This window comes from Hemiscyllium ocellatum, chromosome 1 (genome assembly GCF_020745735.1).
Source record: "Hemiscyllium ocellatum isolate sHemOce1 chromosome 1, sHemOce1.pat.X.cur, whole genome shotgun sequence".
NCBI lineage: Eukaryota > Metazoa > Chordata > Chondrichthyes > Orectolobiformes > Hemiscylliidae > Hemiscyllium > Hemiscyllium ocellatum.
Window position 1 is genome coordinate 140,785,703 of NC_083401.1, and position 72,089 is coordinate 140,857,791.

A 72,089-nucleotide genomic window follows, 5' to 3' on the forward strand; every position below is an offset into this window, starting at 1 on the left:
ACTCAAATGAAATACAATTTTATTTAATGACTATTATTCAACTCTTCCAATATAGCAGCATCCTATAAACACACCCTTGGCAACGCCAAATTCAGCAAAATACATTTTTTCTTAATTGTGATCTCCAGTCCAGAAGAAGGAACACTGACAGTATGAATTTAGCAGCAGAGAGACACCTCAAACATTTGCAGTTACAAGGAAAGATTTGTACCAATGAGTCAATTCCAAAATTCCAACTTCACCAACTGAAAGCAAAACTAAAACCCTGACTCCACCCACTCATGCTCCTTTTATCTAATTTAAAAACAAACCCAAAGCTATTTGCCCTGCTTTTCCATAGAACAGACACCTGACACCAGGTTTGCAACACCTCTATTCCACAGACACTGGGCAGAACAATTCCCTCTCAAAGGCACAAAATCTCTAAAACATCCTTGGGAGAGAATGCACAAATCTCATCTGTCTGACCTTTCAAGAAACTTCTCCCCTGCATATGACAGTTTGCGAATCACACATTGGACTTATCAACCAACTCAGAATCCAACGAACCAGATTGGAAGCAAAACATCCTTGATCCAAAAGGACCTATCTAGGAAGAGTTAACTATTGCTGTTGTAGTTTGCTGTAAGCCATGCAGCGCAGATTGTCAAAACCCAAACTGCGATAATACAGTCTGTTTAAAGACCAGCATGGCACACACCTTTTGAGCGGGTGGCTGGAGGACATCAGAGCTATCTGTGTATCTGCATTTTTTATTACCCATGGGAAGTCCATAGCCCTATCCTCATGGACAAAGGAGACTGAATGTGTATCATGTGGTGCTTTTGAAGCTGCTAATGAATAAATCACCCAGAAACACTTTGTAATTAGATGGTATCCCAGGTTTGGACTGTCTACTTGGAAACCTCTGGTCATAGACTGATATAACTACTCTTTCTCTTTAATAAAACAAAGACTGCAGATGCTGGCGATCTGAAAGAAAAACAGAAACTGCTAGCAAACCTCGGCAGGACTGGTGTCATCCGTGGGAAGAAAGCAATGTTAACGTTTCAGGTCAGATATCTTGTAAAAGAGTTACTGACTCAAAATGTTAACTCTGCTTTCTTTCCATAGATGCTGCCAGACCTGCTGAGTTTTGCTGGCACTTTCTGTTTCTCTTTCTCTTTCTTCTCCTCCTCAAACACCGGTTGCTCCTCTCTCTCTTCCTATATCCTCTTATGCAAACACCATTGAGAGTTTCTGGTTTGAAAGGAATTGAATTAGTGCATCAAACCCGCGTGCTTTTAAATTTATGTATGAAATACCGATGCAAAGACTGACAAAAGTGGGGTAGGCTAGAATTAATATACATCTGTTGCTCAAGAAGGATATTTTTGATCATTGTCCATATATATTGGGTAAATCAATACCTACAAATTAGGGAGGATGTATTTTTAAATGAAAGGTATGTATTTTGAGCAATGCAATTTTACATGGAAGACTTGTCTCTTGCCAGAATTATGTGCCCTCCTCCATCATTTGCTTTCTCTTTAGAACTAGTAGCTATTAAAAATGAAACAGTGTTAAATGATGGGCTCCCTGGGAAGGGGAAATCCTCTTGAATCCTAGAGTTGTCTGCTTCTTGATTTTTCTGAAAATATAGAATAAAACATGATTATTTCTCGGGATATTTAGAGGTACAGAGAGCCTCCTTATTCAGAGGTTGAAAGAGGAGTGTGAAGTGTAAATTATGTTTCTAAAGGCGGCCTAGAGAGTCCCAATAATATAAAAACATTAAGTGCAATGCAGTCCTGACTGAGCTGTATCATTGCTCCACAAGGAGACAGATATTTATGATGCCTCCACAGTAAAATGCAATTTCCTGATATATTGATTATAGATTAATGTGGATGTAGTAGGTTTGCTTTTTGAGGAATCTGGGTAGATGCTGAGACTTCCTGCTGAGATGCCTTCTTGCCTGCTCAAGTCTTGTAGCTGGGCACAGCAGGAGATGTTTTGCTTTTAGCATTGCTCAATTCATCACACTCACCTTCCAACTGTCCCTATATATGATATCTTACTCTCCTCCACACTCTCAAGCACTTGATATACAGCCACAAGTCAAAACCCACGCATTCAACCACAATAACCATGCAACCCAAACAGATTGAATGAAACTTACTGACCCATTTCCCACCTTCTCACAGAGAAGGTTGTCACAGATCAGAGGCAGCAAGTTGCTAAACTACAAAGGAGAAGTACCCCTTTATGTCAATGGAGGGGACAGTGCTCATCATTTGAGGTGGAGCCATTACTAAAGGTGTGATCATCAGTGGTGTTAAAGGTATTAAAAATTAAGTTATATACATGTCTGATCCTCTTTCTCTCATCCTAAATCTATCCTTAAAAATTGCTTATGGTGTACATTTCTCAGTTTTTTCCTTTCCTCTCATCACAATTTACCTTAGCTAGTTTTTTATTCCTTCAGATACCCAAGAACCTAAACAGCAATTTTAATCACAGAAACCTTAATTAGGCTTCCTACCCTTAGGGTCCCATGCACCGTCACCACCCTCCTTCCCTTCCCTGCTTGCTGGGTTAGAAACTTTGGGGTCTTGGGATTTTCAGCTCCCCACTGGGGAAAACACAATTTTAAAGTGTATCTGGTTGCTGAGGCTCTTCTTGGTTCACAACAGGCCCGTGTCTTGAAGCTCTTGTTCGGATAGTGCTTGGTTGGCTTCCCTTTTCTCGGATGTCCTTTGTTCCGGTGATGCCCTTGGTTTGTCTTCCTGATTCAGTGTGCCAGATCGGCCTCTGTGGTTTTTGGTTCTGAAGCTGCTTGTTGTGGGGAAGCTGTTTCTGCAAAATCTTGTTGTTGGAAAGGTTCTCTCCCAGTTAAGGTCAGGGCTATCAGTTATCCAGACTGTGTGCCCCATTACCTCCTCTCAGATCTGTGTTGCCATTGTGTTTCTGGTGTTCCCTTTGAGGTCAGTTGGCTTCCTGATGGTTAATATGCATGAATATATTTCGATTGAAATTGAATGTCCAGCACCTCTGAGGCTCCATACCATCCACATTGTAAAGCCCAAGGTGTTAAAGTTAGTTTTGGCCCAGTGTTAGGTTTGGTTGATTGTTCTCTTCGAGTGGAGATGTAAATTGGAATTAACAATAGTCCCAGACTGAAATAATTCTGGCTCTGTATGTGTTTGTTGCAGCCTGAGCTCAGGATCTTGTCCAATATTTTAGATATTAGAAAAATCCAGGATCTTGTCAAGTGGCAATGGGATTATTACACAATCCTACTGTGCTTTACACTTGCCTTTAAATAAAATAAAACTTAGCTTCAAGGCTATCTTCTTGACATGTTTTGAGAGAGTTTGATCTGGTCCATAACACTTTTCCTAAACACTTTCTCAATGTATATGATATGTCCATGAACATTTTTCTCCGTTGTCCTGCTGGGACTCTCCTGCCATAAACAATTTCTAATTAGAAAAGTTGCTTCTGAAGCCTGATGACATACATGTGAAAGACATGCCCCATCCAACAATGTTGGTTTAAGGCAATTAATACCTTGAGATGGGACATGTTGCTATTGGATGTCTTTCTTGTCACTGAATTTGGGTGATCTCACTGGGACATCACAAGAGGTACTTCTCCAGTGTTTGAGGTGTATGCTATATAACATCCAACTCTCCAAAGATCATAGGACAACGGGGGTCACCAGTAAAGTATGAGGCTAAGTAAGGTGGCATTGTTGTACCAACCTTTTTTAGATTAGATTACTTAGATTAGATTACTTACAGTGTGGAAACAGGCCCTTCGGCCCAACAAGTCCACACCGACCCGCCGAAGCGCAACCCACCCATACCCCTACATTTACCCCTTACCTAACACTACGGGCAATTTAGCATGGCCAATTCACCTGACCCGCACATCTTTGGACTGTGGGAGGAAACCGGAGCACCAGGAGGAAACCCACGCAGACACGGGGAGAACGTGCAAACTCCACACAGTCAGTCGCCTGAGTCGGGAATTGAACCCGGGTCTCAGGCGCTGTGAGGCAGCAGTGCTAACCACTGTGCCACCGTGCCGCCCACAAATGGCCTTCTTTGCCATTTCTTCTGCTACTGTCACAGACAGAATGTTTGTGTTCGCTTCCTGCCTAAATTCAGTCGGTTTCAGATGGAAAGAGTTGTGCTTTTTTCACAGTCTTGCATTATGTATTGCAATTATCGTATATACTCGAGTAAAAGTCAATTCATATAAAAGTCGACCCCCCTATTTTTGGCCAAAATATCTGAAATTTTCCATATATCTCATGTAAAAGCTGACCCTATTGCTTCACAGATAACAGATCAACATTTGTGAGTCAAGGTATTATCTTGTACATAAATGTTACAATGAGGAATTTCTTTTTGTGTTCCTATGCGTTTTGATGTACAACTCACACCAACATTAGACTACAGATTTTCTAAATTCTTTCTCAAACAAACATTATAATTATTATAATTAGTATTCACTTTTTGTATGGCCGTTCCACTCCGCTGTGGGACTCCAGCCTGCTCTGCTCTGGTCCTCGTTTGAAATGATGATGTCATCGCTGCTCCAAGGTAAAGTTTTTTTTAAGAAAAATATAAAAAGTGGATGGAATAATTACCAATTCATTTTTGTTATTGTCTTTAACCAGTGGACATAGAGAACAAAATTCACTATCAGTTCAAATTTGCAAGCTGAAATTTAGACCAACTGAGGAAAGTGGTATTTGAAAATGGGATTTCAAACCTGTGACTAAGATTGTGTTTTATCAAAGTGATCCCCATGTTTCAGATAATAAAGCAGTGGATGTTAGGAGCAACAATGTTGGTATTCAGAGAGAGGACAGTAGGTTGCTGCTGCAGGATTACTGTGATTCATCATGCTTTTTTTCCTTTATTTAGAGATAAATTGGGCTTCTGCTAATGGTACGGTCTGAATTTTTGACTGGCATGAATTTCAGCCCCTCAAACGTCGTATCCGTGTAATAATCAACCCCCTAAATTTAACCTTAAGAAATAGTCTAAAAAATTCAACTTTTACACGAGTATATACGGTAAGTAAATCAACAGCAATCTTTCACGAGTTTAAGATAAAGAAGGTTATTTACTTTGATGCACCTACCCTGAATTACTACAATGACACACACACAAACACACATATAAAGATTGGATACATATAAAGCGATTGCAGTGAAGCAGATTAGAGTTAATTCAGTCTCTGATTTGAAATTTCTTATCTTCCACATGGCAGGCCTACGGTTTCTTGAATGGATTTGGTGATTGAAAATTGAAGTGAGAGTGTCCAGTAATGGAAGTGTTCACAATAAGTTGTGAGGTTTCTTGTAGCTGAATATCTAGGAGATTAGTTCTTGTTGATTTTTGAAACTGGATTAGGCTGCATGCTTTTCTGCTTGATGACTTGCAGCTAGTTTCAGAGTTTGATTCCAAGACTGGTGACTACTGGTTCAGATAAATCTGTTGGTCTGCCTGCAAAAACTTCCTTCCCAATTTTGGCGTTAGATTCATGTTGATTCTCCATCCTATGTTAACACTTCCAAAACCCACCAATCTAGTTTGGAGTTGATGATGGCTTTTCACATCCATCTACCAAATTTGCGTTTCAGTTTCACTTCAATCAATTATAAAATACGGAGGCAGGCAGTCTAAAAGTATGTAGTCTTATCTGTTGGCTCATTCTTAAACAATGAGTGCAGTGAATTTTTCAGATGATGATGAGGTACCCTCACCTATCACCATATTGAATTTGTTGTCTTGTTAGAAACATAACACTGTCAGTAGTCCAAATGCTAATGGTCATACAATTTTCTGCAGCCATCTTAACAGCTCTTTCATGTCCAGTTGTTAAATATAGTCACTGAAAATTTATACTAAAATGTGCCTGTACTGGGCATAACACTGCATTAGTTAAAGAGTAACAAGAAGATGGGGCACTGGGCTAATGGTCGGATACTTGGTAGTGTGGATGAGCAGAGGGATCTTGGTGTCCATGTACACAGATCTCTGAAAGTTGCCACCCAGGTAAATAGTGCTACGAAGAAGGCATATGGCGTACTGGCTTTTATTGGTAGAGGAATTGAGTTCTGGAGTCCTGAGGTCATGTTGCAGTTGTATAAGACTCTGGTGCAGCTGCATCTGGAGTATTGTGTGCAGTTTTAGTCGCCATACTATAGGAAGGATGTGGAGGCACTGGAATGGGTTTACCAGGATGTTGTTGCCTGGTATGGTAGGAAGATCGTATGAGGAAAGGCTGTGGCACTTGGGGCTGTTTTCATTGGAGAAAAGAAGGTTTAGGGGTGACTTGATAGAGGTGTACAAGATGATTAGGGGTTTAGATAGGGTTGACCATGAGAACCTTTTTCCACGTATGGAGTCAACTATTACAAGGGGGCATAGCTTTAAATTAAGGGGTGGTAGGTATAGGACAGATGTTAGGGGTAGATTCTTTACTCAGCGAGTCATGAGTTCATGGAATGCCCTGCAGTAGCTGTGGTGGACTCTCCCTCTTTATGGGCCTTTAAACGGGCATTGGATAGGTATATGGAGGATAGTGGGCTAGTATAGGTTAGGTAGGCTTGGATCGGCGCAACATCGAGGGCCAAGGGGCCTGTACTGTGCTGTAGTTTTCTATGTTCCATGTTCTAGCCCTGAAAATTGATCATAAGTACAGAGATCAATAGAATAAATTGGAAACTGCACAATTTATGCCACTCTCAATCCAAAATCAAAATTCACTTCAACCTCAGTCACTGAACTCCATTATAAAGATGATGGCTATTGTTGGCTATTGTTGGCTCTTTCTCTGAAGCTCATGAAGAATTAATCTTTCACAAAACACCTGGAAAATTCCAGTCATCTTCCACAGCTCTCACAGCACACTATCTTCCCACATTGATTAAAGGGCTTTGGAAAGTAGTGAACCATTTTCCATTTTCTCGGAGCCAACATTAAAGGAAGGGGTGATAAAGAACAAAATTCACTATCAGTTCCAATGTGGAAACTGAAATTAAGACCAACCGAGGAAAGGGATATTTGAAAATCAGGATTTCAAACCTGTGACTAAGACTGTATTTTGTCAGAGTGATCCACATGCTTCAGACCATAACGTAGTGGGGTTTAGGAGCAACAATATTGATATTCAGACAGTGGACAATACGTTGCTGCTGCATGATTTCCACACTGCTCTGCCTGGTCAGCCAACCCAAACAGCAGCAAGAGAACTGATCTTTGGCTATTAGCGGCGTTCTTCAATTTCTTGTCAACCAAGAAGTCTGGAATCACCATAGCAGCAATAGCTCCAATTGTAGAAATTCAAATGTCAATTCGATGGAAGAAGCAAGTCTGGCAGTACAGGATATTTGGGCTTCTTTTGAAGGATTTTACCAATCTGTGGAATCTGTAATGGCTGCAGCAAAAGTTTCAATCCTGAGGCTGCAAGATGTTGGTGCAGATCGAAACTGGCCACTTCAAAATGTTTCCAAGTTCAGTCCTGAGTTATGGACCAAGGTAGAGATTGGTTTCCTGTATTCCGCACCACCCAACCATAAAACAACAGAACCAAATTACACAGGGCAAAAGTAGCCTTTTCAACCCATTGAATCTGCTCCAACTTCAGTGAGATTATGGCTAACTCAATAACCTCCACTTTCTTGCCCATAATCCTTGATTCTCTTACTGATTAAACATATGTCTATCCCAGCCTTGAATATCATTTCCTACAAGTTTTCAAACTGTTTACCAATTAATCACACGAAGCATTTGTTTCCTCTGGTGCATGGGGCAGGTGGCACAAGGTGGAGTCTACTCTTAAGTGTCTACAATAACAAAGCCAGAAAAACACAGTGCAGAACATGTGGCCATTAAAGGGGGGATTTATGTGATAATACAATAAGAAGATTGTGAATGAGGATAGCTTGGAATTTAGGAATTAAGAATAGTTAAGGATATGTAAGAAAGTTGAATGACCTCTAGGCAACATACTACCTGCTCAACAACTAGTAATAACAACTTCCACCCTATGTCCAAATTACCACCAGCAAAGAATTTTTACAATGAATAATATAATTTATGTATAGTTTCCCTCCCCAGTTAGTTCATGCTCCTAGATGTTATTGTATTATTTTGTCCTGGAATGAGGTTTTAATGTCTCACATTGTTAAAGAGGTATAACATATATCTGAGGTGTGTGCATGTCTATTGCAGTTACTTTTGACAATGCAGTTATTCAATATGGCATTTGTGAGATAAAATTTTACATTGGCCATTGTTAAACTTCTTGTACCACCAGAGTTATCTGTTACAACCAGGATTCCTGACTGTCATACCACAGATTAAATCCTCCCACATGTGCTACCTTAACTGAATCAATGGTTACAGGCTATTCCTCCTTCTCTGGACCTCCACCAGAGCTTCCTGTTCCAACTCTGCGACCCTGGGCATACAGGCCCCAAAACACCATTCAATTTTGGCTTGCCTTCCAGCCACAGGGTGCATACATTTGGTTGAAGTGAGCGAGAAAGGCTACATTTACAACTCAATCAGCACTTGAGAGTTAAACATGCAGGTTTATAATTTAGTACCAGCAGATACATTCAAATCATTGTGGATATCAATTAGGCCTCAACATGCTTGCAATCACTTTCAAACAGGAATTTCTATTAGTATGGAACCCATGTAGTGCCAGTTCCCATTCTTGCAGTAAAATAACCCCCTCGCAATTCTGTTTACTTTGACAGTTTGGGAAACATTTCTAAGGATTTTTAAGGATGTCGATGTCTTTGAACTTTAACAATCCATTTTGGTCAATTAGATTAATTGTTCACATACCATTTTATTTACCTTTTGGAGCAGTTTAAAATGTAAAAGAAATCAAAATTATAAACTCAAAGCTGAATGGTGATTTTTGCTTTATTTTTCTTGCCTTTCCAAACAGGTTGAATTGGCACAGGGAGGAATTTTTCAGAAGTCTGAGCTTTTCTTTATGGATGAGTATAATTATGAAAATTACTATGGTTTCAATATTTGCATTGTTTTGAAACTGACTTAAAAAGTAATTGTGAGAAATCAAGTATTCCACTTTTGTGTTCATTCTACTAATGAATGCATTTTGCATCTATGTGATTTGTGTCTCAGTAGCAACTAATTAGTGACATTCAATCTGAACCATATGGTCTTTTAACAGATTTTCTGCTGGTTTTAGAACATATGGTGGTGTCTTATACCATTTGAAGTACATACCTCATTGCTAAGAGGGTTCATCATTCACCTTGTCAGCATGTACCCCAGATTACTTTATATAGAAGACTGCCTTTTGTTTGACAGGTGGTTTAGGGGAAAATGTGTTTATAGTGAGGACAAACCATAATAGGCTGCACCTATTAATCCATAAGTCATAAGCATGCAGTCAATATCAAAAATGTCGCACAACATAATGCAATTCTAGGACCACTTCAAGGCACTTCTTTGGACAATATTTACCAAATATTCTGCTGTTACTGTCATAGCACGGTGGCTCAGTGGTTAGCACTGCTGCCTCATAGCACCAGGGTCCCAGGTTCAATTCCAGCCTTAGGTGACTGTCTGCATGGAGTTTGCACATTCTCCCTGTGTCTGCGTGGGTTTCCTCTGGGTGCTCCGGTTTCCTCCCACAGTCCAAAGCTGTGCAGGTCAGGTGATTTGGTATGCTAAATTGCCCATGATCCTAATCAGAGGGAAATGGGTATGGGTGGGTTACTCTTCGGAGGGTCGGTACGGACTTGTTGGGCCGAAGGGCCTGTTCCCACACTGTAGGGAATCTAATCAATCTATAAGAACAGCTCAGCCAGTGTCGCAAAACATGTCAGCACCTCACAAAACTCTGCCTCCATAGTATATTTATCAAATAGCAGCAAAGCTGCCAAAATTGTATCTGGTGAGTTTAAGGAGGTAACACAAAGTGCAAAGAAAATGGTATTGGCAGTCATGGAGTTGCTTCCTAATGTTGGAACTGATAGTAAAGTTCTTGCTCGTGCCGCAGTGCAGGATAATTCTGATCTAATTATGACTGCCTAGCAGAGGAGATTGCAAAATGAGCAGAAATAATTTTGATTTGTACAAATTGCCCCTCCTAACACCAACCAGGGAAGGAAGCCCAGGATTTTATTTGTGTTTGTGCAAAACAGTTAGTACCTGAAAGGTACTGGTATCATAATAGAAGCTCCACCTGTGAGGCTGCAAAGAGCTGATCATGGGAAGAGGTGAACAGTGTACAAGTTGTTGTGTTCTAATTTGGTTCCAGTTAACTTCTAAGTCTATGTAACTAATAGCAATGTTTACCGAGATGTAAACAACTATGTATATGATATAGATAGTTTAAGTTTGTTTTTGGGGTTAGTAACCTGTTGGTTTTCTGTGTACCTGCAGTCAATAAAGAACTTGTAAGTATTTAGAGTCATAGAGATGTACAGTGCAGAAAAAGGCTTTTTGGTCCAACTCTTCCATGCTGACCAGATATCCCAATGCAATCTAGTCCAATTTACCAACACTTGGCCCACTTCCCTATAAATCCTTTCTATTCATATACCCATCCAAATGCCTTTTAAATACTATAATTGTACCAGCTGCCACCACTTGCCCTGGCAGCTCATTCCATACATGCACCACCCTCTGTGTGAAGAAGGTGCCCCTTTGGCCCCTTTTAAATCTTTCCCCTCTCACCCTAAACCTATGCCCTCTAGTTCTGGACTCCCCCCCCCACCCCTCTCCAGGGAAGAGTCCTTGTCCATTCATCCTGTCCATGGCCCTCATGATTTTATAAACCTCTCTAAAGTCACTTCTCAGCCTCCGATTTCTGTTCAGTGATTTATTTTAAAGTGTTTTTTGTGGCCAGGTTTTAGAATAAAACTATTTTTTTGTGCTCCACTAATGGATTTTATTTTGTTTAACTTAGATGGGGTTGCCAACCCGAAAAATAAATAATTGGTTCTCAAGGTTTGGTTGAGACTTTAGGAGCTAGTTTTTTAAAAAAGTTTATGTGAAACAGCCACAGCTGGAAGAGGGAGACTATTTGTTGCAGCTTTACTTCAGAGTTTTGAGTGGTCCTGTGACATTCTTGAAGTAAGATGCATTTGTAGACCAGTGCTGCTAAGAAAGGAGGATATGCATACTGAACTAAGTTACCTTCGGGTGAAAACTTAATGTTAGTTACTGACCAGCATAAAACTCTGGAGGTTGTTTAAAGTTGAGCAAGTTTAAGCCGGCGTATGGTAGCTCCAGGAAGAAGTTACCTGCAGTTCTACTCTAAAAAACTGAAGTTATATATTACTTAAACCTACTAATGTGTTAAATTCTTGAATTTTGGTGTGAGTATTATATGAGTTGTGTTTTGGGTGCTGCATCAGGTTACATTTTGGAAGCTATACAAAAACTTGAAACAACCCACCCCTACACCCAACAATGTCGGCAGCTGCTTCCCAACTTGCTCTGTGGTCATCTGGCCTTACTGCAGCCCTCCCAACCTGCTAGTAGTAAAGAATCTTGCACACTTCCTCCCAAGTTGGATGGGCCAGATGAGAACATTTCCTGACTCTTGCTGAATGCCTCAAGGATGAAAATCTGGTCCCATGTAATGTTGATGATCATAGACCAAATGCACATTGTAGATAAGGGAAACCTTTCTGTAATTGAGGCCATGGCATTAGAGGGCAGCACATTCTAACCTTTAGACTCATACTGCAGTTTGGAACAACATAGAGCTGTGTGGTAATTGTGCATTGTCACAGGCTCATCAAGCTGGTGATCAGTTCTATTTACTAGCCACTTATAATAAACATACAATCCAAATTCTTTAGTCGCCATCGCTGTTAATTGCTAGACTTGGTACATCAACCATAAACATGAACTAAAGGTTATAAGAGTACAATTTATTTGTGTGGAATTTCATGCTATTGCGCAGAGAAATGAGGTTTGGAAAACTTATGCCATGGCAACAGCATGAAACCTTTATATCCTCACATCCATTTAAAGCAATTGCAGGAGATCGTAGAAAAATCAGCTAGGTTAAAGATGACCAATGCACTGCAGTGGTCAGAAAGACCCATTTAGAGAGTCTTGTTTTATGAACTCACTCATTAGAATGCTACAAGATAGAAACCTATGGTTTCTTGCACATTCCTGTTCAAATAACATCTTCCAATAAGTGAGACTCAGCTGGCTCAGTGACACATTATGTTCATGCCAGAACAGCCAACTCTTATTTAGCTCAAATCCAGGGCTTTTTCCCTACTCACCATGTACAGCTTATGTTGCACTTACTCCTTGATAGCTTCAAATTCAGACAAAATTGTACTCATTGCTGAGTTGCCTTCCACAATGGTAATACTGAACACTGTGTTGAGGCTTTCCATTGCTATGATTGACTTGATCCTTCTGTTCCTCTGGCACAAAATGGTGAAGGAGAAAACAAGAGATAAACTCTGATTTTCTGAGACCCCAGTGATGGCACATTGGCACCACATCCAATTTTCAGAAGGAAAGGTGAATGTTTAAATTTGCGTAGACTTTCACACAAAACACATCACTTATGATATCAACTGAGAAAATTCTCCTTTATTAGCTGTGTGTAGGAGGCAGATCATTGCACAGAATCAAAGCACATTGCAATAGAATTTGAAGACAAATTTTCTGAGCCTGGAATTTGTACTGAATGCTTTCAAACTGTTGATTAAATACTTACATAATGTTTGGCAGACATCAATCTTTCCTTTTGGTAGGCTTACATGTTTTATGTACTTAGCACACTCTATTACAATATTCATTCATTTCCTTATTGTTCATTCTGCTGGCTTAATTCAGGTTAAGCATATTGTATGTAAAGCTATTCAAGCAAACAACGGTTAACTTGGAAACCCATATAGAGCAACCTGGTGTTAATCATATTCATTACTCACTATACACTTTTCTTCCGGTCTGACACCTTCTGACAAATCTCCTTCCAAGTCTGCTGGATCCAAATCATTATGTTTGCCATTTGTTCCATACCTACCGTGTTCTGCCTGTTTTGGCACTGAACTCTGAAGGAGACACTCCAATACAAACTAACATTCTTCACTGCCACAGCAATTCAACTTCTAGGAGAGCCAGTTTTTCCTCTTGTCCATATTCTGCCCTTTTCCATCAAACATTCACCAGCAGAATTGGCTCACATTGTACAATATACCAGCGACTTGGTTGGTTTTCTCATCACGAACCCAATATTATGGCTGTACTTTGATTAGCCATTCAGATGTGCATTAGTCATAGTGTTTCTGAGTTCAGAAAAATACTTTTGCTAATTTGATTGCAAGTTTGATTGGCCAAAAATATAAAGGAGGATAGTAAAAGCTTTTTTAGGTATGTGAAAGGCAAAAAAATGGTTAAGACTAAAATTGGGCCCTTGAAGACAGAAACAGGGGACTATATTACGGAAAACAAAGAAATGGCAGAAGAGTTGAATTGGTACTTCAGATCTGTGTTCACTGGGGAAGACACAAGCAATCTCCCAGTGGTAACAGTGGCTGAAGGACCTGAACTGAAGGGAATTTATATTTGCCAGGAATTGGTGTTGGAGAAGCTGTTAGGTCTGAAGGTTAATAAGTCCCCAGGGCCTGATGGTCTACATCCCAAGGTACTGAAGGAGGTGGCTCGAGAAATCATGGATACATTGGTGATTATTTTCCAGAGTTCGATAGATTCGGGATCAGTTCCTACGGATTGGAGGGTGTCTAGTGTTGTACCACTTTTTAAGAAAGGTGGGAGAGAGAAAGCAGGAAATTATAGACCAGTTAGTCTGACCTCAGTGGTGGGAAAGATGCTGGAGTCTATTATAAAGGATGAAATTATGACACATCTGGATAGTAGCAACAGGATAGGTCAGAGTCAGCGTGGATTTATGAAGGGGAATCATGCTTGACTAATCTTCTGGAATTTTTTGAGGATGTAACTCTGAAGTTGGTTGAGGGAGATCCAGTAGATGTAGTATACCTGGACTTTCAGAAAGCTTTTGATAAAGTCCCACATAGGAGGTTAGTGAGTAAAATTAGGGAGCATGGTATTGGGGGCAAAGTACTAATTTGAATTGAAAGTTGTTTGGCTGACAGGGAACAAAGGGTAGTGATAAATGGCTCCATTTCAGTGGGGTATCGCAGGGATCAGTGCTGGGACCACAGCTTTTTACAATATATGCTAATGATATAGAAGATAGTATTAGTAATAACATTAGCAAATTTGCTGATGATACTAAGCTGGGTGGCAAGGTGAAATGTGAGGAGGATGTTAGGAGATTATAGGGTAACCTGGACAGGTGGGGTGAGTGGTCAGATGCATGGCAGATGCAGTTTAATGTGGATAAATGTATAGTATCCAATTTGGTGGCAAGAACAGGAAGGCAGATTACTACCTCAATGGAATCAATTTAGGTAAAGGGGCAGTACAAAGAGATCTGGGTGTTCTTGTACACCAGTCAATGAATGTAAGCTTGCAGGTACAGCAGGTAGTGAAGAAGGCTAATAGCATGCTGAAAATGTGTTGCTGAAAAAGCTCAGCAGGTCAGGCAGCATCCAAGGAACAGGTGATTCAACGTTTCAGGCATAAGCCCTTCTTCAGGAATTCGGGCTTATGTCCGAAACGTCGAATCTCCCGTTCCTTGGATGCTGCCTGACCTGCTGCGCTTTTCCAGCAACACATTTTCAGCTCTGATCTCCAGCATCTGCAGACCTCACTTTCTCCTAATAGCATGCTGGCCTTCATAACAAGAGGGATTGAGTATAGAAGCAACAAGGTTATTCTGCAGCTGTAGAGGACCCTGGTGAGACCACACCTGGAGTATTGTGTGCAGTTCTGGTCACCAAATTTGAGGAAAGACATTTTGGGTATTGAGGGAGTGCAGCGTAGGTTCACGAGGTCAATTCCTGGAATGGCGGGACTACCTTACGCTGAAAGACTGGAGAAACTGGGCTTGTATACCCTTGAGTTTAGAAGACTGAGAGGGGATCTGATTGAGACATATAAGATTATGAAAGGATTGGACACTCTGGCAGCAGGAAACATGTTTCCGCTGATGGGTGAGTGCCGAACCAGAGGACACAGCTTAAAAATACGGGGTAGACCATTTAGGACAAGATGAGGAGAAACCTCTTCACCAGAGAGCGGTGGGTGTGTGGAATGCTCTGCCCAGAGGGCAGTGGAGGCCCAGTCTCTGGATTCATTTAAGAAAGATTGGGTAGAGCTCTCTAGGATAGTGGAATCAAGGGTTATGGAGATAAGGCAGGAACAGGATACTGATTAAGGATGATCAGCCATGATCATATTGAATTGTGGTCCAGGCCCAAAGGGCTGAATGGCCTATTCCAGCACCGATTGTCTATTAATACAGGATTTTTTATCTGGCTGATTGCTGGGTCAGGGATGGAAAATAGAATGGGAAGCAGCTCTGATAATATTCCTTCCTGTCTTTTCCACATTATGATTCCCTGTTTCTTCCTCTGGCTCCTTACATCAAGAGGGATATGTTAGAGAGGAGTTCCCAAACTAGCTCCTTTCCATCTTTAAAATGCCTCAGTGAACCTCTAACTTGCTAAGCCCCTGAACATCCAATACGGTAAGGCAATCATCTTGAAGCCAGGTCTTTTATCCTTTCTGAGCCATGAATTGCTGCAGATACCTTTTGCTTTCAGGCTGGGAGCTTTGAGTAGAGCAACTTTAGATACTGAATGACTCAGATGGAACAGGGAGGTACCATTGAAGCAACATTGCAGGGATTGGTGGGCTACTTTGACCATGCAAATAACACCTCATTTTGCAGTTTGAGATGCCATGGTGCAACTTCATGGATTTACTGCAGCGGCATTAATCCAATCTATAATCCCAAATCCTTAACCAGCCTTCTCCAACTGGGAATTGCTGACATTTGGGATAGAGACCTCATGATGGAACAATGGAAGTATTTCACATTTCCTATTCAAATCTGGAGTAATAAGGGCATTTAACTGCATGTGCCTGTGCATGTGAGGTGGAGATATGAGGATTAGGGCTGGTGGATGACAAAGTAGGGAGGCAAGGAGTCAAGGTATGCATTTATTGGTACATTGTAGTGAAATATTAGCAAAACTTTTCTGAAGATTTAATGGTGTTTCATCAAGATTTCTAAAATATTTCATCCTCAGTATTTAAAACACGAGCAATAATTTGGGAAACTGCAGAATGAGTTGCCTGTTATTGTGTCCATCTTGTATAGCTGATGCCTCATAATATTTATTAAGAGTGTCTGAGTTCACTGAACAGAGGAAAAACTATTGATGCTGACTATGTTAAAAGTGCAGATCCAAAGACATACACAGCAACACTTCCTTTCCCTATCATCCAAGTCACCAACAAGGATACGTGCAGAAATGGTATAGGAGCATTATGTTCATTTCTCTTTCTCTTTGACAAATATTAATGGGTTTTGGACCTGTGTTCAAATTCCAACAAGGCATATGGGAGAATTTGCATTCAATAAGAGTTAAGAATCTACTGATGACCATGAAACCATTGTCAATTGTCAGAAAAACCCATCTGGTTCATTAATGCTCTTCAGTAAAGGAAATCTGTCATCCTCACTTGATCTGACCTATATACAACTCCTGACCCTCAGAAATGTGGTTGACTCTTAACTGCCCCCAGTAATGGCCCAGCAAGCCACTCAGTTGTACCAAACACTATGAAGTCTATAGGGAGAGGCTGAATTGGCTGGGTCTGTTTTCCCTAGAGCATCAGAGGCTGAGGGGTGAGCTTATAGAGGTTTATAAAGTCATGAAGAGCATGGATAGGGTAAATGGACAAAGTCTTTTCCCTGGGGTGGGGGAGTCCAGAACTCTTTCCTCGGTTTAAGGTGGGAGGGGAAAAGATTTAAAAGGGACCTAAGATTCAACTTATTCATGTGTGGTACGTGTATAGACTGAGCTGCCAGAGGAAGTGGTTGAGGCTAGTACAATTACAACATTAAAAAGGCATCTGAATAGGTATATGAATAGGAAGGGTTCAGAGGTATATGGGCCAAGTGCTGGTGACTGGGACTAGATTAATTTAGGCTATCTGGTTGAAGTGAGCGAGTTGGACCGAAGGGTCTGTTTCCGTGCTTACAACTCTATGACTTTATGACTCTATGCCGAACTGGCATTAACCTAGGCACTGGAAATAACAACAGCAGAAACAGAAACAAAAAGCAGAAATTGCTGGAAAAACTCAGTAGGTCTGGCTGCATCTGTGAAGAGAAAGCCGAATTAGCATTTTGGGTTGAGTGATGCATCCTTAGAACAGCAGAAACAGCCTTCTTGACTTTGCAAAGTCCTCCTCACTAACATCTGGGAGCTAGTGCCAAAGTTGTGAGAGCTGATACGCAGACAAGTCAAATAACAGCCTGACATAATCATACTCACAGAACCATACCTTACAGGCAAAGTCCCAGACACCTCCATCATCATCCCTGGATATGTCCTGTCCCACGTACAGTACAGACCCAGCAGAGATGGTGGCACAGTGGTATACAGTCAGGAGGGAGTTCCTTTGGGAGTTCCTAATATTGACTCCGGACCCCATGAGGTCTCATGGTTTCAGGTTAAACACAGGCAAGGAAACCTCCTGCTGGTTACCAAATACTGTTCTCCCTCAGCTGAAGAATCAGTACTCCTCCATGTTGAACAACACTAGAGTAAGCACTGAGACTGGTGAGAGTGCAGAATGTACTCTAGGTAGGGGATTTCAGTATCCAACGCCAAGAGTGGTTAAGCAGCAACACTGTTGTTCAAGCTGGTCGAGTCCTAAATGGAAATCAAGGGGCAAGCTCTCTGCTGGTTGGAGTCATACTTGGCACATAGGAAGGTGGTGTAGATGTTGGAGGTCAGTCATCTCAGCTCCAGGACATCTCTGCAGGAGTTCTTCAGGTTGATTCCTGGGCTCGACCATCCTCAGCTGCTTCATCAATGACCTTCCCTCCACGATGACGGTAGTAGTGTGGATCTAATGCAACAAGATCTGGGTAGCATTCAGGTTCGGGTTCACAAATGTCAAATAAAGTTTGCACTATGAAAATGCCAGGCAATGACCTGGACACTCCATTATCAACATCCTGGTGTTTCATTTAACGAAAAGCTTAACTGGACTCACCATATAAATACAATCACTACAGGAGCAGATAAACAAACTAGGAATACTGTGCTGAATAACTTATTTCCTAACTCCACAAAGCCTATCCACCATTTACAATATGCAATGCAGGAGTGTGATAGAATACTCCCCACTTTCCAGGAGCAGTTCCAACAACACTCCAGAAGCTTAACATCATCCAGAACAAAGCAACTTACTTGATTGTCACCACATTCACAAGCATCCATTCCCACCACCACCAATACTCTTAACAGCAGTATGTACTATCTACAAGATGCTCTGTGGAAATTCACCAGAAATCCTTAGACAGCATCTTTCGCTGGGTCAAAATCACTCACTGGTGATATTGTGGTTCTACCTCCAGCACATGGACTGCAGTGTATGAAAAACCTTCTCAAGGATAACTAGGATTGGGTAATAGTGCTGGCCAGCCAGCAATGCTCATTTTTCACAAGAAAATTTTAAAAACATTGCCCATAACACTTTTTCTGTTTCATCCACTTTTTACTCTCCATTTAATTCAATTAGGTAGAATATAAAATTTGGACTTGACCTGATCTGTTGGGATTCCTGCCTGTGGAGCTAGGTCAAAATGATTTCCTGATCTGTTGGGAATCCAGCCTGTGGAGCTAGGTTAAAATGATTTCCTGATCTGTTGGGATTCCTGCCTGTGGAGCTAGGTTAAAATGATTTCCCATATGGCATTCTGTTTGTTGTATGGTGCAATGGTTCTGGCCTCATTTAACGTTCACTTGCTAGTTAATGACCAGAGCTATATGTAGTGCTCCTGATCCACTCTGACCAGAGTGTTGCTCAGCTTCATGTGACTTCTTTTCTATGGGTTTGTTTAAATATTGAAAAATATCATTGACTTCTATTGGTTGCTGCTCTGTATTAGTTGATCATGTTTAACAACAAATCTGTGAATAATTTTCCATCTTCCTTATCAGCTATTTTAATATCTTTCTTGGAAATTAACTGTAATCAATGTGTGCTATGCTTCCCAACTTATGGCTCTATTAAATTTTATCTGCCATTCTCTAAGCATTAGCGTAGCTTGGCTCAGCAATTGTGCTATTCCTTCTGAATAAAAAAGTTAAATTTAAAACCTCCTTGTGAACACATTCTAACCTGATACCTCAGGGTGATGTATTGGTGCAGGTATCATCTTCTGGATGAGCTATTAAATCCATTCACTGCCCACATATTCAGGTGAATATGCCTCATATTGTGGCACCATTGAAAGAAATAACCTCAGTTCTGACAATATCCTTGCCAATATTTATCCTTACTTTGAAAGGAAGATTGTTATCCTGCCAGCTGTTTTCCATATTCTAAAAGGTAATCCATTGCCACATAGTTTATTACTGTATATATTTAACCTTTTTGTGTTGGAAATCGAGGAACATCATAGGGAGGTCTGTTTGGGCTGTCATTTCCTCAAGGATGTTGAGGAATTTGAATGGAAGGATCCTTCCTTTCTAATTTTAGGTTGATTGCTAATTACTGGGTTGCCTTTATACCAATTATACTTGACTCTATACTTGATAATCCATCTCATTTTTTTAGTATTTTTTAGAAGATTAACAGGTCTGCAGTTGTCTCTTTCTGCTTTATCACTATCTTTGAGTTTTAAATGGCATTAAATTGTTCCTCATCTCCCGATGGTTTTCAGTGATTCCCTTGTAATAATTATCAGTCCCAATCCGATCTCTTTCCTCATTCATCTCAGCAACTTTAGAGAAATATCATTCATCACTGGGGATTTACTTCTTTTGAGTTATTTTTTAACATTTCCAGGGCTCCAAAATAATTAACAATTTTATCAAATGTGAAAAGTGTGTCACTGGCTGGGCCAGCTCATCCCTGGTTGCCCTTGAGAACGTGGTTGTAAGCTGCCTTCTTGAAACACTGCAGTATATTTGGTGTAGGTATGCTCACAATACAATTAGGGAGGCATTTCCAGGAATTTGATTCAGACAGACGGTAAGACTGGCACTATATTCTTAAATAAAGATGGTGAATGGTTTAGAGGGGAATTTCTTTGATGAATTTCTGCCATGCATCTTGTGGATGGTATTCGCTACTGCTGTTGAGCGTCAGTGGTGGAGGAAGTGAATGTTTGCATGTACAATGCCAATTAAGTGGTCTGCTTTGTCCTTCCTGTTGTTGAATTTGTTAGAGATCCAAGCAAGAAGAGAGTCACAGTCCTGAATTGTGCCTTTGGGGAGCCAGGAGGTGAGTTTCTCACTGAGCCACTCTTATCCCTGGGATCTGCTCTTTATGTGGCTGGCCCATATCAATTTCTGGTCATAAGTAACTTCCACAATGTTGATAGTGGGGGACTCAGAGATGGTTATGCTATGGAATGTCAAGTGATAATGGTTTTATTCTTATTGGAACTATGTAATTCCTTACGCTTATGTTGTATGAATGTTGCTTGCCACTTGTCAGCCCAAACCTGATTATGGACCAGGTTTTGCTACATTTAATTTCTTAGACTCTGAGGAACCATGAATGGTGGTAAACATTATACAATCGTCAACGAACATCCACACGGCTAACATTATGATAATGGGAAGATCATTCATGAAGCAGCTGCAGGTGGGTGGTATGGTGGCCCAGTGGTTAGCACTGCTGCCTCACAGCGTCAAGGACCCGGGTTTGATTATACCTTTGGCCACTTTCTCTGCAGAGTTTGGACATTCTCCTGTGTCTGGGTTGACTTCCTCTGAGTGCTCTAGTTTCCTCCCAAAGTCTAAATATGTGCAGACTAGGTGGATTAGCCATAGGAAGTGCAAGGATAGGGTAAGGAGGTGGGATTGGGTGGGGTGCTCTTCAGAGGGTCTGTGTGGACTCAATGGGCTGAATGGCCTGCCTCCACACTGTAGGGATTTTATGATTCAATGGTTGAGGATAGGACCCTACCCTGTGGAGCTCCTGCAGAGATGTCCAGGAGCTGAAATGACTGCCATCCAACAACATCTTCCTTTTTGTGACGTATGAGTGCAATGAACAAAGAACGTTCCCATGAGTCCCATTACCTTACTTTCGTTAGGATTCCTTGATGCCACAGTTGGTCAAATACAGGCTTTTTGTCAAGGGCTGACAATCTCACCTCTGGAATTTAGCTCTTTTATCCATTTTGACTGTAATGAAGTCAGGAACTGAGTGATCCTGGCACAACCCAAATTAACCATCACCAAGCAACTTATGGCTTAACAAAAATGGAATAGACTTCAAACAGATATAGTAATGCAAACCTGTCTATGGCACCTTCCATCATTTTGCTGATGATTGAGAGTAGACTGTTGGGGCAGTAGTTGTCCAAGTTGGATTTGTTCTGTATTTTGTACACAGACCATGTAATTTTTATTGGGTACGTACCAGTGTTGTGTCTGTACTGGTACAGCTTGGCTAGGAATTCTGCACGTTCTGGAGCATGATCTTCAGAGCATTGTCAGGATGGTTTCAAAGCCCTTAGCTTTTGCAGTATCCAGTGCCTCCACCTGTGGTGCTGGGGAGCTCTAGAGGAGTCCAAGATGGATCATCCATTCAACACTTTTGGCTAAAGATTGAAGTGAGTGTATAAGATTTATCATTTACATCAATGTTCTTGGATGACTCATTGCTCAAGATGAGGATGCTTGTGAAGCCTCCTTCTTCAGTGAGGTGTTTAATTGGCCACCGTGAATCACAACTGAATATGTATGACTGCGGATTTTAGATCTGACCTGTTGGTTTTTAAATCATTTAACTCTATTTATTACTTGTTGCTTATGTTGTTTGCCACACAATTAGCTCTGGTTGGTAGCTTTACCAAGTTAATATCTAATTTTTAGATATCCCTTGTGTTCCCCCTGGCAATTTCCTCTTGCACTTCTCATTGGATTAAGGGTGATCAGCTGGCTTGAGGTATATATCAGGTTGCAGATGGTTGAGTTTGCAGGTTGTACTGGAGTATAATTCTGCTGCTGTTGAGGGCCTACTCTGCCTTATGGAAGACCAGTTTTGCAGTATAGAAAGGCATTCTTAATGTGAAAATGGAACTTTATCTCTTTGTCACTGCAGTGGTCACTCTAACTGATACAGTCATGGGCAGATGCACCTGTGGCAGGCAGATTAGTGAGGATGAGGTCAAGTATATTTTTTAAAGTTTGTGAAAAGATATGTAACTCGGGTGCTCATTGTTGTGGTTCTGTTCGCCGATATAATAGGGACAACTGGGACAACACTAGTATTATAGGACAAGCCAAACAGAGAACAGCCAGGGAATTCCTAGAGGCATGGCAATCATCCACAGATTAAATCAATAAGCACTTCGACCTGGTTCCAATATACCGGCCACTGCAACAGACAGCTGGAACTGACAACCGGAAGCAGCAGATTCAAACCACTGCAAATGCCAGAGGAAAGATCACAGAAGCGCTTCACAGGAGGCTCCCAAGCACTGAGGATGTCACCTAGACAGAGGACGAAACATCTGCAACACAAATTCCCAGCCCGTCAAACAGAACCACAACAAGTATATTTTTGCCTTTTGTTGGTTCCGCCATCACCTATCACATACCTAGTCTAACATCAAGGTCCTTTAGGATCAACTGTGACAATAATGTTGCTGCCAAAACGCTTCTAACAGTTGACATTGAAATCCCTCAACCCCAGAGTACAATTTAAGCCCTCACCACTCTTAGTGCTTCCTCTAAGTCTTGATCAAAACTAAGGAGTACAGGTCCATCAGCCAAAGGGATGAGGTACAAGATAACTTACAGGAGCTTTCCTTATCAATGTTTGAGCTGATGCCCTGAGATTTCATGGGCTGGAGTCAATGTTTGAGGTTTACAGGACAACTTGCTCCCAAAATCATTTTATTGCCAATGCTGGTAGGTTTCACCAGCTGGTGGGATAGACACTGGATTGGTGCTGTTTCTGACATTATTTGAAAGGTATAATTCTGTGGTAATAACTGACATGCTGTTGTTTGATCAATTTGTAAAGAAGTTCTCCCAACCTGGCACTTGCCGCCATACACTAATGCAGATGACTTTCCAGGGTTGGCAGGGCTGTTTGCCGTATTGTTTCTGGTGAAGTTCTATCCAGTTTCATTCCTTTTATTCCCTTCCAGCAATTCATGCAATTGAGTAGCATCCTACACTTTTTCAGAAGGCAGTTATGAGTAAATTGCAGCCACATATACACCAGACTAGGTAAGGATGGCAGTTTCCTTCCTTAAGGGACATTAGTGAACCAAATGGGTTTTTCATCAATCAATAACAGTTTCATGGTCATTGGAAGGCTTTTCACGCATTTTTAAAAAATTGGATTCGACTCCATAGTGAGATTTGAACCAGGATACCTAGAAATTTACAGAATGACAGAAGTGCTATGAGGCAGAAGGAAGCCATTTGGCTTATAATTTACATAGCAGCATTACCTGGGTCTCCAGGTTACTAACCTAGAGACAAAATCATTAGGCCTTCACCCACCTATCCTGTCAAACCATTCACTGCAGTTTTGCCTAAAAACCTAATTCAATTGCTGTTTTACTTTCAGGGATTCCTGCCATTCTCCCAAAGAAGTTAAATAGGGAACTTTCAAAATCTCTTTGATAATACTAATTTCAGGTGAAATGAAATGTAATTGTTGTTTATATTTGCTAAATTTGTTTCATGGCTGTTACAGTCCAAATTGCTATCAGCCCCTTTCAACTTAACATATAAAGATTAAGTGAGGACTGCAGTTGTGGAGTTGAAAGGTGGGGGGAGGTTGAGAAAGACAATTATGCTGGTATGTCTTTTTTCTTGAGATTCAGTTCATTGTGGTTTTGATGGATTACTGGGGTTCAAACACAATCAAACTCTCAGCACAAAGGGCTTCTATCAAGACTCAGTGACTTGATGGATTACTGAGGCTCGAGCATCTTCTGACTTTTCACATAAAGGCCTTCTATCGAGACCATCAGGAGTTGATATGTGAATGTGTCACTTTGATGATGCACTCATAGACTGAAGTCCACTGAGCTGTAATCCCTTTAGCATATATTATGGATCTATTCAGATAGTTACATTTTTCCTTCTGCATGTTAGAATCATTTGCTTTACATTATCAGACACCAAAAAAGTAGGACAACAAAAGAAATTATTGATGTGTTCAGAATAAATCATGAGATTTAGCTATCCAAGGTGAAAACAATGAACAGAATCAAAATTCATTCATTTAATTTTGAATGAAAAAATATTTTTAATAAAATATGTATTTAAGTATTTATATATCAGTATATTTGTTCTCTGGAACCAAAAATGATGCAAATATACTTTAATCTTAAGGTGAATAGAAAATTGTTACCATGTCTAATGATTAAACTAGTTGAGGCACTGCAAGAAGTACAAGGCTTATCAGAATCTTCATTTCAGAAGATGTTTTTTAACATTTTACTTTGTTGTAATTGTACCCTAGTATTGCACCAATTGTTGAGGTTCTGCTCCTAACTACTGAAGCATACTCTTGGCTTCTATTAAGGTGCTTTCAGTGCCAAATAGAGCATTTTTCCTCGTGTTCTTTTGATATAGCAGCATTTCCATTTTGTCAGCATTCCACTTGGAGATCAGGTTCATTCTTCCACTTTAGGTTTACTTCACGTAAGTTCTGCTTTACATCATCATTACTGCCAACTGCCCTCCAATCCAGCTTCAGCAAATACTAAAACAAGTCTTAAACTTCACTATGAAGCTTTGTAATAGTTGAAACATTTTCTTCGCTTTCCACTTACTGATACTGGTGTTTAAATGCAATGATAGTGAAGCACAGTAAATAATCAACAGTATTTTCGCTGTGGGGACATCCAGTCTCTTCATTGTAATCCTGATGGAAGATAAGTGAAAAGCTTTAGAGGAATGGGATAACTGATTATTTAGGCTATTGCTCAAATTCTCTGGCAATCTTCTCCTGATATTATTCTGCTGAACATCCCCATTCCCCCATTCATAACCACAAACATTCTAACTCTATTGTTAAAATCATTTTGTTATATTTGAAGACAGTATAGTCAATCAGTTATGATGAAAGGAATAAACTCCTTACAATTCAAATAGATTAACAAAAATTATTAATAATCTTCATGCCTGAACAAGCAGTGAGAGAATGCTTTGCAAATTCTAATTTACTTAATACATGTTTTACTAAATTACAGCAATGACTATACTTCAAAAAATACTGCATTGACCCCAAAGAGCTTTCAGGTGTCAGATGGTCTGGAAAAGCAATGTGTTAGTTCAATTCTTCCTTTCTTTTTATTTCTCCCAGATTGCATTTCCAAGATGGAGCTCCCTGTTGAGATTGTTTATCTGCAACTTAATTGAGCATTCCATAGCTCTGAGAGATTTTGATGTGTTCCATTGTCAGGTACGCACTTACAGGCCACGATTTTGCTCTTACAAAGATTTCCTCCCTCTCATTGGTTGGAGGACCAGTAGGGATCCTGTATAATGTCTATGAGTAAGGTATGATGGGTTTAAATGTCCATCAGGCATTTAACTGGATGAGGTTCTGATGGCATTTAGGATGCCGGGCTCCAAGAGAGTAGTTGACCTATCAGAAACTGGCAGCCTTCCATTGTTAGTAGGTGGATGCAGTCTGCTATACTCAAAGTACTTCCACAGGTACTATGACTGAAGCCCTGGAAACTAGTGAATTCCATGGGATGGGATCACTGGAGAGGGGAATTGAAGGGCCTTGAAGCAAAGTTCAGAGGATGCCTTACAGCAGCTTCCCCTTCCTGATGTTAGGTTCCCTGATCAGGTACCGTGCCCTCTAAAAAGGGATCCCACCCCATGAAGATGCAAACAAATTTGATTTGATTTCATGAGAAGACTTGGAAGGCACAGACAACATTGTGCATACTATTACATCTTATTACTAATTACAGTAAATTCTGTTAAGTATATCATTAATTTGTCTTTCATCCATTTGCCAGCAGGTGGGATTTCCTCCCTGCCTCAATATAATTTGGGACAGGTTTCCCAATTTCAGAAATCCAACTTGGACACACCTGCTTATTATCCAAATCTCTGAATCCCTTATTCCCATTTCAGTATGATCGATTAGTTGGATAGAATAGTATGTAACTTTGTCATAACTTTGCAGTAACCAATCACCAATACAGGTCATTCTGCTCTCACGTGCATTTCATTAACGCAAGTTTGCTGTAACGTGATGATGAATTGGGACACTTTCTAAAGTGAGAATGTTTACAGCATATATTCGTTATAATGGGATTCCGGCTCCATTAGATTAGATTAGATTACTTACAGTGTGGAAACAGGCCCTTCGGCCCAACAAGTCCACACCGACCCGCCGAAGCGCAACCCACCCATACCCCAACATATACCCCTTACCTAACACTATGGGCAATTTAGCATGGCCAATTCACCTGACCTGCACATCTTTGGACTGTGGGAGGAAACCGGAGCACCCGGAGGAAACCCACGCAGACACGGGGAGAACGTGCAAACTCCACACAGTCAGTCGCCTGAGGCGGGAATCGAACCCAGGTCCCTGTCGCTGTGAGGCAGCAGTGCTAACCACTGTGCCACCGTGCCATTTATATGGTGTTGCTATTACACCATTTTCGTATAATATGGGTTTGCATGAGAATGGAACTATTGCGTTCTAGCAGAACTGACTGTATATTAAAGCTAAAGGATTATTTAATCCCTTATTGGATGTGGGTTCACTGGGAACCACATTTACTGCCTATTTTAATAGCTATAAGAAGATGGTGATGAGCTAGCTACTCGAATTACTGTAATTGTTCATTGATTTTACTCCCATTGTCTTATTCAAAAAAAGAGTTTGAAGATTTTGCAACAGCTGAAATGAAAGGAAGATAGTTTATTTCCAAGTTGGAATGGGGTGCAACTTAGATACTGGTATTACCATATATTAACTTCCTTTGTCCTTTAAGGTCAAAGATGCTGCAGGTTTGGAAAGTGTTGCTGGTGAAACCTTGGGAAGTTGCAGCAGTGCTTCTTGTCTGGCACGTACTCTGGAATGTTATCCCTGTTTGGAAGTAGTCAGATGTCCATTGCTTTGTTTTCGATAGGTTCAAGCTTCTTGAATGTTGTTGAAGTTGTACTCACCCATGCAAATGAAGAGTATTCTATCAAAATCCTGATCTGTGCATCAAGAATGTTGCCAGGGTTGGAGGATTTGAGCTATAGAGAGAGGCTGAACAGGCTGGGGCTGTTTTCCCTGGAGCGTCGGTGGCTGAGGGGTGACCTTATAGAAGTTTACAAAATTATGAGGGACATGGATTGGGAAAATAGACAAAGTCTTTTACCTGGGAGTCCAGAACTAGAGGGCAAAGGTTTAGGGTGAGAGGGGGAAGATATAAAAGAGACCTAAGGGAAAACATTTTCACACAGAGGGTGGTATGTGTATAGAATGAGCTGCCAGAGGAAGTGGTGGAGGCTGGTACAATTGCAACATTTAAGAGGCATTTGAATGGGTACATGAATAGGAAGGGTTTGGAGGGATATGGGCCGGGTGCTGGCAGGTGGGACTAGATTGGGTTGGGATATCTGGTTGCCATGGATGAGTTGGACCGAAGGGTCTGTTTCCATGCTGTACTTCTCAATGACTCTACGACTCTAAGACAGAATAAAAGAAGTCAGAAATTAGCACTTGCTGCAGAATTTCCAACCTCTTACTCTTCTAATGATTGTATTTATGCCACATAAATTAAGTCTTTGGTCAGTGGTGTTCCATGGATGTTGATCATTACATCTGAACTAAGCTTTCCAGTCTATGTATTTCATTAACACTTTAAATATCTGAATATTAAATAGTTGCCTCCACTTATGCAGTACTTGTCAAATTCATCATAAACACTTGTTATGTATTGTCATTATTGCTCACTATTTTGTTTGTGAATTATATGACTATCTGATAATTGTGGTGTTAGCACAGTTACTAAAATAATATTTTCTTTTTACATATACTAATTTATTGTCATATCAAATGTTCGATAGACTCATGAAAATTGAAGTGTTCATTCAAACATGACCATAAGTGGTAAATAAACTAATTATTTAAGATAATTATATTTTTAAAAAATTAGTATCTAAAACCCCATTGATGCAAGTCACATTTCAGGGAATAACTTCACATTTAATTTAATCACAATTTAAAAAAGAACATGAGAACTTTTGGATGATAGAAGTAAATATATGTGCCTCTAAAGAATAGTCAAAGACATGAATGAAAATAGGACAAAGATATTTAAACATTTTGAACTACAGGCATATGGATGAATGGCCCTTCTGATCTCCAGCATAATTACCCATGGCGATACAGGTTCAGGTTTCCAATTTTATACTTATGTAGAATATTATGCAGTGAGAGTGGAACAAGAAGTGGAAAGCTCATCAATATTCTAATACTGGTCAATTAAGAGCTAGTTGTGGCAATTAAGGTGCAACTTCATCGCAAATTTTCACTGCCCATGCAATTTAACAGCGGTCATACAGGTTGAAGGAGTGGGAGGGAATAGACTTTATGTTCCCAAGGCAAAAATGTTGCAGTAATCTATCTACTCATGCATATTTTCACTTATGGTATCACCCCAGCTCCAATTTTCTGCGCTTGTGAGCTTTCATCTCAGAAATCTCTTGAAGTGCAAAAATAAATAAGAGATTAGAGTCTTAAAGTGTTACTTGATGCCACATTCTGTTACATGTTAAGAATGCAATTTTTTAAAAGGTTAACACTGTAGGACTGTAGGTCACATATTTTGATTAAGTTCGTTTCAGTGAGAGAAAAAGGCAAATTATCTACCCACAGATTATCTGTCAGAAACAGAACTGGCTATATTCCAATGACTCAACCGGTAAGAAAATAGAAAGCGATACTCTTGTAATGGAAAAGCGAAACTTCATATATCAATTTTAACACTGAAAGCATCGCAAGGAACTTCACAGGGGTATGATTCAAAATAAATGAATATCTAGCCAAAAGAAGACCTCAGAGAACTCAGAAGAGGAATGTGAAGGTTCAGAGCAGAATGTCCAGTCAAATATACATTCATATATAGTTGGCCTTACCTAGCATTGATATCTAAATGCAGCCAGTCGGGAATTGTGTCAACTTCATCGGTGGAATTCAATGGTAGCATAAAAGGCTTCAACTGAGGAACACAATCACATGTTCAAAATGACAGCCAAGCCTTTCTCACAGATGAGGGAAAGTGTTTTCCTATGCACACTGAGGAAATGTCTGATGTTGAGACAGTGAAGGATTCGTCTCAAAGGGAGGCATTTTGAAAAAGGGGCTTTAGCCACCACAGGTCAAGCTGAAACTAAAGAGAAGCAGGTAATGGGAATAGTGCACTACTGAAGTGAGGATAAGAGAAATACTAGGAAGCAAAGGAGACAAGAATAGAAATTATTGAAGGAACTCAGTAGGTTCAGCATTATCTGTGGAGAAAAAGAAGAGTCAGCATAGCAGGTCCAAGTGACCAGAGGGGTCAGCCACAACTGTGGCATGGTGAGACAGCAAGCCAAAGAGAAGAGTGAGTGCCAGGCCGTTCAAAGTGATGTTACTATGAAAGAAGAAACTATGGGCAATACTCAGTATGTCTTCAGATAACAGATCATCAATGTTGTTGAAATCTGCATCTCTCCAGGGAGTTGGACATGTCCACTTGTGAGATGATTGCAGGGAAGTTAAAATCCATCTCTCTGACTGGTCATTAGAAGATCATATTGGCTTTATATTTCTGTACCTTCTGAGTCTTTAAAGTATCCTCAGGAGACCTTTGTACCATATTGTAACTATCAGGTCATTTACAGTAATAACAATACATCAGGAGAATGTGCACCTTCATAAAATTTACCTCTAATGAAGATGGCTGGACTGAAAGGCTAAGGTGTTTTGGGACTATCAGATGATTTATTAAAGTGTAATGAACTTGCATGCATTTGGCCATCAAGGCAATTAGGGGCTTGTCAAATGTTGAAAATGTGTTGCTGGAAAAGCGCAGCAGGTCAGGCAGCATCCAAGGAACAGGAGATTCAACGTTTCGGGCATAAGCCCTTCTTCAGGGCTTATTCCTGAAGAAGGGCTTATGCCCGAAGCGTCGAATCTCCTGTTCCTTGGATGCTGCCTGACCTGCTGTGCTTTTCCAGCAACACATTTTTAGCTCTGATCTCCAGCATCTGTAGACCTCACTTTCTCCTCGCTAGTCAAATGTTGTCATGAATGTGAAGGACTTTGTTCCCTGAATGTGCAGATTCACTGCAGATCATGTGGGTAAATGTGTGTAGGACCTTAATTGTGATGAAGGTGTTTATACCTCAGGTAGACGCACAGGTCCCTGTGTTCTGAGTGCAGCTGGATGGCTGATTAATTTGAGACAACGGTGATCCATTCAGAAGGTGTATTATAACACCAATCAGCTATCCAGTTTGTGAGTCCCCTTGATCATTGTTGGGGAAGGGTTAGGACCTGTTGGGAACAGGTCAGAACAAATGCTTACTCAAATGTTGACTCAGAAGAAGAGTGTAAAGGCCCAGAACAGAATGTCCAGTCAAATAAAGACCATGAGAGAATGAGTGTTCAGGCAACAGAAGTAATGAGGCAATGAGCCTTCTCCCAACCAACACTGAGGAGGATAAAGTCAAAATACTGCAGATGCTGGAAACCCAAAACAAACACAGAAAATGCTGGAGAAGCTTAACAGCTCTGCAGCATCTATGGAGACGGAAAAACAGAGTTAACATTTCCAGTCTTGTATGACTCTTCAGAATTTGTGGAGACATCTGTCCATCTTTATTAAAGAAAAACTTACTACATCTAAGAGATTAACAGCAACCCACTTCTCATCAATCAGCCCCTTAATTTCTTAAGGAACAGTAATGGTGTCATTGCTTTTAACAATGTCGTCTCATTGCCCATTATAAAAAAGGTAATAGCCATTTAATAAACTCCACAAGAATCTTACCATTTAATCTTATACATCCAATGAACAAAAGTGATAACCCCTCTGTGTCTATAGTGACTTCTTCATTCATTTACAAATCCTTTGCTTTGGTTCTCCCTGAACCTGATCTGAGGAAGGAAGCTGGTAATATTGATGTTCTATTTGCATGAGATCAGGAGGGTCCTGACACTGTGAGAGAGTCTGTCTGTTTGGTCCTAAACAGCATGGATATGGACATAACTGAAACCTTCAGTACCTGCTCTAGCTTCCTTGTCAAGTTTCTTCCTTAATTCGCAACTTGATGCTGCCTAGCAAGAAACCACCACACTGGTTGCCAAAAGCATAAATGATGGAGAGAGAGTTTTGCCCCTATCTTTGAGTCAGAATGTCAGGATCCAAGTGCCACCTGTCTCAGAGGTGTGCCATAACATGTCTAAATACTTTGATGAAAAACAGGGCTAATTTGGTGACATGGTGGTCTCTTTATCATGGCTCCAGTCTCACTTACTCCCAGAAGTACATTGTAACAGATTTGAACAAGTGGATGAAAAATTCCTGAAAAACAGAATCAGATGCTTCTGAAACTGAGATGGGCCTCATTGGACATCTCATCCGGTCCTGTCATATTCTGACTCTGAAAAGATTTCACCTACTGTTTTTCTTTCTTTCCCAACATGCCATTTCTGTGCAATGTGAGACCTTTCAAGAGGCAAATCCACCAACTATCTACTTACAGAGTACAGGTTGAGGTCACCTGAACTCATAGTGACATGCACATAGACCTCTGTAGGGTGCAACTGGTGGTCACAAGCATCTTATTAAGCATTGCAGATTGATGATAGGTATCCCAATGAAAACAGATATAACCACAGACAAACTTAAATATGGGGACTGGTAGGCCACAAAACACAAACATAACGCAAGATTTCACAGGCTACAAAGTGCCACAGATTCCTCTCATCTTGAACTGTAAACATTCTGTAATGCTCCAATTCAAGTGCTCCACATCCCATTGTATGGAAGATTGTGCAAAGCCATCATCATGCATGAATGATATGAATGCAGACTGTTCACATTGCTAAGGAACTGTTCTATTTCTTAGGTTCCCTTTGCTGCTTCATTGGAAATGTGACTGATGGATTCAGTCTCAGCATGGATTATCATTGCCCCTACTGCAATGCAGCAAAGATGGGGAGAAATGGAGGAACATTTGGATCAGCAAGTCCAGGTCCAGTGGCAACCTTCAACAGATGTTAATTAGCCTCCATATGGAAAGGTTGCAGATGAAGATTCCCCTGAGGGTGCATAGGATGCAGGATGACTACAACCTATTGTCCTCAGTGCCATTTCCTCCAGATAAGGATGGCACCGTGTTGCTGCATGTTGTGTGTGCTCGAACACTGTCACTAAACCATGTGCGATGCTGGAGTAGAACCTGCAACATGAAGCAGCAGTTGACCATCATATCCTGGTCACCATCAAGGTGACACAGCATGGACTTTTGTGTAACAAACACAGAGAATGCTGGTGAAACCCAACATGTCTGGCAGCATCTGTGGAAACAAAAAAGCAAAGGTTATGGTTCATTTTTGATATGACTCTTCTACAGTACTTCACATGTAACTAGCTCCTTCCAAGGAGTCAATGTGAACCTGTGTAGGTTCTCGCAATCAACCATACACAAATGTAATGAGACCATGACTGATGCTACTTGTGCCAGAGTACACCATCTTGTTTCCGTGTGAAGATGTCAACGCTGCAGCTGGGCTTCACTAATATTGTTGGCTACCCTCAAGGGTATAATAGACTGTGCTGACATTGTGTTGAGAGAGCCTTGTCATAAAAAAGCCAAGGTCATCAATGGAAAAGAATTCCATTCCATGAATGTACAAATCATCTGTGATCATTGATACCACTTCTTAGCGGCTTGTGCCCATTACTCTGGGGTTTACAATAATGTCTATATCTTTTAGAATAGCCTCTATTTGAAAGCCAGGTACCTTACAGAGTTGGTTTCTGGAAGACCATGGCTACTCTGTGTGATCATGGCTAATAATTCTATTATATAACTTCTCCTGACTTAGCCTGACTGTAGATACAATGCAGGCTATTCCTTGACCAAGTGTAAATGATAGGTCTGCCTAATGTGATGTCCCACTATTTGGATCAGATGGATGGGGATGTGGGGGGAGGTGCTTGAATACTTTCCTGACGTAGTGTACCTTCCGATCCTGGCATGCTGTGCTCCACACAAGTACAGCAGGATAAAAAGGGGATGTGTTAGAGGCTGACAAACTGGACAGCAGGAGTAGACATCCAAGAGGTGGTAAATGAGGATATTAAGCTAGGGGAATATTACCTTCCGTGTTAGAGCACTGCATACAACAAACAGATGGAACTCAATTGACACCCAATATCAGTGGATGGGAGCTGGGTGTAATGACCATTCATTGATACAAAGTTGTTGGTGCCCGACAGACCAGCTGTTCATTTCTGTTCTGAGAGGAAAATACGGCTTCTGCTTGTTTTGCATTCACATTTGCAGTTGGTGAATTAAAGTTACTGCTTTGAAGTGTTTGAATGCTTTCCTATGTATGATGGACCTATATTAAACAGCAGTAAGATGCTGGGCTACAGTGCATACTGGAGAAAGAGGAACAGAGACTTAGAGAGGGTAAGATCAATTAAGGTGTAATGTGCAATGAAGTGTTAGCCACGGCTATCTGCCCTCAGAACCATTTGTTTTTGTTTTCTGCCTCACAACATGCACGGTGAAGGATAACTCTGCACTGCCAACCCTCGACCACGTGGACAGCTGGGTTTCAAATGTCTTGCAGGCACCAGGATTCCTACAATATCTTGGCAGTGGCAAGAACTTCCATCTATGGAGAGTGAGAGATCCCGGTGATATAGCGCTGTGGTCTATTGTTAATGAGGCAAGTTTGAAATGGTTGCATGAGAAAACTTGCTCGGCCTTACAGAAGACACCCTCCATGAAACCCACCAAAAATGATACAAGTTCAATTTCTTGCAAGGGTCAGTTCATAGGTCCTCAAATTATGTAATTGAAATCTAAAAAACCAAACTGACCAAGTCTGATAAAATCTACTGTATATTCCTAGCATTATCATTTTTTTTCTCTCAGCGATTGTACAATCTCTTTTTGTCTTGAGTATTCAGTTCACATTTTCCCTGCTCTCATTAATCCAATTGCAATGGAAAATAACTCAGAAGGAAAAGAAAATCTCCTTGGTATTCTATTTATTTTGCTGCAGCTTCTCATAATAAATTACATTAATTAACCTGCTTCTTTGATAAAATTTATTATCTAGTTATAATCACCAGAAAACTATTCCCTGCTGCACAGAAGTGCCCTTTGGGAATTTTGAACAGACAGCAGATTCAGCAGAGAAAACAAATGAGATCCAGCACTCTCAATGTGTTAATAAACGATGAGAGATTATGATTCAAATTTATATTTAAAAATGGAAAAGCCAAATGTAAATGTCAAGAATTAAAATTTAACAGTCTAACCCCCAAACTGGGTATGCTTTTGATTTGAGCAGGTTGTGAAAATGAAGGAAGTCTCAAAGTTGAACACAATCTCCTGCTGATCCTTCTCAAATCTATGCATTATCAGTTTAAACACATAGAGCAAGACGCAATTTTGGGAAGTCTCCTCAGTAATTCTACATAATTTGGCAAAACTGATCATCCAGTATGAATAAACAGAAAATTTTACCTGAATTGTAACAGATTAAGAACATGATTTGATAACGTGATTGAATATTGTTTTAAAACTAATAGGATTATAAACCATTGTATTAAATCAAATTATGCATTCAGGTGCTTTGCCAAATCTCTGCATTTAGCGATTTAAATCAATGCACACTGAAAATATGCTGCTATGACTGTTCCTTCTATTCCTTACTTTAAGAAAAACTTCACACTTCATTAAAAATTTCAAAAATAAGAGATGTACTTTTTCGCAAACGAATCATTTGACCTAAATTTGAAATTTAAATTACATACAACTGGAGTTACACTAACTGCTGTGAAATATTGAATATATTGAACTTTAATACAATCATGTAAAAACTCTATTTAAAAATACAAATAAAACCAGCAGGAGCTACTTGCATACTTAGTGTAAAAGTTTCAATAATTTAAGTTACAGCCATTCTTGGTCTACTCAATCCATTTGCTAGTGATTGTTCCTGCTTAACACGCATTGCTGCAAAGACATTACACAAACTTTCTTTGGTTTTAGCTGAAATTCCAGCATGAGTAAGTAAGTGGAAATCCATTTGACTTATCCACGGTTATGAACAGATTATCATGATAAATAGACTGAAACAACACGTTTCAGTCTATTGTGAATGTAAGGGTACTGGGTAACATCATTTGACAATAATCTTTTGTCTATCGCGGGTGGCTTTGAACTTACCATCAGTTCCATTTTGGTGTTTCTACATTTGGCTAGCAACAGAATCTCATGCAAAATATGTTCAGTAGACAATTCATTTCCTAATGAAAGCAGTCAGAAAGAGAAAAGAATATACAACAATGTTCTATTCAAGAGTTTCACCCAAGATATTAATTTTACTTTCTTTCATTAAATTATTATTTACATTATGATCTCCAAATAAAAGAAGAAAATAAGTTCTCTCCTTCAGTGAGAGCACTTTTAAATAAAACTACAGATATTGAATTAATTTCAAACAGGACTATTGGACATCTTTGTTGGTTTGGGGGAATGTTTCAGAGATTTGTTTTAAAAATTGTTAGAATGTACTCCTAATTTTATTTTTACATCCTTCTAGTTGTTAAGTATGAAGTTAATTATTTCAACAGATCAACAATATTATGATTGAAAATGTGCAGAAGCTTCAGATAATTTTTAACTTGGTAAATTCCCGTTAGTATGATGCAATTTTAATTGGTGCTACTTTTAACACTGATCAATGGTCTAGTCTTGCTGTGAAATGCATATTTCAGCTATGGTCCGATGCCAAGCAGAGAGGGTGAATGCAACAGATATAGAAGAAGAGCTTTGACTATAGATTGCCATTCAGTCTGGTAGGGGGTTCATGGTTCCAAGCTGCTTGTTCTACTCTTTCTTGAAACCCCTTTGGCCAGGTCTGCGGGCTATCAATGCTAATATCTAGCACAATGCATATCTGAGAAAATTAAAATTGTACCAACAATTACATTAACTATGGAACATTTGCAACTGTCATGCATCAATCAGTCAGCAACCATTTTTCATTTATGTTGAAAAGTAACATTTCAATTCATTGAATAGAACAATTACACTTTGTACAGAAGGTTTTCTGCTTTGAGAATCCCTTTATTCCTGTCTAGCACACAATCAGATTTAGGCTTTGTCACACTGAAGCATGGACACAGTTGTCATACTACCAAACTATCAATCATGATGAATGTGTTCCAGCTGTAGGTCGGATTTTCTTTATATGTGGAAGGGAAAGGGAAGATACACATTCAGCTGCATTGATTGAAGAATACCTCAGTCAATGCAGCAAATAAATGATATTCTTTTGTGTCTTATTTCCACAGAGAGTAAGAGGTTATTGCTACATTGAAAACGCTTTTATGGCTTTGTCAATCGTATACCATTTCAACCATAACTGATAATTGTGTTATTTCAGCATGTTTTCAAAATTTGACACACTCTTTTCAGTATGAGCAGAGTCCTTTATAAAAACAACAAACTGAGATGTAAGTAAGGTTTTGTGTACAATTGCCAGAAATATAATTTGTGATTCACTGGCAAGTACAATATTATTCTTCAAGGAGAACATGTAAACAGTAATCTAACATTAATTAAAGATTTTAAATACATAGTACAGTAAGCCTTTGTAATTCAATTCTGTCACAGATAAACCTTGCTTAAAAACTGTTAAACCTAGAAGTCTCTGGTTAACAAAGATTCTACTCACACAACAACCTAAAATCTGTCTGCATTTATAAGACATAATTAGGGTCTTAGATCTTAGATCATACGTTTGAGTTTCAAATAAGAGTTAAACTGTACTCGAAATGTTAACATAATTCCTGTCTCTCCATGAAAGCTGCCAAGCTTGCTGAGTTCCTCCAGCATGTTCTTTTTTTCTTAAATTTTAGGTTTTCAAATGTAAATATTACAAAATAATTGATGATGAAGCAGAATTTTCCATCAAAGCATGCTTTTATCAGTTTTAGCATTAATAGTTAAAAGGAAGTGATGGGCAGGAAATTAGATCTCACTTTTCCAGTTTCTCTATGTTTAATAGGTCAACAACGCTTTAATTTGCATGTGATCACATGTGACTAAAAAGCACCAAATGTGTGTTGGTGAGCACAACGGTAGGTTGTGATCCCAGATGATGGTACTACTCAACAAGCCAGATCCTGGAATGAAATTAGACTTGACACTGTTATTTTTGTTAACACCGTAGTCAGTCACTGAAGTGTAGTCATGTGAAGCTGCAGAGATTTTTTTAACCACAGAACACAAGTTTATTACTCAAAAGACAAAACCCAAAGAAAATAAATAACTTGCATAGATGTGCATAACATAACAAAGCAAATGTTCAATGTGTAACTGGTACACTTGCTGAAGAAACACAGCAGGCCTAGGAGCATATATGAAGAGAGAGAGTGTTTACCTTTCAAGCATAGTTTAACTCATTGTCAGAGCTCAACATTTTTAACTTATTTCCCAACATCAACTATTTATAGAGATTCATGTTCAGAGAAATTAACCCTTTATCTCAACTCTTTAGGTTCTACTTTTTAATTGATTCTCCTTAGTTTCTTCCCTATGAAATGAGAAACCTTCCTACATGAATATGTCTGAAACTGAGAGCTTAAGTCTTCACAACTTTTAATAATGTACAAGTTTCTAACCAAAAGTTTGGATGTTGCACGCTAAACTTTCTATTGAGTTGACTGTATTTTCTATGATCGGTCCTAAAGACCTGTCCAGAAAATAAAACTAAATTTGCCTCTAACCTCAATCTGGTTGCTTCTGAACTGCCTAAAAAACTTTCAACCTCTGGGTTTTGCAAATCAAATCAACCCTTGATTATTTTGAAGTAAAAACAAACTAATAGTCCTCAATGTTTATCTTTATTTATAAGTCATCACTGTAGAAACACTTTTTCATTAACACAGCACAATATTCTCCAACCATATGCTTTCTGAGCATTGTGGCAGCAAGGTCACTGTTTTAAAAAGATTCTGACCTTGATGTTGTTTAACAGAAAAGCTCCATAGAAATAAGTCCCATTCATCTCTCCACACAGTAAAATTCACTTTCCAAAAATGATATTGCTATATAAATAAATTAGGTGTTTTTCATCAGAGGTACTTTGTTTGACATCCCGGATGTCTGCCTCATTAAACATGCAGCCAATTTCAAAATCAAGCTTAACACCAGGATTTGAACCCTGGGGGTTGGGGTCTGCAGTAAGTCTGGCAACAAATGGTCTTCAGAATGATGAAGAACCATACTTCAAAATTACTGAGGCATTGTGCATCAAAGAGTCAATTCCTCACAAAAAAATGTGTTCATAAAGCTGTGTTTTTTTTAGAACGTGAACATATGCCTCAGGTGAGGGCAAAGACAGTACTCTGAATGTCAAAGACATGACACCAAGGTAAACTGCATGGGTGACATTGCCTGAAACATTGACTTTCCTGCTCCTCAGATGCTGTCTGACCTCTTGTGCTTTTCCAGCTTCATATCTATTGACTTGGGTGACATCAGTGACTTTGTGAGTTTTCAATGCTATGTTGTTTTTATTTGCTTCTTTATTCATTCACAGATATTCTTTCCATGCGGGTGTCATAGGCTAGACCAGTGGTTATTGCCCATTTTTAATTGCCCAGAAGGCAGTTACGAGCCAAATGTGATCTGGAGTCTCATGTAAGTCAGGTCAAGTAAATAAAGCAGTTTCCTTCCCTTGTGAACAAGATGGGATTTTCCAACAATCAACAATGGTCATTACTAGACTCTTAGTTTCAAATTTGTATTGAATTCAAATCTCACCATTGGTCATAGTGCAATTTGAAGCCATGCCCCACTTATTACATGGGTCTTTGGATTAATAGTGGAGCCATCATCTTCCCAGATTGATGCTTATTGGGATGTGTCCCTCAAACAGGTACTGCTATATGTTGTAGTTATCTCCCTTGGAACCAATTGAGTTGCCTTGGGTAGATTCACTGCCACCAATTTTTCTTCTTGGCATTGTCTGTTATTGACATAAAGTGTGAAAGATGTTCATATTATCTTTGGAACAAGATGGGCTCTGCTTTGATCAAAGGATGGGTTTATTACTTAGCACTTAATAGCCAGATAGATTCTATCTAAGATATATGAGATTCCTTTGTAAGACCTCAGACTGTATTTAAAAGTAGGCACACAATTACTGTTACTGAAACATTTGGATGTACAACATAGATAGAACTGAACAACTTGATAGTTCCTGGAGTAGAGTGGTGCTGGAAAAGCACAGCAGTTCAGGCAGCATCCGAGGAGCAAGAAAATCAACGTTTTGGGCAAAAGCCCTTCATCAGGACTACAGGTAGAGTGCCTGAAGGATGGAGAGATAAATGAGAGGAGGGTGGGGGTGGGAAGAAAGTAGCATAGAGTACAATAGGTGAGTGGAGGAGGGGATGAAGGTCATAGGTCAGGGAGGAGGGTGGGGGAAGGTAGCAAAGAGTACAATGGATGGATGGGGGTGGGGTGAAGGTGATAGGTCAGAGAGGACGGTGGAGTGTATAGGTGGCAAATGTGGCCGTAGTAGCAAGTTTGTTTCAGGGCATGGTTGAAGAGCATCAGGGCAGAGGAAATGACCTGGGAGTTGCAGTGGGAGAGGGACTCCCTGAGATTCTAGTAGAGAGAGGAGGAAAACTTCTTCAAGGCAGGCATCCTTGCAAGAGGATTCGCAGTAGGATTAAAATCAACTGGGTAAAAACAATGACTGCAGATGCTGGAAACCAGATTCTGGAAGAGTGGTGCTGGAAGAGCACTGCAGTTCAGGCAGCATCCGAGGATCAAGAAAATCGACGTTTCTCCCTCCTCCCTGACCTATCACCTTCATCCCCACCCCCACTCACCTATTGTACTCAATGCTACTTTCTCCCCACCCCCACCCTCCCCTCATTTATCTCTCCACCCTTCAGGCACATTGCCTGTACTTCTGATGAAGGGCTTTTGCCCAAAACGTCAATTTTCCTGCTCCTCGGATGCTGCCTGAACTGCTGTGCTTTTCCAGCACCACTCTACTCCAGAATCTGGTTTCCAGCATCTGCAGTCATTGTTTTTACCAACTCGATAGTTCCTCCCAAGTGCGATAATTTATGTCCTCATGGGTGAAGCTAATCTTGTGATATCCATTAACCTTTTCAAGTACGAACTGCTTTATGCAGCAGGGACAAATTCAGCTCCTTCCTGATGAAGCAAACCTGAGAGCGAGGAACTTCCACAGGAATTTGATGCTAATTTTGACTTAAGTTTGCAATTTTAGCTTCCTTGCTAGGAATTAACTTCAAGACGGACTGGGAACCTGGGCAGTGAGGTGTATAGAATCACATGGGGTGACTTGAAATGGAGTCACAACCCTGGGGAAAAAAAAACAGTGAATCGCACAAATATTGTGAAGACTGACTTAGGTAAACTGATGTCATTAAAATGAGGATTTAGAATTGAGATCTCTGAAATCTTGATGAAGATTAAGTGGAATCTTTGGTCAAAAAGAGAAGGGCAATAGCATTGTTGAAAGGGACTGGATCATCTCTGAGGAGTTGAGGAGCAGAGTCTGAAGGTTCAGTTCTGAGAAGATAGTGGACACCTTAAAGGAAGGGGTTGGTCCTCAGGAGCCAAGTGGTAATGATGCACAGCTGCAAATGCGCCGCTGGTCAAAGCACAGCAGGCCAGGCAGCATCCCAGGAACAGAGAATTTGACGTTTCGAGCATAAGCCCTTCTGATGAAGGGCTTATGCTCGAAACGTCGAATTCTCTGTTCCTGGGATGCTGCCTGGCCTGCTGTGCTTTGACCAGCGGCGCATTTGCAGCTGTGGTCTCCAGCATCTGCAGACCTCATTTTTTACTACGTAATGATGCACAGAGAAGGATCAGCTCTGAGAATAAAAACTTAATTGAAAAGGTTTATTGTAAGTGGTCTCAAGTCGAGCTGTATTCCACAGAACTGTACACAGTGATGTCCTATTTTGATTAAAATGTTTGGGCTATAGTTCAATACTCATTATATTGTCCACCTTCTGAACATGCAGCAACATTTATTTCAGGGCTGTTGTCAGAGAAGAGGATAGAGATAGATTTAATTGGAAAAAGGAAAAATAAGCAAGATTCTCTGAAGGCTGGCACATTCTTGTGGAAATCAGATTGGAGGTCAGAGAGAAAGACAGAAATAGACAGATCAGCTAAAGTATGGGAGGGGGAACTAAGCAGACATCGTTTTTCAGGATGGGAAACAAAATGATGTAAGCTCTTTAGATAGCCTGTTTAATAAATGATTATAATACAATGCCAGGAAGGTAAAGACCAAATGACCATTGACTAACCTCTGACTTAGTTTATGAAGTGATCTCTGCACTAAACAAAACAGGTATAAATTAATCAACATTCAACATAGATGCCAGAACAATTGTCTACAGGTTAACTATTCCCTGGGAAAGGAAGATCTATTTAATTCACTCCTTAATAAACAATAAAAATATCATTACAAAACTGGATACATTCTATACCAATCAGTGGCAGAGATATAGAGAATTATATTTGCAAGTAAATTCAGAGTTACGTGGAAACTATGGAGTTGGTTTCGGTGGGGCAGGAGATTGTTACTTATTCCAGTAAAGACTAGGATACTGTAAACAGCAGAGAGGGAGATGATTGTCGGAAGTGTGTGCCGGAGAACCTGCCAAACCTATATCTCTTTGACCCAAAAACACTGCTAGGTCTGCTACTGGGAGTTCAAAAGGATCAAAGGGAATATTTAGATAGGAATATTTAGGGAACAGTGACAACAGTAACATAAGCTTTACATTGGCTGTGGAAAAGGATGAGGTAATAGAAGTGTTGATGAGAGTAATGCAATTGATATTATCTACATGAACTCCAAAAATTGATACAGCATCACACAATGGGTTTGTTCGTAAACTATAGTAACCTATGGTTAAAAAAATTTGCTAGCAATAATGCAACATTAACAGAGTGACCAGAAACGATGGTACAAGAGTCATCCTGCTCTGAATTAGATAGGAATGGAGGTAAAACAGCAAAAAGATTATTGTTAAGCCAAGAGGCCTGAAGATACACCTTAGTTTCTGCCCTCCGTCATATTGTGCAGTCCAGCAAGGGAGGTGGTAGAAACTAGAGGGAGCCTCTTAATAGTCAGATTATAACATACCAAAATGTGATATTTTAGTAAAGTAGATGCCAAGCATCTGAGATAGACAAAAACAGAAATTGCTGGACGAACACAGCAGATTTGTCAGACCAGTAGAGAGAAAACAGAGTTAAAGTTTTGAGTCCAGTGGCACAGTTGGTCAGGTAACAAGCATCTCCATCATATGGCTCATGCACATTGAATGTATGTCACTTCATTACAACCACCATGGAGCTGTACCTGTATCATGGTGCTGCTGTCTCTCACACATCCAACAAGGTTCACATTTAAAACTTAAGAGGAGTTTTAGCAATTCAGCCCTGTTTCAAGTTCAGTTACCCAGTCAGGCTTGCTGGCATTAGCCAGCGTGGTTGCTTACTTGATCAGGATTGCAGTCTCAGTCAGGCTTTGTCCCCTAACAGTCTAATTGTTTAAATATAAGAAGGTGGACTGAAGGTGACTGAAACTTCTTAGAAGCTAATAGACATGGGGAAGTTCTATTGTTTACACTGTAAGTGTTTGTACAAAGAAGAGGCTTGTTAATAAAGGAATCACATTGGCGAAGATATTTTTACTCATCAGAGCTTGGTATCTACTCCTGACAGGTATAGGGCTTATTTTAGGATTCTGAATGCTGAGCTATCTCACTTTTAGCTAACAGGATTTCACCCATGAATGCACTTCCAGCGTACTGGGGTATTAATGAGTATTGATCATATGAATGTAATTTCAGCGTACTGGAGTGCTAATGAGTATTGATCACATGAATTTAATTCCAGTGTACTGGAGTCTTAATGAGTATTGATCAAGTGAATGTAATTCCAGCATATTGGATTGTTAGTGAGTATTGATCACATGAATGTAATTCCAATGTACTGGAGTGTAATGAGTATTGATCACATGAATGTAGTTCCAATGTACTGGAGTGCAATGAGTATTGATCACATGAATGTAATTCCAGTGTAGTAGAGTGTAATGAGTATTGATCACATGAATGTAATTCCAGCATATTGGAGTGTTAATGAGTATTGATCATGTGAATGTAATTCCAGCGTTTAGGAGTGTTAGTGAGTTTTGATCACATGAATGTAATTCCAGCATATTGGAGTGTTAGTGAGTATTGATCACATGAATGTAATTCCAGCGTACTGGAGTCTTAATGAGTATTGATCACGTGAATGTAATTCCAATGTACTGGAGTGTTAATGAGTATTGATCACATGCTAATGAGTGCAGAACAGATTCCTGACCATGACGCTCAGAAACCCATTTGAGAACCTAGTAGCAAACATCAAACCACTGTCTAAAAACTATAATTTTGTTGCCCACCCAATTAAATTCCCTAACCACCCAATTGGAAAAGTATTGTAAGGAGTGCTAATCAAGTAGTCTGTTTTGTTCTGGATGGTATCATGCTTCTTGAATGGTGGAATTGTACCCAACCCAACACACTCTTCATTTGTGCTTTATCAATGGTGGACAGGCTTTGGACAATTTGGAGATGATTTTATTGTTACAGAATTTCTTGTGTATGGCATGATATTTGATAGCTAGACTATTTATATAGTGGGTCTCTGATCAATAAAAGTCCCCCTGTGTTTTGTTTGTAGTGGATTCAGTGATGGTAATGCAATTGAATACCAAAGACTGGATTCTCCCTTGTTGGAGATGGTCATTTGCACTTGTGTGATGTAAATGATACTTCCCCTCAATGGGACAAGTCCAAATGTTAGGTAAAAACAAGGACTGCAGATGCTGGAAACCAGAGTCTAGATTAGAGTGGTGCTGGAAAAGCACAGCAGGTCAGGCAGCATCCAAGGAGCAGGAAAATTGATGTTTCAGGCAAAAGCCTTTCATCCCAAGTCCAAATGTTGTCCAATTCTTGCTGCATCTGAACATAGACTGCTTCATTATCTGAGAAATTTCAATGGTGCTCAACATTATGGATTATCAGTATCAAGGGCAGTCGATCTCACCTCACCTCTGAAATTCAGCTCTTTTGTCCATGTTTGAATCAAGGCTGGAACAATGTCAGGAGCTGAGTGAGCCTTGAGGAAGTCAAACTGAGTGTTGGTCAACTGATTATTGTTTAATAAACGTTAGCGATAGCATTGTTGACAACCCGCCAATAACATTGCTAACGATGGGTCTAGATTAGAGTGGTGCTAGAAAAGCACAACAGGTCAGGCAGCATCCAAGGAGCAGGGAAATCAACGTTGCGGTTTCCTGATTAAAGGCTTTAGCCCAAAACATTAATTATCCTGCTCCTCGGATGCTGCCTGATTGCTGTGCTTTTCCAGCACCACTCTAATCTAGACTCTGGTTTCCAGCATCTGCTGTCCTTGTTTTTACCACATTGCTAATGATGGTGAGTAGACTGATGTGGTGGTAATTGATCAGATTAGATTGGTCCTGCTTTTTGTGAACAGTACATATATCAGAAATTGTCTGCAATGCTGAGCAGATGCCAATGTTGTAGCTGTGACAGAAGAGTTTGGCTAGGGGTGCAGCAAGTTCTGGAGCACAAGTCTTCAGCACTATTGCTGGTATGTTGTCAGGATATGTAGTCATCTGAGTATACAGTGCCTTCGTCATAACTTGATATCACGTGGAATGAATCATATGGTGATACTGGGGACCTTGGAAGAGATGGATCAGCCAATTAGTCTTTCTGGCTGTAGATGTTTATAAGTTCTTCACTTTGTCTTATGCACTGATGTACTGGGCTCCCCTATCATTGATAATGAGAATATTTGTGGAGCCTCCTCCTCTAGTGATTTGCTTCCTTGTCCACCACCATTCATAACGAAATGTGGCAGGACTTCAACACTTAGATCTCACCCATTAGTTGTGGGATCATTAAGCTCTGCTTTCACTTCCTGCCTGCACCACCTGGCACAAACATAGACCTGTGATATGACTTCACAATGTTGACCCCTCATTTTAGGCATACCTGCTGTTCCTCCTGGCATGTCATCATGCGCTCTTCACTGGACCAGGGTTGATTATTTGGATCAATGATAATGATAACATAGGGAACATGCCTGATCACAAGGTTGCAGATTATGTTTAAGAACAATTCTGCTGATAATGTTGGCTCATACTGCCTTATAGATTCCCAGACATGAGTTGCTAGATTTGTCTGAACCTATCCCATTCAGCACAGCGGTAATGCCACGCAATATGATCGTCGATATCCTCAATGTGAATTTCGGATTTTGTCTCTACAAGAACTGTTTGGTGGTCACCACTACTGATAATGTAACGGAGAGATGAATTGTGTACCAGTAGATTAGTTAAGGATGATTTTTTTCCCCTCTTGTTTGTTCCCTCACTACACGTAAACACAGACTATCAGCTATGTCTTTCAGGACTTGACCAGCTTGACCATCTTCAAGAAGAGGAGGCAGAGCAGTAGAAAGCCAGAGAGAGGGAATTCCAAAACTTAGAGCCTAGACAGCTGAAGCCATTAATGTAAGATCATTTTAATGGGAGAAGCTCATAGGGCAGAATAAGACAAGGCCAGATACGTCAAAGGTTTTTAGGGCTGGAGAAATTACAATCAGAGGGAACAGTGACTGGAGGGAGTTTATTTTTAAATTGATGAGATTTTCAGAGTTTCCTTATCAAAGGATTGATATTAATTAATAAGCACACATGTTATAGATGGATACAACAATCCTTCAGGGTTGACTATAGCTGGGTGGTATAACGGGTAACACCCTGTTAAATGAAAGAAAGAGACACCATATTGAACAAGGGAAAACAGGAGACCAGGAGGAGGAATCTTTAGTATTGCTGGGAGCACATCATATGTAACTGTAGGTGTTTTATTAGCTGATATTATAAAGCAGAATGTGAGATTATTGGTGGCCAGGAGTGAAACATGGTTTAATGGCATTTGACAGTAAGTTAATTTTAAAGTCCAGAAATAGCACTCAATTTTATATCTAATTGCTGATTACATATTTTGAATAAGCCAGGGGTGTTCAACAGGCAGTCAACGTTTAATGCTCAAGTGCTGATTAGACCTAACTTTACGTAATAATTTATGTAGGTTCCTTATCACCTCCTTCACTGTAGAAATGGAGTAACCTTATTGGCACACATGATAGTTCAGAGCTTGGGCAAGAAGATACTAAACTTTTAAAACTGCAAAAGAACTGTGAATGCTGGAAATCAGAAACAAAATACAGAAATCATCAGAAAAACTCAGTGGGTCTGGCAGCATCTGTGGAGAGAATTCAGAGTTAATTGCTTCAGTTCCAATGACCCTTCCTCAGAACTGGTGCTGATGCTCTTGGATATTCACCGGAGGTCCAGGCCGAGGAGATTCAGGGCAGGAGGGACATCCTACCCCTGCAGTTTTAAGAATGCCACCTCACCCTTCACATCTTCTTTTCCCTCTCATATGCAGTAATTTCTCGTCCAGATTCAACACCAATCCTGCACTTGGGCATGATACTGATGACCAAATATTCACTCTCTACTAATATTCCACATAAGGTCTCCAATAAAGTGCAGTGGTATAACCTTTACTCTTTATCAGGGAAGTTCTCAGAGAATTTCTGAAATAAATGTTTCTGGAGTTTGCAAGCTACCCATGTCTGCATGGATTTCCTGCGGTTTCCTCCCAAAGTCCAAAGATGTGCAGATTAGATGGTTTGCCATGCTAAATTGCTAATAGTGTCCAAGGATGTGCAGGCTGGATGGATTAACCATGGGAAACGCAGGGTTACAGGGATGGAGTAGGGAGGATGGGTCTGGGCAGGTGCTCTTCAGAACATCTGTGTGGGCTTGATGGGCCAAATGGCCTGCTTCCACACAGTCAGGAATCTATAATTCTATGAAAGTATTAGTGAAATCTTGGTAAGGTGCCCCTGAAAGATTCCCAATCTGCTTAAGACTTCCTTCTCATCGCACTAATAGCAAAGGTGAGAATCCCATTAAGCGGTGATCACCTATTTTTAAATATTACTTGAAATCAACAAAAATACTATATTTCCTTCCAAATATCTGATCACTTCAGGAGACGGCATTCATTGAAGTTCAGAGCACCAAATACTTGTGTAGCCTTCTGTAATAAAGACCAGCATGAATTTTCAGTGGCAATCAAGCATTTCATCAGACTTTGGGCAATTGTGATATCTTTCACTAAATGTGAGATAAACTGCCGTTTCAAATTAAGACTCTATCGTGGGCCGCTCTTTAGTACCCAATGTATTCAGTGAAAGTTAAGCCCTATATTTTCTTGTCCATTATAAATAATGTGGTAGAAATTCCAAGGCATATTTAAATTGTACAACTGTCTTGATAAAATATAACTCCCAAAAGCATTGGAATTATCTATTCAATCTATTTGAAAACAGCAGTTTCATACATAATTTATTCATGAGAGCTTTGATATTATTTGTGAAATGAAATGCTATGAAGATCATTTATGTTTTTTCCACAATGATGACAGTGATAGAGACTTAAGTTTGTTGGTTTGAGCATTTGTTTTGATGATGAATATATTTAAGAATTCAAAAATTGTCTTATTTTTGTGAATTGCAGTGACCTCAATTATCGTGGAGTGCCATTAGTTGTTTGTTCATCTGTGGGAAAAGTTTTTTTCCCTCTGGGACGGATGACATAAAGGAATATGTTCATTCTTTTTTAATTGAAAATAATGGAGAAAAGCACAGCAGGACTCTTAGCAATAACAAAATCCTTCCATGGGTAATGAATGAGAGGAATTCGGGGAAATAATTCCAGGCAGTTTCTAAAGCAATATCTAACTGACACTAATCTGAATTAGAAAGAGAACAATCCGATGGTGAGATAAGAATGCAAAAATAAAAATGGAACAAGTGAAAGACCATTCAACTGATTGAGTGTAATTCTTCCAAAAGAATTAGCACAATTAATGCTGTCATGGATTCAAGCCAACATATTTCTTTTGGGATGCGAAAATCTTTGAAGTAGATAAATCTCTGAGAAATTTCTTTCAAATAGTAAAGATTACTAAATAAGATTCCAGGTTCAATGTTACTTTACACTCTGCATTATTTGTCATTGGTAGCTTTGGTTGGAGCCAGCGTGTTCCATAGATTGTTTTATTACTTGCACTAGCATCACCTCTATAAACCTTAAAAATTGGTTCCTAAGTACTCATCCATATATTTTTAAACAGGTGACTTAGCATAATATTAATTGCTCTTGTTCAATTTATTCCACATACTCTTTGATTTGAAGCTTTCATTTCATCGGAGGCTTATTCATGAATCTGTTTATTTGGATTTCCAGTTTTCATGTGATTTAGCTCTGCTTTCAACATCTGAAAACATAGATCAGCATTATATTTAATGCACCTTATTGATATACTTTACCTGTTATGAACACAAAAGTTAGCTTCAATAGCCAATTCTGTACTTAATATGGACAAGCACTTTGCAAATAAACAAAATATCTGCCACAAAGTAAATAAGGAATGAACAACTTTATGCACTGGAAAAAGTAGTGCTTTCACACTGTATTCTAGATCAATGTGAACCAATGGAAGACAATAGCCCAGATTTTTCTAATGGCGAGAGTTATCCCAGCATAGATAGGCGTTGTACATGAGGAGTCTATGGAATCTCCGTTCTAGCAGACACTAAAGAAATTGCCTGGGAAAGGGAATTTTCTGCTGGGCAATTCCTCTACATCAGGACTTCTCCAAAAGTGTCCACTTAAGTTGGAGAATTTGGAGAGTTCCATCGAAATTAAGGAAATAGAATTTAGGAAAAATTAGACTATTAAATGCATAATCCAACTCCTGAGTAAACATTCAGCTGGCCCCATACTTACCTCACACACCTCCAATTACACCTTCCTCTTGACAACCTACACACAGCAGACATTGACCTGACACCACCTGGACCCGGGACTCTCACCCCACTCTGGATTTGCTCCCATCATTAAATCGATCCATACATGAATTTTTTCCCTGATTCTGGATGTAGCCCCAATCATTCTGTAGGAACTGACACCCCTTCACGTTTCCTATAGTTGTTTTACCCTACCCCTCCTCTGGACCTAACCCCCCTTTACTCCAGCAAGAACTAACTTCTGTTCACTCATTCGTGGCATGAACCCATTCTCCTGCTCCAGATCCAATCTGTTCTTGACTAACCCTGGACCGACCACTGGTTCACCTCTCTGAAACTGACTCCAATCTTTCTCCCTCTCCAGATGTGTGCTCAGGCTTTCCAGGCCTTTCACCTTCTCCAGACCAGAGGTGCACACCTGCCCCAAGGAAGATGACTAGCCCTAGCCTCGCTAGACCTACCTTTTCCAACCCCACACAACCTACTTTAAACACTTACCTGACCAGCACCCTCCCTCCCCTCCCCCACACCCCCCCATCTTGTCTGGTGCTGCCTGACATCTGACCCCTTGGAAACCTATCCCGCGAGAAAAAGAAAAGTGAGAGACAAACAGAAAAGCATGGAAGTGAATGCTTTGTTCATATTGGAGCACTACTTGTGGTATACAAAACAAGTTAGACTCAGTATGTGTCATTGTCAAGTTTTACGTTTTTTTTCCCATCCATGCCCTATCCACTTGTCACCTTTCCAAGGTGGCCCTCTACCTTTCTGGTGCCTTAACCTCACTTTGACTTTGTGTGTTTACTGTCAAAATGAATGCTTGTGCTTCTGGTTATCTCCCTTTCTCTCTGTCTCTCTCACTCACTCACACACACACACGCGCGCGCACACGTACACACACACACATATACACGAAAAGAAGATAGTGACCTGGGGACTGGCAGAAAATATTCCCCATCTCAGTTTCTCAGAATCCTTGACCAAAGGCGTTACTCTCTATGAGGACATGAGAAAGGTCCTTGGACTGCACGGCTAAAGTGTTTGATAGAAACTGCGATGAAAAGAGTTTCAACATCACAAAGCAATCAAGTGATTTGATGACCAAACAGATTGGTAGTGAAAAATAGCAAGTTTGAGTCTGTCGTCAGGGGCCACATACATGAAGCATCATTTGTGACAACAGAGAGCTGATCATCTTGATGAGCAAGAGTAATAGTTTTAGTGAATGAAAGAGTAGATTGTACCAACTGAAGGTTAGTGTGAAGATCATTTGTCTACTCAGTCTGTTTCTTTGACTAATGATGAGCACTAACAGCACTCCAGGGGGCTGTGTGAGAGATACAAAAGACAAGGAGTTCCGAACACATCACGCAGTGATGATCTAGTAAACGATCTAATACCAGAAACTACTTCCAATCGTGAGCAGGTACAGAGGGTGACTACATTGTGTAGGCCAGCCTGGATGGTGCCTTCAGAGCAAATCCATCTCAGAATAGTCATCATCCTAGGGCAGGTGATAGTTTAAGGGGCAGATAAGGGGCACATTGTTCAGAGCTGATATGTTGTCAATTGCTAAGAAGTTCTTCTGGACTGTTACCACTTTAATAGAAATTATCTGCAAATTTGACAGTTATTCCCATGACTAGAAGAACACCTAGGGTTTCAAAGGTCAATTCTTCAAGGCAGTCTCAGATCTTGCCATGCCCACGGCAAAATGAATGCATGCACTGCTTTATTTTTGTGCTGTTTTCTTTAATAAAGAATCACCTCTTTTACTGGATTGATAACTTGCTCAACTTGCTTAAAAACCTCAAAGAGCAAAAGTGAGGACTGCAGATGCTACATGTTAGAGTCGAGAATGTGATGCTGGAAAAGCCTAGCAGGTAAGGCAGCATCCGAGGAGCAGGTGTTTCCTGGTGAAGAGCTTTGGCTGAAATGTCGATTCTCCTGCTCCTCAGATTCTGCCTGACCTGCTGTGCTTTTCCAGCACCACATTCTCATCCTTAAAAATCTGAAACCTGTTTATTTAACAGATAAACTGATAACTTGCAATTATTTATCAATCCTTAGTCAAACATGCTATTGCTTGAAATCCTCATGGCTGCTGGTCATGTGAGATCAAACTGGTCCTTAGCTCATTAAAATACTTAACACTTAAAGCTGTAAAACAAAATCTACACAAGTACTGTTGTACAGTGTGACCATTCACAGTATTTCATGGAAGACGGTGCTCATGGAGTCTGGCAAAAGCTATTGGCTTGATGTTTTGCAGTGATGTGCTTTCACTAGGTAACCTTATTCAAGATTAAGTCAGCATCTCACATGAATGAAGTTTGTCCAATATCGGACAAAAACCTACATTTGATTTCTTCACAGGAAACAAAGGATAAAGACCACTACAGTGATCCCCACTTCTTCAGGCAAAGCAATGACTCCAAGGCATTCAAGGTGATCAAAATTCTGGTGAGAATCAGCAAAGCTTTCTCTGGAATACTGAGAGGTGGCCCATGTGGAGATTATACAGGACCCTTGTTGGCAGTTGCCTTGAAGGATCCAATCTTACTATTGTTTCCTGTGAATTCTAGATCATTATCCTTTTCCTGAGTATGTGAAACTCAGAACGTGTGTGCAAAGGCAGTGTGATCCAGATCCAAAGAACAGATTCTGTAAACAGCTAACGGTACTGAGGTTCACATTGTTTTGTAAACAGCTAGATCATGTCATTGCAAAAAGGCTGAGAATCTTGATTGATGGAACAAAAATGATTTGTGTTGAAACAGAATTTTCATTGGGAGACAGAACTTTAATTAAAGATCAAAATTCATGATCTTGCCAGCAGCACAATCTAAAATATATGTTGTACCTAGGTACTCAGTACCTAAGATGGTGCCGTGTGTTGGTCATAATGTTACACTGTAACTGATCTTGTAACTAAAGGTGTTGTACCGAGGTACCTTTGTACCTAAGATGGCGCTGTGATGGTGACTTATAACCTTTTAAAAATACTCATTTGAGTACATGTAGCAATAAAGTTATCTCTAATACTGAAGGAGAAAGTGAGGTCTGCAGATGCTGGAGATCAGAGCTGAAAATGTGTTGCTGGAAAAACGCAGCAGGTCAGGCAGCATCCAAGGAACAGGAGATTCGACGTTTCGGGCATAAGCTTCTCACACAGTCATGAAGTTTCCTGAAGAAGGGCTTATGCCCGAAACGTCAAATCTCCTGTTCCTTGGATGCTGCCTGACCTGCTGTGTTTTTTCAGCAACACATTTTCAGTTCTAATACTGAAGGCCAAGTTTTCAGTGGTATGGTAAGCTTTGATCCTCTAGAAACAAATGATCCAGACTCATGATATCTGCAAAATCATCAGGTAATGTCATCTCAGCAAGTGGCCAGTAGCTTCATTGTCATCCACATTGCTTGGTGTTCAGGGAATGTGTTAGTTAATGTGACTGACAGATCTGAACACTGAGCGCTGCTTGGCCCAACAAAAAGGAAATAGGTGCTCCATTCTCCTCATCTAATAGAGCATTAGCATTCTCATCATTGTCCAAGGTAGGAGCTATTTATGAGTAATAACCCCGTATCTGCTGTCGTGAACATGCAGAAAATTACACGTGCTTACACAATGCTTATCTGATCAACCCACTTAGTTACATGAAGGGCTAGACACCTGTCATCACTGTGAAAAAGGGGGATTACAGAGTCTTGTTAGGTAAAGGTAAAATGATGAAGGACTCTTAGAAGAAGAATCTGGAAGCATGGAGATATGGCATCACTGGATGTGCAAATCTCATCTAATAACAAATGCAAGCCCTAGATCTTTGGGTTGACAGATAGCAGAGTGAATGAACTGGGCATAGTGCCACTCCTCTGCTTTCCTAGATAGAATAGGGTAAGGTGAATGAGCTGTAGCCAACATAGAAATACTATGCTCTCTAGCAGGGGTGACATATCTTCATTAATATCATAACCCTTAATTCCCTTACTGATTAAAAATCATAGCCTTGAATGTATACAGAGTGACTGGCAGAAGCACTGCAAGGTAGGTAGATGTGAGCTCGAAAGTGCACAGGCATAATTTTGACGTGTCCTATGAGTTAATCCAACTCCAGTCATGATGGTGTGGAAAACCTGGTATTTTGCTGATGCCAATGTCTGTGAATAATGGATGGAGGCAGTCTCTGGCTGTGGAGTGGTACAAAGAAAGTCTTGTTAATGAAGACTTATAAAGACGTGCTCACCTTCTGTCATAACCTTTCAGCCCTTGCTTAACAAAAATCAATCAAATTCTCCTGTAAGAATATTCAAGGTCTCTACTTTCACCACACATGAAGAAAGGGATTTCCAACGATTCACAACCCTTTGAGAGGAATAAAAAAGCCTTTGCCTCATCTCTGTTTTAAATGTGCAACCACTGATTTTCAAACAGTGACACTTAGTTCTTCATTCTCCTTTAAAAACAAATGTCCTCTCCAAATCCATCCTGTCACATTCCACAGGATTTATATATTACAATCAAGACAACTATTCTCTTCAAATCTACAGTATATACATATCTAGACTGTCCAACCTTCCACTATTAGACAATAAACTCATTCCAAGATTAGATTAGATTACTTACAGTGTGGAAACAGGCCCTTCGGCCCAACAAGTCCACACCGACCCGCGGAAGCGTAACCCACCCATTCCCCTACATTTACCCCTTACCTAACACTAGGGGCAATTTAGCATGGTCAATTCACCTGACCCGCACATTTTGTGACTGTGGGAGGAAACCGGAGCACCCGAAGGAAACCCACGCAGACACGGGGAGAATGTGCAAACTCCACACAGACAGTCGCCTGAGGCAGGAATTGAACCACGGTCTCTGGCGCTGTGAGGCAGCAGTGCTAACCACTGAGCCACCGTGCCGCCCACAGCCACTGTGCCGCCCACTAATAGTGTAGGACACATTCTGTGAACTTTTCCAATGTTGTATATCCTTTCATAAATAAAGTGACAATTTTTCTGATATGATCACACCAATGCCCATTTTAAATGAAGATTAGCCTTTCTACTTCTGTAGGCAAACCTCCTAGCAATAATATTCTGTGAACTTATTTAATTACTTGTTCTACTTGCATACAGACCACTTGTGAATCATTCACCTGGAGACTCTAATCCTTCTATATCTCAGAGTCCTGCAATCTTACCCAAATTAAATAATATGTTTCCTTTTACTTGTTCTACTTGCATACAGACCATTTGTGAATCATTCACCGGGAGACCCTAATCCTTCTATATCTCAGAGTCCTGCAATCTTACCCAAATTAAATAATATGTTTCCTTTTACTTTTTCTGCCAAATTTGGGCAACTGCACATTATAGAATCATAGGGTTGAATATTTTGTAGCTAAGTATCCATTTTGTCAAGTTTCATGCAGGGTTTCTCTCTGCGAGCCTAGCAGCTTTTCCTCACTACATCTTTTCATACTCACCTCATAAACAACCAACTCTGCTCCTGCAGCATCCTTCCCTCCCAATTCGAGCCCCACTCTACCACTTACCATATCCAAGGAAGTTTTCATAGAATCCCTACAGTGTGGAAACAGGCCTTTCGGCCTAACAAGTCCACACAGACCCTCTGAAAGGTCACTCATCCAGACCCATTCCCCTACCCTACATTTATTCCTGACTAATGTAGCTAACCTACACATCCTTGAACAACTATGAGCAATTTAACATAGCCAACTTACCTAATCTGCACATCTTTGGACAATTCGCACGGCCAGCCTTTTCTGGTATGAACCAGCATTCCTTGCACCCATGCCATCTTTATAATGTCATTGTGCACCTGGATAAACACTGTTAGCCCTGAGCTGACCTGTATGCTTGTTGATATTTGCCCCAGACATGGTCAAGAATTGAAAAGTAATTTGTTGTTTTGTGGACAGGTACCTCAAGGTGCTGGTGGATGGGAAGATGCGGAGGAGGAAAATCTTATGTTCCTGAATAGCAGTGGAAGCCATGACACTAAACCATGCCAGCCTGGTCTGAGATTGCCACCCAGGTCAGTGATGTCTCAGCCATCTGGAGGAACGCATAACACTGTATGATGAAGGGGAGGAAGTGAAGACTGGAGATGCTGGAGATCAGAGTCGAGAGTCTGGTGCTGGAAAAGCACAGCAGGTCAGGAAGCATCTGAGAAGTAGAAGAGTTGATGTTTTGAACATAAGCTCTTCATCAGGTAGCCACCTTGCACCAACTTACATCTTCCTTATTAGCTTTCTGTCTCTCAGTGCTGGAGAAAGCAGCCCATAATAGGTCAGAAAGAGTCAAGGCTCCTCACCTCTTGTGTGGAGAGGAACCTGACTCGAACTGTATTGAGTTACTAGCTGTCCATCAGAGAAAGCGAGGACTGCAGATGCTGGAGATCAGGGTCAAAGTGTGTGGTGCTGGAAAAGCACAGCCGGTCAGGCAGCATCCAAGGAACAGGAGAATTGATGTTTTGGGCCTTATCCCTGATGAAGAGCTCCTGTTCGAAATGTCAGTTCTCCTGCTCCTCAGATGCTGCCTGACCGGCTGTGCTTTTCCAACACCACACGTTTTGACTGCTAACTGTCCACATTCAAGGTGCTGTACTGTTATCTATGACTGAGATCCCTTGACTCGACTGAGATTGCTTTCAACCATAACAGTTTCCTTGGTTTGTGTATGCATTAAGCTGCATGGCAGTATAGGAGCACTGAGAGCCTGGCAACTCTGCATAAGGGGTAATTTGTGAAAAGGCAATGTTACTGTAAGCATCCAGTCAGACTCAAAGTGAACGAGCACCAAGAGCAAGTGAATATTCCAGAGATGCTGCTCGATGTAGTCCCTGAGCTAGGTGCATATCCCCACGTGTAAATCACCCATGTTGCAGCGTTACAATGATAGTTGTCAATATGCCCCAAAGTGCAACAATGAAGAGTGGAAATAAACCAGAAGTGGATTGGAGATGTAGGATGAGGATTCTTTAGAGGCTGGCAAAGATTGGATGCTAATATCCATAGATGCGAGGTGCGTGTGGCTGATTTCTATGGAGCATTCCCTGAGATGTTTGTGTCTGTCATCAAACTTGAAGATCCTTTAGAGAAGAGGTGAGCTGAAGCCACCAGGTAACCGCTGCTCCCCAGAGACAATCTCATCTTGATGTTTGGAAATTAAAAGTTAAAACGTGCAAAGAGTTGTTACTGACATTGAGATTGACCTTGGACTTCTCACCCAATTCAGACACATTTCTCACCATAGTCCACATCCTCAACACCTCGGTAAGAATCCGCTGATAGAGATTCTTAGATGCTTACAGAAATAAGGAGGCCATTTGGCTTGTAATGTCAGTGCCGGTTAACAAAATCTTGATCACAGAGAAAAGCAGATGGTGGAGATCTGAAACAAAAACAGACATTGTTGGAGGAGCTCAGTTATACATTTGGTAGCATCTGCAGAGTGAAAAACAGATTTAATGCTTCAAATCTGGTGACTCTTCATCAGAACTACAAAATAAAACTCCTCATCCCTGTCTTAAATAAGAGATTCCTTATATTTAAACTGCGTTCCATATTTCAAGTCTCTCCCAACAAAAAAAGGACCATTTCAAGTTTACTCTATCAAGTCCCTTCAAGGTCTTATTTATTTCTCTAAATCATCCTTCTGCATTCCCATGAATACAAGCCTGATCTTTCCTCACAGAATAACCATTTAATCTCAGAAATTAACAGAATCATTGTATCATTGATCAACTAGATCATTGAGTCTAGGACATAACTAACGATTATTGATAACAATAGATGTAGACAATACACACTGAAGTGATCTTTGCTTTTAATTTCCTTCCACTATTTATCACCTTCAACGAAGTCCACAGTCAGATGAAAACTGCATGCTATTTCATTGGTTAATGCAGATAAAATAACTTTCTGTGTAATTTCCCATTTTTGTGGAGATAGTCTGCTGACTGGGAATTTTCTTTGCTTCAGATATTGTCATTGCCCTAGTCACCAAATTATATGAGTAGAAAGAATACATCACATTCCTAAGGAGTTAAATAAGGAGAATTTTCTTCCTATGAATATTTGCCATCCTTAATAGCAAGTTTAGATTTAGATTTAGGTTTTATTGACATGTGTACTCAAGTACATGGGTACAGCAGTACAGTGAAAAGTGTACAATGTCACCATTCCCAATGCCTTCTTAGGTACAAGGTTTTTAGGTACAAAATCTTAGGTATAAAAATAGAAAAAAAAAGAAATAAGTTAAAAGGTTCATCACTACAGTTCTTCATGGTATAAAGTAGAAAGATAAAGAAATAAAGTTAAAAGTTGAATATTACTGACGTTTCTGAAGCATGGCCTGCAGTCACTCCATTCTGCGCTTTCCCCAAGGTAGTTCGCTCTCCTCCACACTGGGCATGGGTTCACCCGCACTGGGTAAAGACCCACCTGGGCAAAGCCATGCTCTGTCACCAGCTGACACCTGGGCTTGTGGTGGGCCCCAGCCACTGCCATATTCCGTCACTGTTCCTGCCTCCATGACAGAGCTCTCTCCTGGAAGTGAGTTTTTAAAAAAATCACTAAAAAACTAAATAAGGGAGACAAAAAGGAAAAGATTGGGGAGAATAAAAAGGAGAAATGAAAAAGGCAAAAAAGAGAGAGAAGAGCAGATGGAATGGGCAAGACCTGGGCTCAAGCGCCTGAAAGCTGCCTACCCCACTGCTGCCATTTTAATTTTCGTTCATTGTTAGAAATTGCATCCCCCTCAAAACTAAATTCTTTAAAAGTTCCATATTTAGTACTTCCTATTCAACAAACATAGATAGATCTTGAGGGAAAGAAAGTCATAAGAATCAGCAAGGTCATAATGTTCCATTGGGCTGACCTCAATTTTTTTCTGGGTGTCATACTATCCTATTAACTATGTAACTTTTGCAAAAATAAAAAAAATGACAAGTAACCTTCAATTCGACATGGGAAAGAGGGTAACTGTCATCCTGATGTTATATGTAGCTCTTCCATGGACATTATCCAAAAAGATTCAGACAATTGACTGATCCAATGTTAAGCTACGAAATTTGGTTTATGAACACGTGCTCAGGAGTAGAGGGCAGTCTTCATAAGACAGTCCTTGCAGGCAGCAGTCCTTGTCAGACAGGTATATTCTCCAAATGGAATTTGGACAAGAAGAGGAGGAAGAAGACGTAGGAAAGAATTCCCCGACACTTCAGCAAGAGAGCAGAATGCTGCCTTCCACACTTTGCTGAGACTGACACGTTCTGCACCAACAGCCTGCTCTTTCTCAGGTATCAGTGAACTGTCCTCAATTGGTACGGTTTCATACTTTCTTTGCCTATTGAATTAAAGTATTGTACATAAACTGCTGCTTCTCAACAAACTTAATAAACTATCTGAAAATTGCTTCAAATGAGCAAATTGTATTACAGAACCACGATCAAGAACCTGTTACATCTAACACACTGCATTTTGCACTTGAGTCTACAACACCAATCTCCAACCTTATGCAGTTAGCAATAAGAAACCATTTCCTGATTGCCTGTCACTGACTATTGCCTGGAATATGCTATTCTGTTGACAGCAATTTCCAGGCTGGTATACCTCATCATCCAAACATGTATATAATGATGAACGGATTGATGAAGTAATAAGAAGCTTGCCTCAAATGAATTAAAAGAATAATATCCCTTTCTTTATGAAACATTTAGAAAAGAATGATTTGTGGAATTGGTTTGGCATAAAAATGCAGGAGCCAGCTACAATATATTAAATATTAAACAGCAGGATCACAATCGCTGCACATCAATATTTAGATATTTAGGCGTATCTTTTTCCCCATAGATTGTATGTGTAAGTGATATGTGGGGCAGGGGTGGGGTGGTGGGTTGGGAATTGCATTATTATTTTAAAACGATTTTAGTGTTGTAATACATTATTCAATGAAAGGAAATGTAGTCAAATTAGGAAAGGAAATGTATTATTGATTTATTACTATATTCATAAGGCTTTTTTTTATAGTATTAATAATATATAGTGTTGTGCTATTTAGCCTTGTCATTTGCATTACTCATTAATTTGGCTAGCCAAAAAAATTATAACAACAACATTGTAGTATCAGATAAACACTGGCGGTAAATCCATGTCTAGTTTGATATATATATAAGGTATATATATATATAAACGATGTGTTGATTATTGAATTATTATTTTTCTTGCAATTCCTTCACTAATCAACAAGGCACCATCCAACTTGTCTTCTCATAAATAAGGGTTTTAACTATGTTTAAGGACTTAGCTGGACTAATTGGTCCTTAGCCTATTTCAGTGGCCCAGGGTTTGCCGGGCATTGGGGAAGTGTTGAATGGAGAAAAATAAGTTTGGAAACTACCAAATTAACAAGTGTGGAATTCCTAAATCTTTTCTTTACATTTGGAACACAATTAAACAATGTCTCATGCTACACAGGAAATACCAGATATAGAATACTAAAGTCAAAGGGAACCCTAATTTTGAAAACTTTCAAAATGACCTGATGTTGCATCCATCAGTCAAGGTCTATTGCAGCAATGTTTAAACAGAATTACAGAAATTAATCACAGAGCAAAATCAACCAGGATCATGGTCGAAACATGCACTCAACAAGAAGTTCCAGGTAAATGGAAATCAGATTTACACATTTTGATGATGGATTTTGGTAATTGAAGTCAAAGACAGTCAGAATGGAAACTCCTCACCAGTTAAAATCATAGCGAATAGAATAAAGCTTTATTTTGAATGTTGGAGAGAAATCATGACAGTCTCAGTACATCTTTAAGGGAATTCCTCAGAATAATCCAGACCCAGCCATCTTCAGCTGTTTCATCATCAATCACCTTCCCTTGATCAGTGACCTTCATGTCAGACGTTGACCAGCTCCAACAAAAGAGAATTTAATCATCTTCACTTGGCATTCAAAAACATTACTATTGCTGAGTCATGGGATGGTATACTTGACCATAAACTTAATTGGACAAACTTTTAAGTATTTTGATCATAAAAGCATGTCAGGGGCTTGAATTGTATGGTGAGTAACTTGCTTCCTGACTCCCCAAGGCCTTTTCATCATCTACAAGGCACAAGTCAGATGTGGTGGAGTACTGTACATTGGCCTGGTTTGGTGCAAATTCAATAAGACTCAAGAAGATCAGCACTGCCCAGGCCTTGATTTGCACCCCATCCACTGTTTAAAGCACTTCACTCCCACCACCACAGGTGCAGTGTGTACCAGCTACAGGATGCACTGCAACAAAGGCCATGTTTCCTTTGATAACGCCTTCCAAGACTGAAACCCGAAGACATGGGAACAGTAGTTTCTTTCCAAGCCACATCCATTCCATATTGTAATTACATTGCCTAAAATTTATTACTGCTGGAAATCTCTTCCAACTAGCATTGTGACTGGACCTACTCAGACCAACAAACAGCTGTTCACCACTCCCTGTTCAAACGTGATGAATGATAGGCAACAAATGCAAGCAATCCTCATATCACATGAAATATTTTCTAAAAATGTCTGCCTCATGACTTTTACTGGGGTGACACCATTATAATGGGTGGCATTGTCATCACATAACCAGCAACTATATTGAGGAAGTAGCTTCAGAGAATTTAGACCCAGCACAGCTATGTCATCTGCTGCAATCACACCTCAGCTAACATAGAAAACAGATCTGATCAATTGCATCCTTAAGCCTGTATTTAAAGCTTCATTTACCAATATTCTGGCTGCCATTTATTAACCCCAATCTCTTTTATGTGTTGCAAAGGTTGCTAAGTAGGTTAAAAGGCCTTTGAACCATTTTAAAGCTTTGAGAAATTTTGTCATCTCATTGTGACACTCACTTTCTTTTACTTAATCAATCAAATTAATTTAAACCTACTTGAAATTTTCTACCACGTGCAATACCCTTGACCTATTCTACACTTGGATGTTGCACGTGACCTGACTCATTAAGAATATTAACAGCAAGATTTGCTGCTGCTTTACCAAAATTGATAATTATATTCAATAGGTGTTCGATTGTGACCAGCTCCTGAGGTTAGGTCTTCTGGAACAACTTTGAAAATCTCACAAAATGATGGAAGCGCACATACAAATAAGTAGTTATTTTCAGGAGTAGCATAAAAAACTGGATTATTGACTTTGCACCTTGATGAATCATATTATTGTCTATGAAAGCAAAACTTTGCTGTTACACTTTTTTGACAATCTACCAAGAATTTTGAAAAATTACTAAATAGGATGCAAAATGGTGACTTGAATCCGGAGGGAATCTGGCAGATGGAGGCTTATGAGAATGGAAATTCTGTCTGAACTCAACAAAATGAGTTGAACAACCTGAACTTCAGTACCTCATTTCCATGAACCTGAAACTGAAGGCAATGGCTGATGGGCTGCATGTGGCATGTTTGTCAGCCATCTGTGAGACAAGTCTTCAAGAGGGCTTCACTATGAAGGAGCAGTCCTCCTTCTACAAGTAGCATAGGCAAAGTAAGAGTAAGTTTAAAAATGCACCTCTTTAGGTCTCTTCTGCCCATCACTAGCCTGATTGATGTATTTAAATTACTTAAAGACTTTGGCAAAGTAAATGTGGATAAATTATTTTCATATGTAGGGGTGGACAAGACTAAAAGACACAAATATAAACATAGACTAAAGTCAAGAAATCTAACAGGGTGGAAAGAAGATTTTTTAAATAAAAGCATAGTAAGAAAATGGCGCGTGAGGGAAATCTATTTAAAGGAAAGCTAGTTAACTATTATAGGAAGAAAAGAAGTGAGAAACTTTGACATTGTGAGGTGAGGTGTATGTAAGTAGAATGGGAGGGAATTCATAGGAAACATCAAAGACAAGTTGGGCTGAATAATCTGTTTTTGTATTGTAGGATGATCTTTCCCCCTCACTTCTAAAGTATAGTTAAACCTTTGGTGGATGGTCTTTGTTGCTGGCTAGTTATGGAGTGACTGCATCAAATATAACATGTTACATGAAACTGTAGATTTATTTCTCTTTGCTATGTTATAATGGCCAGTGGTTGATCAATAGATTCCCATTATGTTAAATGTATACCAAGGCATAAGTAGAGTGCAGAAACAATTCACCATCAAGCATGCATGAGGTATTTATTCTAGAATTAGAATCTGTCATAAACATCCTGCCCTTTCTAAGTAAAACATAATTGAGAAGATGACGTTTACTAAGATGCTCAAGGCTAATTTGAGATGGTTTGTGGTTGCCAAATGGTTGCAAGTCAATTTGTTAATGAAATGAAGATGCTTTATGTTTAACAATTTTAGTTGGCAAACAAAAGTAACAAAAATAAAAGAAAGGAAGACATGCATTTGTACCGTTCCTGTAATGACCATTGTACAGCCAGATATCTACTCAGCAAATAAAATACATTAAAGGTGCAGTACCTCTTATGATGTCAGAAAAGAGGAAACCAATCAGCACACAGAGAAGTACCAAAAATAGCAATGTAATATTGACAAAGTTATTTGTTTTCTTACTGTTGGTTGTGTTAAGGACCAGACCAACCCCCTTCAAATATATTAAGAGGGTAGCCTACACCCTATTTTAAAGGTAAATGTCAGGTGCTGTGTTCCAGATGCAATTCGATTTGTCAAACTACCCGATGTTAAGCAAAGCACAATTTTTTCAATGCTATTGTTAAAATACAAGAAAAGAAAGAATAAGTAAGAATAACTTAGCTCTATTGGAAAACTTCATAGAATAATAATAACAGTAACAAATACTAATAAGCTATTCCAATACAGTAACATCCTATAAACACAGCCTTGGCAAAAGGCAAATTCAGAAAACAGATTTTGTCTCACATGCAATCAAGCAGCCGAGGACGGAAACTCTCCAGCTTTTAGCTGTAATTAAGAGAATGAAAATATAGCTTCTACTTCTTTGAGAATGCAACAATTGCTGCTGAAAACTAAAAACTAAAAAGCCCTGTTTCTGTGGGTGGGAGTTGATCACACACATTCAGGCTGTTTCTATTGTTCCACCTTTTAAAGAGAAACACCCACGGCTTCCACAAACTATCTTCTCATAGACTGCTCTAAACCTTTCCCCCAATCTCTCTAAAAGAAACCAGGACTTTGTAAAGCCACAGCATTGTCACAGTTGTGAGATAAATATTGACCACAATGCTGGGGAGACCGTGCCTCTTCAAAATGGTGACATAGGATCATTAATATTCTCCAAAGAAGGCAGTCAGATACTCAAGGTAGGATGTTATCCAAGAACAATTCATCTCTCAGTACTGTATGGGAGTGTCAGCATTGATTTGTCTCAATTCTTTCTGCTAGTGATAGAGTCCGCAAGCACCTGAATTTGAAAAGATCAAAAAATTTGAAAGAACAAGTTCACAATACATTTAAAGAAGCACTTCCACTAGATGAAGCCATAAAAAAGTTAATGAAATACTTCTTTTATGGTACAAAATATAAAACATAAAAGTCATATTTTAATGTTGAATTTATATCAAGCTTTAATACGATTACAGTTGGGCTTCCTTTTTAAATCATTCACTCAAGGGATATGGAACTTCTGTGTCAGGGCCAGCATTTTTTGTCTATTCCTCATTGTCGATGATAAGGTGGTTGTGATAAACCAAGAAAATATGTGCAGGAAAAGGCCATCCAGTCATTGAGGCCCTCTTCCATTCAATGTGATCATGGCAGATCCTCTAACACCATCTCCTACTTTGTCCCCATGGTCCTTGACAACTTGAGTCTCCAGAAGTCTATCTGTTTCTTTCTAAAATATATTCAGTAACTTGGCTTCCAATGCCTTCTATGGTAGAGAATACCTCAGGTTCTCTGAAGGAATAAATGTCTCCTTATTTCAGCACAAAATGGCCTACCACTTACCCTGAGAATGTGGTCAATTATTGTGGGATGCTCTCAGTCAGGGAAACATCATCCTTGCATCCAGTCAGTCCAGCTGTGTCAGAATTTTATGTTTCAATGAGATCCCCTCTCATTCTTCAAAGTTCTAGCACATATAGGCCATGTAATCTCCCCTTATCCTTCAAATCTGCATTCCAATAAATCAACGTGTGAACTTTCCCCTATAGAGGATATCATTTCCCAGGTAGAGAAAGTGAGACTGTACAAGATACTTCAGGTGTGGTCTCACTGAGAAATAACTGCAATAAGACTTCCTTGGTACTGTACCCAAACCCTCATGCAATGAAGGTTAACTTACTGCATTCCCAACTGCTTGCAGCAATAAAACATTGCTTCACTCAAATGATGCAAAGTTTTTAAATTAGTTATTCATTCACCAGATGTGGTTGTGGATGTCAATGGCTGGGACAGCATTTATTACCTTGGTTTAATTGTCATTGAGGATATGACAGTGAGCTGTTGCCTTGAACTGCTGCAATCCACATGATGCAGGTAAATCGACAGAAGTGTGAGGAAGAGAGTTCCAGAATTTTGATGCAATCATTTGAAAGAAAAGCAATGTATTATCAAGTCGCAATGATGAGTGGCTTCAAGGGGAATGTGCAGGTGATGGTATCCCCATTCATCTGCTGCCTTTGTCCATTGAGGGGTCATGGGTTTGAAAGGTGCTGTCAAAGGACCCCTGATGAGCTGTTGCAGTGCATCTTGTAAGTGACACACTTTGCTGCTAATGCGCATTAGTAGTGCAGTGAGTAAATGCTTAAAGTGATGGATGAGGTGCCAATCAAGGGGCTACTTTGTCCTGTGTGATGCCTAGTTTGAGTGTTGTTAGAATGACATATATTGAGGCAAGTGCAGAGTATTCCATCACAGTCAAGACTTGTGCCTTGTAGATGGTGGACAGACTTTGGAGAGACAAAAGAGGAGTTACTTATTGCAGAATTCCCAGCATCCAACTTCATTTTGTAGCCATGCTGTTGATATGGCTTTCACATTCAATTTCTGATCAATGCTAAGCCCCAAGATATTGATAATTGGGGTTCACTGATTAGGAATGACATTGAATATCAATGGGAGGTGATTAGATGGCTATTGCTAGTGATGGCCATTGCCTGGCATTTATGTAACACGAATGTTAATTACTACTTATTAACCAAGTCTGGAAGCTTCTAAGTTTGGATGTTTTTTAGGTCTTCCTGCAAACAGACATAGGTTGCACCACTATCTGAGGAGTTGCAAATAAAAGAACATAGAACATTACAGGCCCTTCAGACCTCAATGTTTCGCCAACCTGTCATACCAATCTGAAGCCCATCTAACCTACACTATTCCATGTACATTCATATGCTCGTCCAATGATGACTTAAATGTACTTAAAGTTGGTGAATCGACTACAGTTGCAGGCAAAGCATTCCATGCCCTTACTACTCTCTGAGTAAAGAAACTACCTCTGACATCTGTCCTATATCTATCACCCCTCAATTTAAAGCTATGCCCCCTCAAGCTCGCCATCACCATACTTGGAAAAAGGCTCACCCTGTCCACCCTATCTAACCCTCTGATTATCTTGAAAGTTTATACTAAGTCACCTCTCAATCTTCTTCTCTCCAACGAAAACAGCCTCAAGTCCCTCAGCTTTTCCTCATAAGACATTCCCTCCATACCAGGCAACATCCTAGTAAATCTCCTCTGCACCCTTTCCAAAGCTTCCACATCCTTCTTATAATGCTGTGACCAGAACTGTACATAATACTCCAAGTGTGGCCACAGCAGAGTTTTGTACAGCTGCAGCATGACCTCATGGTTCCGGAACTCGATCCCTCTATTAATAAAAGCTAAAACACTATATGCCTTCTTAATAACCCTGTCAACCTGGGTGGCAATTTTCAAGGATCTGTGTACCTGGACACCGAGATCTCTCTATTCATCTACACTACCAAGAATCTTACCATTAGCCTAGTACTTTGCATTCCGGTTATTCCGACCAAAGTGAATCACCCCACACTTGTCCGCATTAAACTCCACTTGCCACCTCTCAGCCCAGCTCTGCAGCTTACCTATGTCAAATAGTGCTGAAAAATGTCCAGCCATCAGCGTCTCTACATCTGACCTTGTGACAGAGAGAAGGACTTTGCCGGAGCAGCTGAAATGGTTGAGTCTTGGACACTACCCTGAGGAACTCCATCATTGATGCCCTGTGACTGAGATGATTGAGCAACACGTGCAACCATTGTCCCTTTTGTTAGTATGATTCTAACAAGTGAAGCATTTCCCACTGTTTCTCATTGACTTCTGTTTTACTATGGCTCTTTGTTCTTTAATGCCACATTTAAATATAAAACTGAAGACTGAAATTTGCCACTGGAAATATTGGAGGTTCTGCTCCCAATATTAAGAAGGAGGGGAAGGGTTCTCTCTAGTGGCAGGGCTGTTTTGTGTCCCAGGAGGAGAGGGAACGTCAGTTCAGGGGGGGCTGGGCGTGTGGAGGGGGTGGGGGGGGGGGGAGGTGTTGGGCTGAAAGATCTAGGGAAGATGTAGTTGAGGGTGAGAGGTAAATTTGAATGTTAATTCAATAATTGCTCAGTAGTTTGATGAGATGTTTATTATCTAATTTTACCTCTGTTAAATATTTACTTAACTTCATCTGAACCTCCAGAGTTCTTCAAATTAAATTAATACTTCCAGAGGGTACGAGACAGAGAGGAAATGCTTACTGGAATCTTCAATTTCCCAACCAATTCTTTGGGATTCTACTGGGACTGAATGCACAACTTTCAGCTACACTTCAGAAATAATTATCTTGCCATTAATAATCAGGGTTATTGTGTTCTGGTGTCTAAAAGTAGAAACTATCTTTGGGACCTAATGGTAAAGGTTCCCAGTGTCAGAAATTAGTCTTGTAACACCCTTCTATTCATAGCCATAGAGTCGTAGAGATGTACAGCATGGAAACAAACCCTTCAATTCGTCTATGCCGACCACATATCCTAACTTAATCTTGACCCATTTGCCAGCACTTGACCCATATCCCTCTAAACCCTTCCAATCATATACCCATCCAGATGGACAGCTTATTCCATACACACACCACCCTCTGAGTGAAAATGATCCCTTTTAAATTTTTCCCCTCTCGTCCTAAACATATGCCCTCTAGTTCTGGATTCCCCCACCCCAGGGAAAATACCTTATCAATTTACCCTATCCATGCCCCTCATAATTTTAATAAATCTCTTTAAGGTGGTTCCTCAGCCTCTGACACTCCAGGGAAAACAGCCCCAGCCTGATCAGCCTCTGTCTATAGCTCAAATCCTCCAACCCTGGCAACATCCTTGTAAATCTTTTCTGAACCCTTTCAGGTTTCACAAAATCCTTCCTCCACTTTGGTTTTATTACTTACATTATGGATGCCTTCATGTTAAGCAAAGATTTCAGTGGGAGACAGGTACATTATTCTGCCATTCCAAAAATTCTCTAATGCCTCTACTGCTACTACACTAGGCACCTTGTTTCAGTGCTATTGGATTAATGTTTTCCAAAATGATAGATTCCCTCATTGTCGAGTTCTACCAGAAATTCATTTTCCAATGTGAATCACCCCTGATCCAGTTAAAGAAGATTCGGTGAGTAGGGGTTGTGGCTGTAAGGTGTAGGAAGCTAGATGTCTTCGCCATCTGTTTCAAAGAAGAGTATTCAACTGTTGTACTTGCGGTCATGGTACAATTCCTATAGGAGTGCCAACTCTCCTCGAGCAGACCACATTTTATCAGGTGACTATTACATCCACACATACACTCTCATGTTACCTTTGATCACCAACAGTTTGATCATTCAGTAACAACTGCTACAACACCCACAATTCTCATTCCAAAATCTGCCTTTTTCATCATGTAATCGTACTGGATTGTACAAAGTTAAAAATCACACAAGACCAGGTTATAATCCAACAGGTTTATTTGGAATCACTAGCTTTCGGAGTGCTGCTCCTTCATCAGGTGGTTGGCAACCAAAACTCATTTTGACTCACTGATGGTCACCCATTCCCCATCTGCCTGCATGTCCCTACCCTGCGAAGTGACACTCCAAAGAAGTGCTTTTCTTGCAGTTGTCTGCCTCATTGATACACCATAGTGACTCCAGCCACTGCTCAATCTCTGAAGCCCCTAGCTCAAGCTTCTGCTACCTTTAGCACTTCCTGGATATGTATTTGCCTCAGTCAAGGGAAGGTCCATGACTCCTCACCTTCCACAGAATGTACGTTCTGCTTGGCTGAAATGCCCTGCCATAACTTAAATTTACTTTTGTACTAATTACTATAAGTTTGTTTTCCTTGAACATGAGCATTACAAAAGTTTATGTTTTGTGCAAAACTTCTAGGTTTTGAGACACGGTCCCTGTTCAGAAAGGAACACCTCTTTCAGTTCCTTATTGAACATTCTATTCATCTAGCTTAGCTTGATTTATTGATTTATTTGATTTATGTATTGATAGTCATGCCTATTTTGTCACAAAATACAGTGAAAATTGTTGTATAGTGTCACCATTCTCCTGCGCCATCTTAAAACGCAGAAAATTAAACCAAAACATGGAACATAAAGGCAGAAAAATGAAGAAATCAAGAAGTAAGTCCAGCTTTTACAGTCCTTCTTGTTAAGTGATCCACCACAGGCCTGGTCGTCCCCTTTGTTGCAGTTGCCACTCTTGGGCGCCATTGAGCCTCCACTAATGTTTTTGGTACCTGGGTCCTCAATGGACTTCACCAATGCCGACGCCATTGGTACCACACATTGCCTCAAATGCGCCAATGTCACCACCATGAGTCCGCTTCAGGCCCACCTCACCGATACAGCTGCTGCTGATGCCGACGGTTCTCGTACTCAGCCCAAAGTCCCCTCTGCCTCCACCCCCATGAATCTGCACTGCACATAGACGCTGCCAAGGACCCAACTTCAGCTCCACCGCAGCAGCCGTGAGTCAGCACCAGAAGAGTCTGGGAAACTGCTGGGAACTCAGTCTTGCCACCGATATCATCGCTACAAGTCCAAGCTGGGCCCAATCGCCACTCTGATACCCTCACCACAACCGAGCTCTTCACCAAATGTAAGTAAAATAAAATGGAATTTTAAGAAAAGAAACAAACAAAGTAGGAAGAAAGAAAAAACCCAAAAACAATGGCAGATGAAGCATACAATCACCGGGATCAGAAACCCCACTCCACCACCATCAATAACATAATTGAAAACACATCTTTGTAGAATCCCTACAAAGTGGAAATAGGCCATTTGGCCCAACAAGTCCACATCAACCCTCCAAAGAGTAACCCACCCAGACCCATTCCCCTAACCAATTACTTTTACATTTACCCCTGACTAATGCACCCTAACCTACACATCCCTAAACAATTTAGCGTGGCCAATTCACCTAACCTGCACATCTTTGGACTGTGGGAGGAAACTGGAGCACCCAGAGAAAACCCTCACAGACACAGGCAAAATGCGTAAACTGCACACAGACAGTCACCCAAGGCTGGAATCAAACCCAGGTTCCTGGCACTGTGAGGCAGCAATGCTAACCACTGAGCCACTGTGCCATGCTTCTGCCCAATGACTGAATTCCCTGGTATTAGATTCTTCAAGGACTTATGTTGTCTTGACTCACTCAATCATAGACTGACTATGTGCTTGTGTAGTCTTGCTTTCACTTGAGGGACTGTTTTATTTCAACACATCAGAAATATGATACCTAACACTAGACATACTTCTTTAATGAGTAGGGAATACTTACATGCATCTCAGGATATTAAAGACACAGTTGAATCACTCTAACATCATTATGCAAAAATAGGTTTATGATCAGATCCAATTTTTTACCAATTGATACATGCAGTGGGATCTGTCCAAGTACAATTACCACCAGGGTAATGATCTGCTACATCATGGACTCTCAAAATCTTGTTCCACAATAACAATATGTGAGTACTTTAAATGGTTCACATAAAAATAAATTTGGAAGAAGTGAAAACCTCAGCATCCTTATTTGGATTAGAACGCAGAAAGAACCTACAGTGCTATAGCTATTTCTATGATCTGTACTCCATGATCTATGATGAAAAGTTTGCAACTGGCTTCCCAGTTATTTCAGCAATTCTGCCCTTCATTAATAATTCACTCAAGACTGGATGTTGACCAACATCTTCACAGTGTCCCACACTGTCCTGAGAACCAGATATTAATAATTGTACGTACCATGGTATGTAGGACTCATTTGCTCAACTCATCAACATAGTGCAGTTGCCTGAATGCCTCATTATTTTTACCCCAAGTAGAAAGATTATTGAATTTCAACATGTTTGCATATTGTCATGAACAGCTGAGCAGAAAAGGCTGAGGCGTTGGTTTCTCAGACAGGATCATTTTGAAGACAATTCAGAATAGCATCCCTGCAGAAATTAAGTAATTGGTCCCCAAAATAAAAATGACTCTGACAAGATATGCAAGTACTAATTGCATATTGTTCAGCTTTAGCAATACTCTGTACCAAGATGCTCATGAATAAAGGGACTGGCAGCAACAGATGATGGAAGAGAAATGTATCCACTTCAAATAGCATTACGAATTGTACATTGAATCTCGAGGGGAGGAAGCATAAGCTTTCTCATTGATATCATTGGACTTCTCCCCCACTGAGTATTTATTCCCTCTTATTTAAGATAATGCATTTGCTTATATAGTATTTTGGCTATTGTTCTAATGTTATCAAACCTCTTTCTTTCGATAAAGTTTCATCAGATATTCCACATGAAAATTCTTAATAACTATGAATATTGTCAGCCATACATTTTTCCAGTTCTGATGAGAAGTCATTGGCCTAAAACATTAACTGAGTTTGTCTTTTCACACGTGATGCCCAAACCACTGAATATTTCTAGCATTTTCTGCTTTTACTTTCCTTTTGTATTGGTTGGCCATTTGTGCACTCATTACTGGCAAGAGCTAATTTCCTTCCACATTATTCAAGAACTATTTTAGTTAACCTTTGGCTTCCTGATAGGACTTTTCAAAAACCTTGCTTATAGGATTTTAAAATGTGCTTATAGTTACAAACATGAAAATCCTGTAACCTCAAAGCTGATGAATTTGGGATGAATCACCACCATCATCATTGGCGGTCTCTTGCAGATGAGGACGACTCTCTTCCAATCTCGGGGTGAGTCCGTAGGTGGTTAAAGAATAGATTATTGTTTGTCATATAATTAGTTTGCAGTACAGTACACTGCAATGGAAAATGATCAGCACGAGAGTGAAAATAACTCTATGGGTCATCTGTCATTCTTTTTACTCTGATATCATCAAATCCTAGAATAATACAGCACAGAAGGAGATCATTTGAACTATTTTGCCCTGGTTAGTCAGTAGAGCTATTTAATTAATTCCACTTCCCCTGATGTTTTTATCATCTTAATTTTCTTTTGATTGGTATTGTACAGGTCGCAACACTGGATGATTAAAACAATATTTCCTCATTTCATCTCAGTCACCTTAAATTCAGAATATCTGATTGTGACCTTTCTGTGACTGGAAACAGTACTTCCATCAATACCTTGCACACCATGAAAATCTCCTCTTAACCTTCTCTGTTTTAATTAGATAATACCAGCTTCT